The sequence below is a fragment of the Anabrus simplex genome, chromosome 13, assembly GCF_040414725.1.
Source record: "Anabrus simplex isolate iqAnaSimp1 chromosome 13, ASM4041472v1, whole genome shotgun sequence".
NCBI classification, from domain to species: Eukaryota; Metazoa; Arthropoda; class Insecta; order Orthoptera; family Tettigoniidae; genus Anabrus; species Anabrus simplex.
In genome coordinates, this window is record NC_090277.1 from 51,953,915 (window position 1) to 52,026,003 (window position 72,089).

Here is a 72,089-nt window from a genome sequence, read left to right on the forward strand (position 1 = left end):
GTTCATATAACGCGACCTAATAGCTTGAAAATCGATATCGACTACAATGCGGTCGTGAAAATTCAATATTCATTGACTTGGCCCACAACGGGCGACTTACACGCACTCTACAGTTGATGGTAACAGTGCCAGATCTTCAGCTTAGAGCCTTTCTAACAGAACAAAGATTACCTAGGCCGCCATAGCTCAACTGGTAGATGAAATCGGGAGGTTGTGGGTTGGTGTCCAGTTGGCCATTTCTGTTCTATACTTGACCTCTATTCAACACCTACTAAATGTACGTAACACGACATAATAGGTAAAAATTCGATATCGATAGTATCTTTGATAATTTGTATTTTCTTTCATTATTGAAATTCAACGTTCAAGAGTTTCGTGTACGTTCTACTGTGAAAATGTGAAAACAGCCACAATAGCCAGCATTATGTTCATTTCTTTATTTCTTACAATCATTAATCCAATCTCAGTATCATCATCATCGTTAATAGAATTATTTGTTATATGTACTGCTACATTTTACATTTTGAAAGTATACTGTAACTGGAGACTTGTTCTCAGCTGTAACTTATGCTTTTCATTAAAATAAAATGATACATTTTTTCCAGTTCTCTTATCAAATAGTCCTGGTGAGGTGAGCTATGAAGAACTCAAACTTGATGCTCAAGACAGATTCACAGAAGAAGCAGAATCTTGAATTTTTATTATTTTCAAAAATCGAAGTATTTTTTTCTTTTTTCGACTTGATGTGGAACATTATATATGAACAACAATATGGGCACAGATCACAGTCAGGCTCTCAACACATAGGGATGTTAACAGTGGGGTCTCAGGTGCCTAAACCGGAGCGTCAATTGGTTCAAACACATTTAGGTCGAGAGCTTGCAGATGGTCTCGTCGCTTCATCTGCATACATACGACCCATCAAAAGGTCAAGCAACTAGCTGAGGACAGACAATAGTCTCCCAAATGTCATAGAACTCACTTAACTAGTTGAACAAGGGCGTGGTCTCACCCTGGCCACTATCACACTGAGGGTGAAAGCTTGTTGGACCATATTACCCAGCCATATAAAACAGGCATACGACAAGGTGTACGGTATCAGTTCGAAGACTGGCAACACAACAACAGAGACAGATATGGCATACAAGGTGAGAAGTGATACCAGAATGACTGTTAAGTGCTCTATACGTTCTGGGTGACCGACGTCAATTATTACTTATTTATTTATTTATTTATTTATTTATTTATTTATATATTTATTTATTTATTTATTTATTTATTTACTTATTAAAGCATTGCTGTGGGCATTTCAGGTTCCCCCATTACACTCTTCACTACTTTTACAATATTACCAGCAAGCAATACAGTAAATTAATGGTTTGAACTAAAAAATAGAACTTAACTACAAAACAAAGAGACAGAGGAAGAGGAAATAATATTAATATTGGATACATTCAGTTAAATCAAGACGCCATTTACCTTACAAAGACTGTAGCACTCTATCATAGGATGTACCAAAACTGGCTTTCCGACATGCTAAATATGTCAATATAAAGATGGTGTACTAGAGTATACTGAATAATAATTCTGTATAAAGGAGAGTTCTTGTGTGAGTCTGTGTTAGTTTTCGGTATCAAGAATATATTCCGGAATCTACTGGGAGTAACATTTGGAACATATATGTATGTCAATACTTTTTCTGATTTTACTATCGTGAATTTTGTTATTTATTAGTTTTGAAAAAACCCATGGCGCAACAGCCCCGAAGGGCCATGGCCTACCAAGCGACCGCTGCTCAGCCCGAAGGCCTACAGATTACGAGGTGTTGTGTGGTCAGCACGACGGATTCTGTCGGCTGTTATTCTTGTCTCTCCAGACTGGGGCCGCTATCTCACCGTCAGATAGCTCCCCAATTGTAATCACGTAGGCTGAGTGGACCTCGAACCAGCCCACAGGTGAAGGTAAAAATCCCTGACCTCGCCTGGAATCGAATCCGGAGCCTTCGGGTAGGAGGCAGGCACGCTACTCCTACAGCGCGAGTCCGGCTATTACTTCATGAAGGAAATATACTCCCCGACAATGTCTTCTGTCAGATAGTTCCCTAGCATCAACAGCTTTGAGTATTAGGTCGTACGATTCGTAGTAGAAACAATAACCAAACCTCTTGTAATAAAAATATCTGAGACATTTTCTTTGGACTTTCTGAATTAGATCGACATATTTCACTGTCTAGGGGTTCCAAATAATTGAGGAATATTCTAGTCTTGATTTTACAAGACCATTATACAAGGTCCTGTAATACCTGTACCTTATTTTTCTAAAGTGTCCTGTTGTCCATGCAAAAAATACACGGGACGCATATTGCCCCATTGTTCGTGAACTGCCCCGTATAGTTTAAAATAGCGTGTTTAAACTTTACTTATCACAAAGCTGTGATGTATATTCCTCGTAGTGTTTATTTGGTTGGCACTAAACGTAACAAACCAGTGGGACAGACATATTATATAAAATGTAAAAATGGCAACTTATAAACCTACATAGTGTATATTGATTGCTTCGATATGAATTTGTGTTATGGCTAGGAGTCATCCAAAAAAATTTGTCTCGTGACAAATTTTGTGTCGGAAGTGGTGTCATATTAGTCGTTACCGTAGCTCTTGGTCGCCAAAGATGCTTCGAAAGACGTAAGTTATTCATGATCATTAGTTTCTCTCTTTTCGTTTGTTTGTTTGTTTGTTTACAAGTTGCTTTACCTCGCACCGACACAGATAGACCTTAAGGCGACGATGGGACAGGAAAAGGCTAGGGGTGGGAAGGAAGCGGCCGTGGCCTTAATTAAGGCACAGCCCCGGCATTTGTCTGGTGTGAAAATGGGAAACCACGGAAAACCATCTTCAGTGCGGCCGACAGTGGGGCTCGAACCCACTATCTCCCGATTACTGGATACTGGCCGCACTTAAGCGACTGCAGATATCGAGCTCGGTTTAGTTTTCCGTACAGGGAAGCGTTTCTTTTTTGCAGCACCTTATGTACTGGAATTGGGCCGCTTCAATGTTATAATAATAATAATAATAATAATAATAATAATAATAATAATAATAATAAAAAATCAGTACTTGTTTTCTATAAATAAATGTGAGGTATGTGACTGCGTGTTAAGAAATTATAATCATAAACAGGTCCTAATAATCAATGGCAGTCAAAGTGTAGCGTATTTTCATGTTTGTAATCTGGTGACATAGGTTTGAATGTTAGCTGTGCCATGTTGGTTTAAGAGTGTGTCAACATTTCCCCGAGTTCGATTCCTACAACTTGAGTTCTGACGTAAAAGATCCCCGTTACCTTAACCTCGGTTTTACAATAATTGTTGTTTTAGGTATTGGCTTTACAACCTACTATCTTTACGTTCTCTTACGTGCCAGAAAATATTCTGACAAGAGCCCCTCATACGTTGTATTCCAGGAGCTGATAGAATGCTATCCTGAATGGATTTTCCAAGATTTTTTCTTGACTCATAAGTTTAGATGTACTACAGTACCGCCAAACTTCCATAAATCGAACGTCTATAACACTTTCGACATATCGAGGGTATTTTCGTTTCCCGATGGAATCTTATTGATATTTTGTGTGTTATATATTTTTTTGGTAACCCGAAATTATATTACTGGAGTTTTATGATGTCTTGAAGAATATTTCAAGCCATGATGTAAAATATTTTTCTGTAACTCGAACTTACATACAAGAATAACCGTTCTCTACATTTTAGAGGGACTGCATTGTTTGACCAACCACATGCCAGAATATTTTATTTTTTTACAATTTGCTTTACGTCGCACCGACACAGGGGTACAAGTGCGAAGGAAGCGGCCGTGGCATTTGCCTGGTGTGAAAAAGGGAAACATCGGAAAACCATCTTCAGGGCTGCGGACAGTGGAGTTCGAACCCACGATCTCCCGAATGCAAACTCACAGGTGCGCCCTCAGAGTATCTTAAGGGGGCAGGACCACACTTGAGTAGCTACATACCACAGCAGCTCAAAACACTACTTTAATCTACTTTGTAACTTGTTTAAGAAACATGTGTTTGATTGTAATGAACTTACAACTAAGTTACTGTCTTACACAAGCGATCAAGTCACCAATAATTCATCTTTCCTCAACAGTTCGTCGTCCTTGCTGCCCTAGTGGCCGTGGAAAAGTGTAAGAATATGATTGAAGCAGTGGAAACATTTGGGGAAAGAAACAATAGTACAATAAAAAAGAGAATAATATTTAAAATGTAGATATACAAAATAAAGCGGATTTGGTGAAAAAATGAGATAAATAAAAGTTTACTTTTTCGTGGTGCCGAAGTAGTATGCACGCTTTTCTGTATATTGAATGTTAGAAAATTTGAAGTGTTTCAGCCACTGCAAACAAGGACTTCGAAATATCGAAGTTCGATTGTATTTCTACGAAGTTCCGAGGTATATAGAGCCTACATGCATAACTGAATAGATGAAATAACACTTTTATCATTTTCGCGAACTTTCTTACTCTCAACTTTGGCTTTGACAATCACACGGCCAACACGCTCGGTCGGCCTCTATGTTATCGGTCCACCGTTTTCGTGGTCTTCTGCATTGTCGTATTCCAACCGGGTTTCAAGAGCTGTTTTTACAACTGAGTAGTCATGACTTCTTATTACGTAACCATACCAATGGAGACGACCACCCTTTATCCACAGCTCAATACTAGATTCAAATAATTAGTTACATTGGACTGTTTATCACGATATCCTTGACTTCTAAACCTAAAGAACACAAGTTGGATTGTAATGAACTTACAACTAAGTTACTGTCTTACTCAAGCGATGAAGTCACCAATAATTCATCTTTCCTCAACAGTTCGTCGTCCTTGCTGCCCTGGTGGCCGTCGCTAAGGCTGGTATCATTGGTGCTCCCGCCGTCTACGCTCCTGGTGCTCCTCTGGCTGCTCGTGCCTACGCCGCTCCCGTCGCCAGAGCCGTAGCTGCTCCCGTTGCCGCCGCTGCCATCGACACCGACTACGACCCCAACCCACAGTACAGCTACTCTTACGACATCCAGGACGGTCTCACCGGAGACTCCAAGGGACAGCAGGAGAGCCGCAGCGGAGATGTCGTTCAGGGTAGCTACAGCCTGGTTGAGCCTGACGGTACTCGTCGTACTGTAGAATACGCTGCTGACCCCGTTAACGGATTCAACGCCGTCGTCCACCGTGAACCCGCTGCTGTCGCTCTTGGACACAGCAAGGCCATCATCGGCTAAACGACTTTCTGTCCTTCCTAAATCGTTGAACTTCTCATCGTTTTCTATTTATTTATTTATTTGTATCACTCTCAAGAACAAGTACAATGATAACAAATAAATCTTTTTTATTTATTTAAAATGTTGTTTTTAAATATACCCATTTCAAAGAAGAAACTCAAAGAGAACCATAGCAATATTCCCCACAGAACGCTACGAAGAAGAGAAAATTGGTGTCAAAATTTCCCCTCGGGAAAATCAAATGATCATACACACCGTACGTCATACTTGTATATGTTTGTCGGCCATGGCCATCTATCAACGGTTGCTAGGTAACAGTGTCTAGCCGTCCATCCGTACTTTACATCACAAAAAAGACGGCTGCTAACTTACACTTCCGTTACACTTTTTGAGTGCCAGTAATTTTTCAGATGACACCCTACTCATTGGAATATATTTACGTCCAAACCACTTAACAGGAAATTGATACTAGGTAAATATTCAACGTGCACAATGAAGCAAAGGCCACTGCGAAAAAAGACACAGGGAGGAAAACCCCACAGCGATATCTCCGTACATAAAAACTCCCTTGCCCGTCAGGCAAGCAACTCAATGTTGAAAACATCCTAGGGATATGAGCTAGGAATTTTAGGTGAAAAATATAATAAAGTATGATAATATATTTTATTTATTCGTAAAAATTGCAATCCTTTCCTTAATCATCGTTATCCGGTCGACTAGATTAGAAATGTGCCTTTTCTACCACTACGAGCGCTAATGTGAGTCAATGCAAAGTTTCACTGAAGACCTTATAACTGTATTCGATGTGGATATTTTTCAAAAAAAAAAAACACGCCTGACGATATTGAACCAAGGAACGGATTACAGAAACAATTATATAAATAAGTTAATTTTGCTAGGATATTAAGAAAAAACATAAAGAGTAAAGAAACAAGAGATTTTAGCCTCTTTTTTCGCAACTGCATTGAGGCCGGAAGTGATTTTCAACTTTTTTAAAAGTTTGATAGAGCTATCCAAGAACCTCATTTTGAAACCTTTCCTGGCACTTCAACTTTCGGCACAATTGAGGAAATTGCATAATTCTACATTTTTCGTAGTATGGGGAGCCATACTTAGTCTGCTATGAAATGTGTTCAGCATTAAAACCACACAACAGCCAAAAAATCATCATCATCATCATCATCACCTTTGCATTTTACCTTTTTTTCGTATGGGGTCTGACTTCTTGCAATGTTTCCTTCACTTCAATCGATCCATAGCGTCCCAAAGACTGAGTCTGGTGAGCCGCATGGCATCTCTCACCCATCCAATCAGCGTGTTTGAGGTCATTCCCGAGGTCGGCGAACCTCTACGTTCATATGAAGGACAGTCTTAGCAATTGAGGTTTCAATGCCATAGAGTGCATGTCCTTACGATAGCATAAGTGATTGGAGCAACCTTGAAATTCTTCCGCACAGGGTCGTTCGTGATATGGTCTAGTCGAGTGAAGCCACTGGACTGCCGTAACATCTTCATTTCCACTGCATAAAGAATAAATGAGAACACATAGGGGGTAATTATAACATCAAGATCATGATAATTATGATGGTGATACTTGTTTAAAGAGGCCGAAAATCTAGGTCATCAATCCCTAATGGTATGAGACGAGACGAAATGTAATGTCACTTAAAATTCCAAGATTTATCCACTCAGCAAAATCAAACAAACATGATGATGAAGAATAAAAGAATGAATATTAATTTAAAATAATTATCGGATCTAATTCACAATTCTGAAAGTTAAAATAATTTCAAATTCTAAATTCAAAAGGACGAAGATGAACAATGATTATGAACGTAAAACAATCAGTGGATCTGACCCACAATAGCACAACTACTCATAAAATAACTGAACAAGGGACTCCTTCCAAAGCAAAATCGATGATGCTTGTTCGCTAAAGTGGTCCAAAAACCCAGGTCACCGGCCCCTCATAATGGCACTAATCACTGGTAAAGTAGAACCATGGTGTCCCTTTGGAGCGGTACTAATTACAGGTCGTTATGCCCATCCAGTTAAGGACACCATGGATACCACATTGTATTCTTTGTTTCAAATATGTATATTTTCAAAATAACTTTCTTGATTTGTTTTGGAGGAAAGCTCATCGAGGTAAACTCAGGAAGATTTCTCTTCAGGAAAGATAAACGAGTAAGATTTCAGCAGATGTGCCTAGAAATTTCGAAAGAAAAATACAAGAAGACAAGAAACACCCAAACAACTTGAATTTTGAGGAAGTTTACAAAATTACCAACTTCTTATATTCACAAAGTGTTAGTGTATAGGACAGAGAATGAACAAACAGGACGCCCTCCATTCACAGAAAAGTCATCGAAAATTCCCATCTGACCGTTGGGCAAGAGTCACTTTCCAAACAGATCCTCTCTGCTCATCTGAGCCTGCGGATAAAAACACAACCTAAGACGATAAATTGCACTGTATTACTTCCACGCATTTTGTGAAAACTTTTGTTCACGTTTTACAGCGCATAATCCAGAGCTGCAAGCCAAAACAAAACTATCAGTATGTTATTATTATTATTTTTCATTGGGTCGGTTGGTGCATGCATTCCAGTGGACCTGGCAGACTAATATGTAATAGCAACGTCTGGCTCGGTGAGGAAAGCAACGGGAAACTACCTCGCTCCTCATTTACCTAGTACGCCTCTTCAGTGACACCTAGGCTATTTATGACAGCTGTTGGCGCAGCTGTGGAGGATCAAACCAGGCTTCAGGTTGAATACCCAACATACATTATTATTATTATTATTATTATTATTATTATTATTATTATTATTATTATTATTACTCACACATTTCACAACTTTTGTAAGAAATTTAAACTGCATAACGAATTTATTAAGGACATTGGGTTAGCAGCTCTGAAAGGATCGTTAGCAATAGTCAAAAATCATCTATATTCTTAGCTACGTCTTTGTCCTATAAGAAATCCCTCATGGATTCCAAAATGATTGACTGATACACATTTTTAATTACTGTATAAAGTAGGCTTTAATATAGTATACTTATCACATATGGACATATTATAAATGACTCTTCTAGTTATTAATAACATTTTCATGTAAGCTTTGTCTTTTTGGCAATCTCCAAATGGAAGAAACAGAAATAAATGCATTTCTCTCTCTCTAATGGATTATGAAAAGACCAAAAAACTGATCACGCAAAGCTCACTTAGTAGCTTCCTTCTTTGCGAGGCAGGCTTCAATTTTTCTCTCATCGTGGTTCTTCATTCCTCTGTCTACTTGACTCCTGTCTCCTTGTAGTTTCTCTCTGACTCTACTTCCCACTTACTGATTTTCGAACTGTAGCAGGTTCGGTCTGCGATGTCGGCCACTTTGATTCCTGATTTTTCCAGGTCTTGGCGGATTTCCGATGTCCACCTCTCTGTTTTGATGTTTTCTGTTGCCTTTAGTAAGATTTTTGTCAGTTATTATTATTATTATTATTATTATTATTATTATTATTATTATTATTATTATTATTATTATCACTGCATTAACAAATTTTCTAGTGAATTTTACTAGATAGTCCGTGGGCAGCTCAAACGTACTGGCTTGTTCTACATTTGGCTGGATGATTGTACCGGTATATCGAGATACAATCTATATGCAAATCTTTCCCAGAAATTCATATGCAGCGAATGTTACCTCTCTTGAAAAAGAGGTGTGGCATATTCAAGGAGATACAGATTAAAATTCACACTTCTCCTTATTAACTTTCACACTTCTAGAATGGTGAAATGAACGTGGTTTAACAGCTATCTCCTATTTCGAATGCAAATGTCTGCGCAAAACGTCGCCATAGTGGTGAGGAGTCTTCAGTCTTGATGTACGTTGTGTGGGATAAGAAATAAAGAAAGAAAGAAAGATAAAACTTGTTGATGGCGGCTCTTGTTGGGAATCTGGGCCAGTTTTACGGTCGGATGCCCGTCCCAACATGAACCCTATGTATACGGATGTATTCACTCCTGTATGTTTCTCTCTTCCCTGGTACTGAAGTGTGCTGTACGTATACAAAGATGTGTGTATTGGAACAAACGAAACCATCCAGTTACCAAGTCAGGGGAGTTGATCAGAAGCCGTTAAAATCTCGGAGTCTGGCAGAAATCGAACTTACGACACTCTGAACTGGAGGCATCGACGGTGACTACTTAGCCAAGGAACTGGATAAAAATTAATAAAAAACTAAATTATAATGAATGTAATTGTAACAGTTATTTACGTCACTACCATGGAACGTCATCATTTACATTACGAGTGAGATGTTTAAGGAATTTTTAAACGAGTAACGTGAACTTATCACTTTATTGGTTGCAGCGTACAATATTTTATTTCATTCTGTAATTATTTTAAATTAAATGAATGTAATTATAAATAATGTTTGATTCGTTGCGACGCGAACTGCCCATGATTGATCCATGCATTAACTACTTTTTCGGTCTTCGGGGACGCCGAGGTGCCGGAATTTAGTCCCGCAGCAGTTCTTTCACGTGCCAGTAAATCTACCGACACGAGGCTGACGTATTTGAGCACCTTCAAATACCACCGGACTGAGCCAGGATCGAACCTGCCAAGTTGGGGTCAGAAGGCCAGCGCCTCAACCCTCTGAGCCACTCAGCCCGGCGCGGGGAAGGAAGCGGGCGTGGCCTTAATTAAGGTGTGAAAATAGGAAACCGCGGAAAACCACCTTCACGGCTGCCCAATATCTCCCGGATGCAAGCTCACAGCTTTCCGCCCCTAACCGCACGGCCAACTCGCCCGGTTTATTATTATTATTATTATTATTATTATTATTATTATTATTATTATTATTATTATTATTATTATTATTGCAGGCTGTGAGGAGAGGACGTCAAAGCTTGTTTCAACAGAGTACCTGCTGAGAAGGGAGAGTCCAGGAGGGATATGCGATATTTATCTGTAGGAAATGGATTAACTTATACATTAGTCACTGTCGTGATTGAGGCTGAATACTTGAGCTCGGAATATAGTGACGCCATTTTTTGCGTAGATGGGTACAGAACCACGTTGCTGAAATCAGACGGAAAAACAATTAAACAAGGTTAATCCATAATCTTCTTGACTACCTGTGTTTAAATTACTGTGAAACAGTACGGAAAGCAATTACAGTAGGTAAAGAGTCATTACGTCATACAACGCATTAAAGTGTACAGAATGTAACGGAAATGTACGGCACAAATTGCAAGACACATTCCTCACATGTAGAGCAGGGCCTCTCAGGGTGTGTGCACCGGTGCATTGCGCGGTGCACGGTGCAAAAGACGACTTCGATTTGTTTACCAGAGTGTGGAACCCCACTCCTCGATTTGGAGCAAAGGCGCTGTCTCTCTCTTTCCACAAGCCTGTTTCGCTAGCTCCGCTGTCTCCCTCCTCCTCACTTGCTCCATAGCACTTCTAATCCGAGCCGAGTTGAGCCGAGCTTAGCCGAGTACCCCAGAGACGAAGCGTTGGTCCGAGGAGAGCCGAGTGGGACAAATGCACTGTGCACAGGAACTCTGCGCCTCAGTTTGCACGCGTGAGATGTGAGCATTTGAGAGGCTCTGGCGTAGACAAAGAAATTATGTTATATGAACATGGGTCCGGAAACGCTCTCACCCTGAGTGAAAGCAAATCCTCTAACTACAGAACGGAGGATGTTGTCTCTGTATACCAGACTACTCATGTTACTCTTGATAGGAATTAGAGGCGTACGTCGACCAAACTTGAGAGAAAATCCCTTACTGCTGAGGCACTCCAGGATGAAGGGCTCGTTGCATCTCTCTCCGGATCGTCTACAGACTCCAGTGCAAGGGTGCAAGCTTATGACGACATCATCAGGAAAGAGCGTACGCCTTCACTGTTCTTGATGCCACGAGTTATGAATATTGTCTACCTCATATGAGCCCCCATGCGGTGGCTTAAATGAGCTTTTAGCACAGGCCTCCAATGCAGCCGATCTGACTTATAAACTCCGGTAGCCCTCCAAAGATCCCGTCGGAACGAGGTTACAGGATTGCAAGAGACTGCAAAGTGACCTAAACAATGTTGCGAGATGGACAGCAGACAATGGTATGATGATAAACGGGATGAAAGGTCAGGTTATAAGTTTTACCAGGAGGAAAAATCCTTCCCGTTTTAATTACTGTGTTAATGGAGTGATAGTTCCTCATGGGGAACACTGTGTAAGTACCTAGGTGTTAATATATGGAATGGTCTGCATTGGTTTAATCACATTAACGAGGTTGTCAAGAAAGGTTAAAGATCTCTTCATATGGTCATATGTGAAGGAGGGAGCACGTAATGGCTCTGGTAAGATCTCAATTAGAGTGTATGGGACCCTCACCAGGACTACGTGATACCAGAATTGGAAAAGATCCAAAGGAAATCAGCGCGAGTTGTTCTGGATGATTTCCAACACAGGAGACTTCTTCTCTTTCTCGTCAACCGTAGGTTGTTGGGTGACATGGATGGCTTCCAAGCGTCTTCTTTCTTTAGCCAATAGCTTCAAGTGGAAATAGGTGTATTTGCCTTTAATGCCATCTATAAATTGTGCTCCTGGTATTCCTATACTCCCCCTTCCTTCCAGTTTCCCTTCAATAACGGTGGATTCAACGATTCAAGGATTCAACCAAGGTGCGTTTCTCACTTACTTTTTTGAGAATATTTTCGTTTGTGACTTTATCAGTCCATAGTATCTTAATTATTCGTCTCCAACACCACATATCAAATGTCCTGAGTTTCAAAGCATCTGCTTTTCGCAGGGTCCATGTTTCAGAGCCATAGCTTACAATACTCCATATAAAACGTTTCACAAAGTGCTTCCGGAACTCTAAGTTGGATGTTAGTAGAGACTTTTTTGTGAAGGCTTCTATCGCCTGTGCCTCGTACATTTTCCACTAGATGTGATCAGGCTCCTGAGATATTTAAATTCCTTCACCTGGACTAATTTCTCCCCATCCATTAGCACATTGACTGTTGGGCCATCCTCCTTAGTGCATACCAGTGCATACCATTACCTTGATTTCCTTTCTTTTTTTAAAAAAATTCTCATACTCCACCTGTCTTGTAGTAATTCGTTTATATGATTCAGTGTTGAAACCTTGGGCTGGTAAAACATAGGACTAGGGTGACTAAATGATAGACTAAGTGGTATGTTCCAAGCTGTCACTGGAGAGATGGCGTTTGAGTGATCAAGTAGGAAAGATCATAATATGAAGATTAAGTTGGAATTCAAGACGAAAAATAGGGGCAAATGTTTTCTTTCAATATGCTTAGGTCTTATGGAGACTATGGGATAAGGAAGGGCTAGGAGTGGGGAGGAAGCAACCGTGGCCTTAATTAATGTGCAGCCCCAGCATTTGCCTGGTGTGAAAATGGAAAACGACGGAAAACAATCTTCAAGGCTGCAGACAGCGGAGGTCAAACCTACTATGCCCCGAATGCAAGCTCACAGCTACGCTTAAGTTTTTAGTTCTTATTTGAGTAACTGTCAACAGCGTGTTACAGTAAACGACAATGCCTCTAAATAAAAATGAAACTTAGTGGTGTCGCACAGGGCAGTATCCTAGGGCCCTTACTTTTCTGTATTTATATCAATCAGCAAAAGACTGGGTAAATAAGTGATAGTGAATCTGCCACCTTGGCGACAGTCCCAAGCGCAGATCATTGAGGACTGTCTGAAAATAGTACAAACAGCTCACCTCCGTCAGGGGTGTGCCTGAAAAGAGCTGCACAATTCTGGGACGGGGACACAAACTTCACTTTCCCTAATTAGATTAAAGTTAGTAAAGGGTACGTTTAAAAACATATTTTACATTAATTTAATGCTTAATTGTTAAGTGCCTCCGTGGCTCAGGTGGCTGCGCACCGGCCTCTTACCGCTGGATTCTGTTGTTCAAATCCCGGTCACTTCATGTGAGATTTGCACTAGAGAAAGCGGAGGCGGAACAGATCCCCCCCCCCCCACTCCCCGTAATCTTTCATTCCATAAATACTCTCCACTATCATTTAATTTCATCTGTCAGTCATTGATCATTGGCCCAGAGGAGTGCGACAGGCTTCAGCAGCCGGCACAATTGCTATCTTCGCCGCTAGAATGGGCTGCTTTCATTCCACTCCTTATCCGCTCAAATGACTGGAAAATAAGCTGAGTGTTCTTCTTACTGCTTAATTGTTACATACATTCCAGTGCAAAGCATGTACTGTTGTACATCCATTTCCTGCATTGCTTATTCATTTGGCATGGGTCCTGGTTTCAGCATATACGATGATTCAACAAATGCACAAATTATATCAAACTAATTTAAATTGGTGGTTGCACGACGTTATTTATAGTGCCTGGCAGAACGAGTTTGGCAGGAGTAGCTGCCCCATATACGGATGCGTGAACACTACCGACAATTCTACATTCACTATGACCTAATACTCCACAAACGACTAAATATGACAGATTTACATAGGGAAATAATTCTTCCAGCACGTAGTAACAGGTGCTCTTGTGCAGTCTTTCCTCACGACAACCCAGCAATAATATCAGTTGGTGAAGAAAACACAAATGAAAATATCTTCGTACAGATAATGAAGGCCCTTGGAGGAGTGGAAGGTGAAGCCTTCCAATATATGTAACCTCAGCACTTGGTGGGGTAGGGTGGTTAGCAGTACGTCCTGCCACCTTTGCCCCAGTAATTAACGTGGTAGTCATTTTTTGTGCAGGATACGGGAACGTCAAGGTCATGGTGCCCTTTCAAAAATCCCGATGGTACATTTTTGGACTTCCTGACGGGGAATCAAACCCACCTTCTTGCGGGTGAATCGATGACGGCTTTAACGCCCCGGCTAGGCAACTCCTACATGACCTGATAAGCAGATTGCAGAATTAAAAGGGGAAAAGCAGTATATGTTACACACTAGCTGCATGTCCGTTCTTCGCACGGGATATTGCAATTCTTTTTTGGACGTCAGTGAGGAATTTTAGTTTGAAACTTCATAGCATGGTTTCTCTCTCTACTCGAACAAAACCGCGATGAGATGACTAAGTATCGTTCTCATGGGGAGTTTTATTTTCGGCAGGTCCCCCAGCCAAATGCCTGAGGATTTTATATTCGGAAGGTCTCCTAGCCAACTGCCTGGGGAATTTTATTTTCGGCAGACCCTTGCCCCGGATCCAAAGATCGTGAGTTCAAAGCCAAGAGGACCAAACACGCTCCATTCGACAAAAAAACAAAAAAAAAACAAAAAAAAAACAGAGATCCAGTTTTCTCTGCCATCTGGTAAAGTCACTCGGAACCTCGAAACTGACGCGCGCCGAGCTCGATAGCTGCAGTCGCTTAAGTGCGGCCAGTATCCAGTATTCGGGAGATAGTGGGTTCGAACCGCACTGTCGGCAGCCCAGAAGAGGGTTTTCCATGGTTTCCCATTTTCATACCAGGCAAACGCAGATGGGCTTGTACCTTGATTAAGAGCACGGCCGCTTCCTTCCCAGTCCTAGGCCTTTCCTGTCCCATCGTCGCCATGTAAGACCTATCTGTATCGGTGCGACGTAAAGCAAGTAGCAATAAAAAAACTGACGCGCAGGCAATCTAATGACATCAAATTAAAATGCCCGGCTACGGTAGCTGAAGCCATAGGAAAATGAATTATTATTATTATTATTATTATTATTATTATTACTGGTATATATACCTCTTAGACCCATTTACTGGTATGCGGTCGGAGATGAGGTGAGATGAAATGTTTTACGACCGAATGCCCTTCCTGACGTCGATCTCAGATGAGGAGCTAATGAAGATTAAATTAATAATTATAAATGGCATTCTACAAGGAACGGTGGTCATTATTGTTTTAAGAGGAAGTACAACTGGACAACCACCAGAGAGAAAAATTGGAAGGGGTTCGACAGTTCTAAAAATGAAGAAATCTGCCAAGGAAAGGGTCACGAAGGGCATGAAAGTGAATGACTCCCTAGCCTTCGAATGCTCTAATACCGTGGGCGTCCGAAAATAATAAGAGTTGACCAAGGGAGGTCAGATAGGATAGATGAAAGCGGGGAGCCTGGCACAAGAAAGACGAAGCAATGCCAGAACCCAGCTAAGGGCCCTCTAGTCGCCAATCCATGCTCCCTACTTAAGTGCCCTGGGGCAATGAGGTGGAAGGAATCCGCTGTGGCGTATGCATATGAACTGCCCCGGTATTTGCCTGGAAGTAAAAACGGGAAACGGCAGAAAATAATTTTCACGACAGCCACTGGTGGGGTTCGAACCCACTTGTCTCCCGAACGCAGAGCTTGGTTCCAGAGTCATAACATGCGCGGCCGTTCCGCTCGAATATTATTATTTAAAGGGAAATCAGAATAAAAAATTATCTTTTCCTACCGCTTTTCCCAAACCTGTGTTATGGCTGGTGCGAACTGCGTCGCACATGTGGATTTGGCCCTGTTTTACAGCCGGATACCCTTCCTGACGCCAAGCCTATATGGAGGGATATAATTCCTATTGCGAGTTTCTGTGCTGGTTGGTAGTGTGGTATGCTGTCTGAATATGAAGAGGTGAATGTTGGGATGGACACACACACCCAGTTCCTGAGTCAAAAGAATTAATCAGAAGCGATTAAAATCCTCGATCCGACCGGGAATCGAACCCAGGATCCTCTTTACCTAAGGCCAGCACGCTGACCATCCAGCCAACGAGTCGGACCAGAATAAAAAATTAATATACTAAAGTAAAACTTTTTTTGACATTATGAATTTGACAGAAGAGGTAGGAGTTGTATAGTGGTTAGTGTGATTAGCTGCCACCCCCGGAGGCCCGGAATCGATTCCCGGTTCTGCCATCCAATTTGAATAGTGGTACGAGAACTGGAACGTGGTCGACTCAGCCTCGAGAAGACAACTGAGTAGAAGCAAATGCCACGATGGTATCTAAGTTAAGGCCACGACAGCTTATTTCCCTCTCCCTTGCCTATTCCTTCCCATCCCTCACAAGGCTTCTGTTCGGCATAGCAGGTGAGGCCGCTGGGGAAAGATACTGGTCTTCTTCCTCGGTTGTATCTCCCCAACCCGAAGCCTCACGCTCCAGGACACTGTCCTGTCGTTGAGTAGGGGGAAAAACCTACCCTCGGCGGTAAACGAATTAAGAAAAAGGAAGATAGGAGTTGTTCTCTGACGGAACAGAGTTACGGCTGTGTGTTTACTGCAGACAGGTTATAGTTACCAGGAATGATTCATCACTGAGTGGCCACTATAAAAAACAAATATTTTGTTAAATATCCCGCGGGCAGGGTTACCGGTGAAAGGTACAGGTCCTCAGGTCGAGTTCAAGGAATGTGAAAGTACCGTCTTCTAGCAGCGACGGGTTATTCCGGCCAGTAAAGTGTTAGAAACATACAAAATACCAATACAGTTACTTCATGTAATGTAATTTGGTAGAGTGCCATACTCCGGACCCCAACATCACAGGTTCGAATCCAGCAGAGGCAGTAGACTTTTGAAGGGTGGAATAAATTGCGTTATAGCGAGCGAGTTGGCCGTGCGGTTAGGGGCGGCAGCTGTGAACCTGCATTAGGGAGACAGTGGGTTCGCGTCCCAATGTCGGCAGCCTTGAAGATGGTTTTCCGACGTTTACCACTTTCACACCAGGCAAATGGTCGGGCCGTACCTTAATTAAGGCCACTTCCTTCTCACTCCTTGCCCTTTTATATCCCATCATCGCCATAAGACCTATCTGTGTCGGTGCGACGTAAGGCAACTCGTACAAAAAAAAAAGTCCATTCAGCAGTATATTTCGGACGATGTCGGCACGCAAAATATATGTAGTATTTCCTTATCCATTTCGCTCCTTGGCTTAGAAGACGGGACTATCACAATTCAGCCATTTATAGCGCGTCTCTAGCTTAAGAGTACGGATTTAGATGTGTTATCTAACTCATTCGCACTAGAATATCCTGGAATTATCTGTAATTTTCAACCCTCCATGCTGTTGCCTATTTACCGATAATCAAAGTGATAAATCTATATAAAAAGCGTCGTCGTAATAGATAATATTCCGCTTTTTCTTTCTGTTTCAAACGTAAAAGTCCTAAAGAATTAATACATGGTCCATTTTTCACAGTAGGGGCATATGGGAAGGATTTTTATAGACCTAGAAAAGGCATGCCACAGCATCCCCAGAACAAAAGTTTCGGAAGCCTGACACACAGAAGAATTATAAACGCAATGATAAATGATAACTTTTACAGTTGTGTCAAGACGACAGTGGGTAGAACAGAGTGGTTTAGAATTGACAATAGGCTAGAACAAGGGAGCGTGTTGTCATCTTTACTATTCATAATGGTAATGGATGACACCTTAGAAGCAGAAAGGGAAGATTATAGAGGGGAATGTATGGAGGTAATGATGTTTGCAGATGATGATACGATCTGAAAAGAAAATGAGAAAGAAGAACTATCAATCACTATTGATCCGCATTTATGCCAGTCGCCCAGGTGGCAGATCCCCACTCTGTTTTTGCCTAGCCTTTTTCTAAAATAATTGCAAAGAATTTGGAAATTTCTTCAACATCTTTCTTGGTAAATTATTCCAATCCGTAACTCCTCTTCCTACAAATGAATATTTGCCCCAGTTTTCCTCTTTAATTCTTTGTGAACTTTCCTACTCTTAAAAACACCACTCAAACAAATTCGTCTACTAATCTCATACCACGCCATCTCTCCACTGACAGCTCGGAACATACCACTTAATCGAGCAGCTCGTCTCCTTTCTCCCAAGTCTTCCCAGCCCAAACTTTGCGACATTTTCGTAACGCTATTCTTTTGTCGAAAATCACCCAGAACAAATAGTGCTGCTTTTCTTTTTTATTTCTTCCAGTTTTCGAATTACGGAATCCTGGTGAGGGTCCCATACAACAAATGAATCTACTGAATAGAAGGAATGAATAATGTGGATTGAGGAACAACGTGTAGAAGAGCAAGGCAATGGTGATGAGTAGAGGAAGTAAAAAAAGGAAAAGGAGCTATCAAGGAACTTGGAAATAGTAGGACACTTGAAATACTTGGGAAGTGAACTGAAGGAAAATGGAAGACTGGATACGGAAATTAGTAGAAGGATACAACTGGGGAGTGGCTTCTACTATCACGTACGGAGATTTATATGGAATAAAGATGTACCAATGAAGGCTAACGAAGTAATGTACAAGGCGTACTACTTACTTATAATGCCGTACGCAGCAGAAACCTGGACGATAAATCAGAGAGATAAGAGTAGAGCTGAAATATTCCTGAGGAGTATGGTACAGATGACAAGGAAGGACGGAGTGAGAAATAAAGACGTAGGAAAAGAGCTAAACGTGCAACAAATTAAATGACAAACTGGAACAGAATAGACTGAAGTCGTTTGGACATATCAAGCGGATGAAGGAAAAAACTACCAAGACTAGCACTGGAAAGACAAAGGACGGGGAAGACCAAGATTAGGATGGATGGACTCTGTGAAGAACAGCATAGGACAACGGAACCTGGACTGGAAGCGCTCTAATGCCTGTGACATTCACCGTGAATGCGATCTTGGATGTAAGTGTAGGAAGTTCAATGAAAGGGAATGGGAAGACAAGAATATGAAAATCAGGTTAAAATATACGAGGGAAAAATACAAGAAGAAAGTAATCGGGTTGAATTACAGTTACATGAGGAATACTGCATTCAACAAAGAATCAGTGAAATTACAGTCATTTCACGGATCAGTCTTTGAGAAATCACTGTCATTTCTTCACATGCTACTGGAACGATAAAACAAATTTGCAAAGGAAGAGACATTACACCATCAGTAAGTGGGGCTAAGTATGATTCCTCCGAACTTTCAAAATTATTTTTCAACCATCATTTACAATTTAATTAGGATTTCAAATAACTTGCCATTTACTTTACAAAATAACTGGTTTCAGAAATTATCATCACTATGCCATGTGCTCTTGGAAGAACTTTATTTTTGCATTTCATAAGAAAGACGCTTTGCATTGACACTTGAAAAGGAATATCCCTGTTTAACTTTATGAACACCTCAGCAGTGATGGATATTGTAGGCTAATTTTGGCGTTTTTGTAAGTACTGGAGAGCTAAGATCAGTACTGTTTCATCTGCAGTAGAACTGAAAAAATTATCAGCAACTTCTTCTTATTTTGCTACCGTTTTTTCCCACACCTTTGGCGTCGCTGGTGCGAACTGCGTAACACATGCGGATTTGGCCCTGTTTTACGGCCGGATACCCTTCCTGATGCCAGCCCTATATGGAGGGATGTTATCACTATTGCGTGTTTCTGTGGTGGTTGGTAGCTTGGTATGTTTTCAGAATATAATGAGGAGAGATTTTGGACGGACACATACAACCAATCGCCGAGCCTGACGAATTAAAACTGAAAAATTTTTCATCATCGATTAATTTTTTCCCCGTTTCTATTTCCATGCGATGTATATCGAAAACTATAAAGTAGCGATTAGAATTTAATTTCAGGAAGTAAATTAAGAGTAAAAAATTACATTTCGTAAAAAGTGACGATTAAGATAAAAATTACTTTAAAAAATATTCATTGCAAATAATTCGATTCCTTTTACTCCGGTACTCCCGAAATCTGGAATTAAATGTACATGAATAAGAGGCACAGGATGAGGTGGCAAGGTAAACTACGGTATATCAAACCAGTCTATGATTATAGGTGAATATATATTAACATACGGCATTTATACTCCTTGACTAAAAGAATTCAACAGTATCAAAGGGACAGTCACACTTCCAGATCGAAAAACCGGGACAGTTACACCTCCAGTTTGAAAACTGGTACAATTCACTGCTAGTAAGAGGTTTTTATTTTTCGAGAGTCAGGACGTCTAAATGAAAGCTGATACTCCCTAGAAAAAGAAACGTCTGATCACTGGACCACTGGCATAGTACGAAGAGGATACTAAAGCTTGTATTTGACACGAGTTTTATTCTTCATATAAATACTGATGAGAAAGATCACAATATGATCACCCACCACACGGAAAATGAATTGAAAGAGAACACAGAAATAAATGTGGAAATAAAGAGGTTTCAACTGCCGCTGATGTCCGGAAACTTCAATGCTCCACAAGAACGAATCATGGCACTAAAAACCCATACGAGCTCACGTTAAGAGGTTTAACTGTCGCTGATGTTCGGAGAGACTTTAATGCTCTACAAGAAAGAATCCTAAGAGTAAACACCTATACGAGCTCACGTTCAGAGGCGGACTACTGTTCGGTATAGATGACTACTCAGATGTTAGGAAATGTTACGTAATTTAATCAAGAATAATGTTACAGAACTTGATCAGGTCCCAGAAGGGTCGCTGGCAGAACTGGACTAGACAGCGTTTTTAATTATAGTCTGAAATGTCAACGGTGCAGCATATACGAAAGAAAGTCACCCTACCAGGGTTCATAGCAAGGGTGAATGTACGACGAAAGTCTGAAATCAGTATATAAACCCAGGACTGTAGCTTGACAGACATCACTTACACCAGCTCGAGTGTTCAACTGACAATGGCTCTCAAGGTAAGTGTGGGAAATTCATGAGTTAAAGGCATAGAGTACTTTACCTATGCAGCTCATGATATAAACGTCGGGTCCTTAAACGTGATTGCCATTAGAAGTTCTAAAAATGACAGTGACTTATGATAATAATAATAATAATAATAATAATAATAATAATAATAATAATAATAATAATAATAATCATAATAACAATAATAATATCCTACTGTATGAATTATATTTATATGGTGCCATATGGGCGGCCTGTGCGTCAATTTCGACATACAGTTGTACACCATCAGATTACAGAAAAACCGGAACTCTGGTGGGCAATCAGTGTCCGAGTTATAATTAGATTTGTCGAGTAAGAACCAAACGTCTCACCACAGATATTTTAAATGCCGACAGTGTACGGCATGGAGTGTCCAACAAACTTTCTTCCACCCTTCAAAAAATCGGAATGCTTCTATCAAATTTGAACTCACGAATTTGAGTTTCGGAGGCCTAAACTCTACTACTCACCCACATACAGAGTTATTATTATTATTATTATTATTATTATTATTATTATTATTATTATTATTATTATTATTATTATTAGCACAAGTAAATCTCTTCAATGAACTAAATACAAAGTACATAACTGAAAGACTTAAAACTTGGTATGCCTATAAACGAGAATCCTGTATTTTACACTAGCTTTAATTTTCATATAAATACAGATGAGAAACATCATAATTTAATCACCTACTACAGGCAAATAGACTGAAGGAAAACGTGTAAATCAAGAGGTTTCAAATATCGCTGATGTCCGGAGACTTCAATGCTCGATAGGAAATAATCATGGCACTTCAGGTTCCTATAACCTATTTATGGATTAATTTACAAAGTACAAAGGAAGATTCTTACACGTTACGAATCGGGCGGCTTTCAATTTAAATCGAGGAATTGTGGGTTCGAATCCTACTACAGCCACACTGAAGATGGCTTTCTTTGGTCTCCAATTTTCACACTATACAAATACCGGGTTTTAACTTAAGGCCACCGAGCTCGATAGCTGCAGTCGCTTAAGTACGGCCAGTGTCCACTATTCGGGAGATAGTGGGTTCGAACCCCACTGTCGGCAGCCCTGAAGATGGTTTTCCGAGGTTTCCCATTTTCACACCAGGCAAATGCTGGGGCTGTACCTTAAGGCCACGGACGCTTCCTTCCCACTTCTACCCCTTTCTGTCCCATCGTCGTCATAAGATCTGTGTCGGTGCGACGTAAAGCAACTTGCAAAAAAAAAAAAAAATTAATAACTTAAGGCAACGCCAGTTACATTCCCAGCCGTATCACTTTTCTATTCCAGCCCATGAGAGTTCGAGACGTTACAGTGCAGTAATACGAAATTGGTCAAATTTCTGGCAAAAGGATTTCTAATTTTTATGAAAGTAATGTATTTTTTCTTCTTCTTAGGTTATCGTATTTGCCGCCCTCGTGGCTGTGGCTAAGGCCGGAATCCTCGGCGCTCCTGCCGTCTACGCTCCGGGTGCTCCATTGGCTGCTCGCGCTTACGCTGCCCCTGCTATTGCTGCTGCACCCATCGCCAGAGCACCTCTTGCCGTTGCAGCCGCTGCCATCGACACCGACTACGACCCCAACCCTCAGTACAGCTACGGTTACGATGTCAAGGATGGTCTGACCGGAGACTCCAAGAACCAGCAGGAGACCCGCAGCGGAGATGTTGTCCAGGGTAGCTACAGCCTGGTCGAGCCTGACGGCACCACCCGTACTGTAGAATACGCCGCCGACCCCGTCAACGGTTTCAATGCTGTAGTACACAGAACTCCCGCTGTCGCACCAGCTCCTGTAGCCGTTGCCGCCCCTGCAAGACTAGCTGCCGCCCCCGCTCTGGCTTACGGCGCCGGTCTGGGTTACGGACTTGGAGGACATCTCGCTGCTAAGGGACTTCTTGGCTAAATAACCAACGATAACTCGCCTTTCTTAACTTACAATAATTGCTAGCTAACGACACTGCGTTTTATTTACTGTTAAGTATTTATTTTTGTAAATAGTACAATATAGCACAAAAATGGAAAATAAATATAATATTACATAAAGAGTTATATGTTTCGTAATATTACCTCAAATTACTCATTTTACAGTCACAAGCAACCCATCCATTGCCAATAATAATGATAATAATAATTAGTAATAATATTATACGGTACGGTACACTTAAGAAAATGGAAATTGCAACACCACGAAGGCATTAGTCGTTTGTGTTGATATTCAAGATATGGAACGATGACAAGTAGGTATGCAAACGATCAAAGTTTCAGGCCCATTGGATTGTTGCTACAGGTCTCCCCACGTGATTGGTCGCGGAGGACTGAACTCCAGTATACGAACTCTGGTGTAGCTTAGTTGACTTGCAGTCTGTGCAGTGAAGTGTTCCCGGTCAAACATGCCTCGACGACACAGAAGAGCACGTATCAACAACTGTCGCCGTTTGAGAGGACTCGGATAATTGGGCTGTGTGAGGCTGGTTTATCGCTAAGGACTGTCGCTGCACGTGTTGGCCGACAGGCATCCACGGTACAACGTGTATGGCAGCAGTGGTCAAATGAAGGTACCCACACTCGTAGACCTGGCACAGGCCCAGCGCGACAGACAACTGTGAGAGGGGATCGCCGCATCATTCCGATGACCCGGATGGAACCCCATGCAACAGCAGCGCAAATTCGAGCAGCTGTGGAACCCCACGTTACACAACAAACAGTTGGTAATCGCCTGCGTGCCGCTGGCTTACGAGCCCGTGTCCCTGCAGAAGGTGTTCCATAGACCCCACAACAGCGCCGTGTAACGCTGGCCTGGTGTCGAGAAAGATCGACGTGGGTCGACGAATGGCATAGGGTCGTCTTTAGTGATGAATCGCGCTTCTGTCTTGTCCGCAATGATCGCCGGAATCGTGTGCGCCGACGTAACGGGGCGAGGGGCAGCCCAGATCTTATTGTCGAGAGGCACACAGGGCCAACACCAAGCGTTATGGTCTGGGGAGCTATTGGCTTTAATGTGGAATCACAATTAGGGCTTGTTGAGGGCACTGTGACTGCTCGACAGTACGTTGATAGGGTACTCAGTCCAGTGGTTTTCCCTATGATGGCGTACATTGCTAATGGGATGTTTCAGAAGGACAATGTCCGGAGAAGCTCTCCACGACATCACAACCTTAGAATGGCCCGCCAGATCCCCGGACCTAGGTCCTGTTGAGCATGTGTGGGACATGATGGGTCGACAACTGGCCAACCGTCCTCAGCCACCCGCAACTCTGGAACAACTGACCCGTGCAGTGCAGCAAGCATGGGCCACAATTCCTCAGGAAACGATCCAGGGCATTATTGACTCCATGCCTCGACGAATTCATCAATGTATTGCAGCTCGTGGTGGGCACATCCTGTATTGATTGTTGTCCAAACTTGCGGTCAGAGGGACCAGAAAGTGTAATCATCGAATCACAACCGAACACTCGTCCTACATGTTCAATTGCAGCAATGTAGCACCACTCGTTCTGCGTGTTGCAATTTCCATTTCCTTCAGAGTATATGGAAGGGACTAGATGAGGTTTCAACTCTCAACCGTTAATCACCAAATATGGGAAATATCGCTCAAGCAGACAAATGTAAGGATCTAGGTAAAATTATTGAACCAGCAGGGTTAAATCAGCAAGCTTACAAAGACAGAATTGCAAAACTTCAAAGAGCGTACCAAATTACTTGGAACAGATACAGCACAATAACTATATCAAAACAGGCAAAATTACGACATTATAACACAGTACTTAAAAGAAAAGCAATTTATGCATCTGAAACTATTATATTTGGTGGCAAATCTCGAATAAAAATGATCAAAGAACAAGAAAGAAAAATCCTCAGGTAAATCTTAGGGCCAAATTGCGAAAATGGAATTTGGATGAAAAAGAAATCACATAAAATCTACCAAGTTACAGAAGAAAATCACAGTGACAATCAGGAAACGGCGATTACAACTTCATGGTCACTTATATAGAATGGATAATAACAGACTCACAAAGAACATTTTAAACTTATCCTTATCAATGGAAAATCACAATGACTGGCTAAAATAAATCACTGAAGAAACCATTCAAGATAGAATTTTAATTCACAAAGACAAATCTTCTGTAAAGCCCACCCGACTAAATACGGAATGGACTGAACAACGTAAAAAGGAACTCAGCGAGAGGATGAAGAGATGTCGGAAAGAGAAGAAGAAAATCCAAACAAGTGCTAATAAGTTCAAACGCGCTCTCTAGCTGGACATAACGAATCCAAACAATAATAGTAACATTCATAATAACAATGCCATTGATTTAACTTCCCATGAGCAATTTCTGAAGGTAGCCCAACCAGATGTTCCGTTTTATACTGGACAGTCCCAATTTTCATCCTCCTGTCTGGAGAAAAACCTGCTCAGATCGATTGGAATGACGTTGGTAGACGAATCAGCTTGAATGAAACTATTAAAAGCAGGAGAGATAATAATACGAAGATATAGTTGGAATTCAAGAAGACAACTTAGGGGAAATACTTGTTTATAGGAAGGGACTGAAATAATTTACCAAGGGAGATGTTTGATAAATTTGATAAACTTTTTTTTTTTGCGTGAACTTCTTTGGGCTGGCTCTTATTGGTCTTGAAACTGATAGTGGGGTCAATAACGTATTCTTGAAGAGAATGTGGCTGAAAGACGACGCTGTCAGCCCGTCGTTTGCTGCCATCAATTCACGGGACGAAGTTAATACGATAATAGATTTCGGATCGTTACTGTCTTTAGCAATAAAATATAAAAAACATCTTAAAGACATTTTCAAACTATCTTTATAGTGTACGGGGCATCTACAGCTCAAGCGATGAGGGGGGCGGCAATAGCGGGAGCGGCGTAGACTCGGGCAGCCAGAGGAGCACCAGGGGCAAGCACGGCAGGAACGCCGAGGTATCCGGCAGAAGCAACGGCCACGAGGGCAGCGAGGATGACGATCTGTAGGAGAAATAGCATAGGTTCTTAGTTATTCTTTTCGGTGACTTCAATGCACGTGTAAATGAGAAACTCACTGTGAACTTACTGGAAGAATGAACCACGTCATACTGTTAGTAGATTCAAATCACTGATTGAAACGCTTTGTACAAGACAACCAGTAGAATTACAGTTAATGCAGTTTTTACATTTTCTATTCGAGTCGATTCCTCTGCAGCAATACGGTAGTTGCTGAGCTCAGTCAGTTTAACCTGCCGTATAAAATGTCCTTGGTGATGTACCATTCCTAGCAGTCATGGATGCAATTGATCGTTATTGAAAAACATTCCAAAATATTTCCCATTTAATTTCGCATAATCTTTTTAATATGCCTTTGCTGGCGAGATGTAGTGTTTACAATGCACTATGTGTTCTGGTATGGACTATATAAATTTGTTACTTTCATTGTCCTGTCTCAGTCTCATCCTTGGCTTTTACAATATGAAAGTGACTGAGGTATGAGTGATGCTAGTAATACCATTGCTTATGCAGCCAGTCCCTGTTATGAATGGTGTGAAAATAACACTCATAGGGTCGGTTGGTGCATGCATTTCAGTGGGCTTGGCAGACTGATATGTCTGGCTTGGTGAGGAAAGCAACGGGAAACTACCTCACTCCTCATTTCCCTAGTACGCCCCTTCAGTGATGCCTAGGCTATTTATGACAGCTGTTGGCGGAGCTGCAGAGGATCAAACCAGCCTTCGGGCTGAATACCCAACATACATACACATTTTAGGCCCGGTTGTATAAAGACATCTGACTGGAGATCAATTAAGAACATAGTTCTGAAAATGAACTGAGATTACGACTTCATCGCGTTGTATAAAACTGAACTCGGTTTACACATGTGTAGTTCAAATGTAATCGGAGTTCAAAAAATTGGACGTGGCAACACCGCAAAACAAATGAAATACTAAATAGCTCGGCCCGTTTGATAATACTTAAATAGTGGAATTGACCTGGCCGTGACTGTCAACAAATGAAATACGAAATTGCCGTGACTGTCGAAGAAGGAGAAGAAGATAATATTGTAATCTCGCGAAGTAAACATGGAAGGAACTTCACACAGAAAGAAAAGGGCGATCTGGTGGATATTGTACTATCAAGGTGCAAACATATAATATAAAATAAAAGAACCTATATGGTGACATCAAAGTTGAAAGAGAAAGCCGTTGACTTGTCAATGTTAAAGAGCTCTCGAACAACCATTTGAAAACTTACTGTAGCATAAAACCTAAGAGTTGTTAGGAACATACACATGGGTGACAGTGGATAATTTATTTGACTAGGTTTTTGTAGTGTGTCCCTTAACTTTAGTTCCAGTCGTTCCACAACATCTTTCGATAAACGAAATCTTACTTTGAACATTTCACACAATTCAATAATCGGATTCCGTCTGTGCCGAAAGACGCGAGGAGCTCGTTGTAAAATCAACTCTTCATCAGACGAAAAGTCGGAATAATCTGACATCCCTGCTAAAGAAAATATATATGCTTTGTTTTGTAAACTTGAAACATAATAGAAAACTAAGTAAGAACATGTTGGTATAGCAGTAGGCTATTGTTTATATGATATTCACATAACCTCACTTCTGAAAAAATCGAGCGATCTTTAGCATTATTTAACTACTAGCATTCAATATATTTATACTGCACCTCGATATTATTAAGGTACGGTATTCTTACGCATATACGATACAAGGAAACACTTCTCAAGTCTTCAGGTCTAGTTCAATGTTTAATATGAATGATAATGATCTAAGTTCAAGGAGATTAACCGACGAATATTCGGCAGTCAAATCTGAACTTAGATCAAGACGAGATGATCTTAGGTTAGCGTTTATACAACGGAAAATCGAAGTTCAACATGACTGGCAGCCATTTTTCCTCTTTAAACTCAGATCAAAAGTTTTATACAACCGGGCCTTAATATGTGTAATTAGTAGCAGTTATGGAATTTAACCATCATTTCATGCATCACACCGTACATTATATTTATCTTTTGAATGTTCATTTGTCACGATCGGTTACTTGTGAGCGCCGCAAAAGGGATCTATACTACTGAAATAATATACGGTATTTGATGGGCTGTTACTGATTTATCTGTGGAGAACCGTTCCTGATAATTTTAACATTTAAACGTACAAAGTATAAAGGGGGAAGATAATCGACATGTTGACGGCCCCTATTAGAGAATAGAAATGAACGACCTTCTAGGCAATTAATGTGAACAAAATTTTAATTCTTCTTATCTGTTGCTTAATTACTTGTAAGTGGAATTTAAGTTACGTTTCGGTATAGGATTTTGGGGCACTAAGAGGTCAGAATGCAAATGTATTTGAACAAGGCGCTAGTGTCATCTAGCCACTCTACAGTTACGTTGGGTACTTGCATACATTTTAGGGGTTCTGATAGTTCCATTTTTCTAATATTTATGCAGCTCTCACTTCAGAACCGTTGTGCGGGTAACAGATACTTGCGCCTTTGTTAAATAAGTTTGCATTCTAACCTCTTCCTTTCTTTTCTTCCTTTTCTACCGCTTTTTCCACACTTGTGGAGTAACGGGTGCGAACTATGTCGCACATTTGGATTTGGCCCTGTTTTATGACCGGATGCCCTTCCCGACGCCAACCCTATACGGAGGGATGTAATCAATATTGCGTGTTTCTGTGGTGGATGATAGTGAAGTGTGTTGTGTGAATATGAAGAGGAAGGTGCTAGAACACACACAACCACCCAGACACCGAGCCAGAAGAATTAATCAGACGCGATTAAATTTCCCGACCCGGCAGAATAGACATTGATAGTGACGAATTGCATTCTCGTTTCATAAATATCGATCATTTCTTTAAAAAGTGAGTTTTAAAAAATCTTACGAAGTGTGCGATTTGCAAATACTGTTGCTGTAGGAAAATACCCGTCATCATTGCTGTCAGCTACACATTTTGGCCGCTAGAACGCCTGTTTTATGTTATTATAACATGCTGTAATTATCACCTACGAAAAAATGACAGTAAAACCAAAAATTACTTCCGGAACATACGTCAGTATAATAATTCACTTGCATTTGCTTCCGTTCAAATGGATACCATAAATGTTAAAAAATCAAAGATTACAATAAGTAGTAAGACTGATGTTGTACTGATTTGTGTAAGCATTAGTTCACCAGTCGTTCACCAGGAGGCTACTCCATCACATATTTTATGGACATGCGAGATTTCTCGCACGGGTCCCCTGGTTCTACAAAAATTAAACTGAAAATGGGTTAAAAATATTTTCTTACGACTTTTGCTGTATACATTATCTACAAAAATTAACCATAAAGTATTACGTACTATGTACCCTCTACATGTGAATACTGTGATCATTTTTACCGCAATTTTCTTTCACATTTTTGTTTGCAAGTTGTTTTACGTCACACCGTCATAGGTATTATGGCGATGATGGAACAGGAAAAGACTAGGAGTGGGAAGGAAGCGACCATGGCCTTAATTAAGGTACAGCTCCAGCATTTTCCTGGTGTGAAAATGGGAAAACACGGGAAACCATCTTCAGGGCTGCCGACAATGGGGTTCGAACTCACTATCTCCCGAATACTGGAAAGTGGCCGCACTTAAGCGACTGCAGCTATCGAGCTCGGTCATATGTCCTCTATTGAAATACTAACTTATTTGCCTTGTCAAACACACTTGGCCTACTAACACCACAGAAAATATAATTGATCAATATATGATACATTTCGTTCAAGATGACAATCACATCCAGTAATGTCCGAAAATTTGAAATGTGCAGACCGATGCGGCTTACAACCTCATCCTCGTCTTACTGTTCAATGTGACTACTCCCCACGTAAGCAAAGGAGTGTACTGTCTCTAACTCCTCTCACTAAAGAACACAGGGTTCCCGTGCCATTTCTGCCGACCACTATAACTTTAGTTTTACTTGCATTTATTTTTATATTAAGTAAATGCTGAGGGTGTCTACCATCTGCGTCAGAGTCGCTTCTACTTATTAACTACAGAGAATACCCCAGTCAGTAAGATGTTAGGCCCCTTAAAACAGCAATATTAATGAGTAAGGTAAGGGTGTATTCTGCCGGAAGGCAGGTCCGAACCTCTGCAAAGGTGTGCCTGAGTCGGAGTTTACGTATGGTAGGGTGGCCAGTTCCTTTCCGCTCCTCCATTCCCTTACCCCCCACCTACAACGCGTGGCAACCCATCCAAATCTTGACCACGCCCAATGTTGCTTAACTTCGGAGATCTCAAGGGATCCGGTGTTTCAACACGGCTACGGACGTTGGCATAATAATAATAATAATAATAATAATAATAATAATAATAATAATAATAATAATAATAATAATAATAATAATAATAATAATAATATTATATATACACAAGTCCAGTGGAAAGAGTAACGAAATTCGAATATGTGGAAGACGTAATTCAAGAAAATGGTGTAGACAAATCTGCAGTAGAAAAAAGGGGTACACAAGATGGAAAGAGCATATGGTATAACAAATAATTTTTATAACAAAAAGTATCTAAAGGCACTACACTACAGATTATATAAACTTCAGGTACTAGAAAGGAGAATCATGAGAAAAAATCTTAGGCACTGTGAAAAGAACAGAAGTATAGAGATTAAGATCTAATTATGAAATATACAGGAAAAGAAAAGAGTGGTTGCATCGACAAGGCATTAGCCTTTAGAATACTGATTTGACAGGAACACAGAAAACATAGCAGAAACCATACGAAGAAGGAGATTGCAATACTTTTTTGCTAGTGGCATTACGTTGCGCCGACACAGATAGGTCTTTTGCAATTTTTTGGACATATTAACAGAATGGATGATTCCAGATGAAGGATTTTTAAGTACCATTGGGACAAAAAGTCAACAACTAGCAGGATTTAAGAAGTAAAGAAAGATTTAGAAAGAGATGATATAAGAGAAGAAGAAACTATGGGCAGAGAGATTTTTGGAAAGAGGGTAGTAAGTATGGAAGGATTCTAAGGAAGATCGAACAAGGAACCTGGTGACAAGTGGTCCGAGGACAGAAGGAAACAGCATAGTGAAAGGATGAAAGAACATTGGAAGGAACGAAAGAGAAAACAACAAAGTATGAAAAATTGAATTGAAATTGGCACGTCGTCCTCATCCGAAATAATAATAATAATAATAATAATAATAATACAGCAGAGTAGTCGGGCGTGCAAGAAACACTTGCATAAATGGTGGATATGACGATTGAGAAAAAGGAATGCAAGTTCCTCAGAAATATTTCGGGTCCTAAGAGAGTGTCCGAAAGTTTTGTCTTCCACCTGAGGTCAAACAAACAACTGTATGCGAGAGTCGAAAAGATCACCACTGTTATGAAGAACTGAAGGCTAACCTGAAGAGAATGAACCCGGAGAGGTTGGCGCACACATTGCTCACTTTGCAAGAAAAATGGAAATTTCATTCCCGCTGGCTGAAATAGATGCACAAAGACATGCGAATAAATGTAATAATACCGGAGGACATAATGGGGAGGACCAAGGGAGAAAATTTTGGGGTTGGGAGATCATCTAGAGAAAGAACCTGCTAAATAGCGGAACATCTCGGCGGAAGAACTGCGGAAAGGGAGTGTGGGTTTGAAAAAAACATTTCGTTACAATGTAAACAAAAAGATGTAAACCTAAGAAGGAGAGCCTATCTGTGACGTTGCGAAGTAAAGCATATTCTTAAAATAATCCTTCTAGACTGGCCGCTAATCCCCTCGATTACCATTTCCTGAGACTGCCACGTATTGTCGCTATCATAAATGTAACCCGTTACGCAGAAAAGGAAGGGACCTGAAGTTGGAATTTTCGTTTTTGAGGTTTTTTTGTGACTCTAACATTGGCATAAGATACTGATAATTTTAGAAAAGAATTCATGCTTCTAGATGCAATACTTCAGAAGATATTAATTATTGATTGTTGCTATTAAGAAACGTTTATTTTGAGAAAAATTTAGTTACGAATTGTTCATAGTTTTCATGACATCGATTGGCGAAGACTCCAACTGCTGTGTAACTTAGTTTGTTAAGAAGAGCCATAGGTAGCGCAAGACGTCAAACCATAGAAATAAAAATTTTACACTCCAGCTACTTTTTTCCGCTCTGCGGTACAATTTCCATTGCCGACTTTGGTCACTGTTCCTGTTTCATCCGTATTTCTTTTCTAATTCCACCATCGTTTCTATTTTTCATCTCTCCCTTCTCCCTCCAATAGCTGACATAAGCAAATTCTATACGCGAAGCACTTGCAGTAATTATCAATAATTTCCATAACCTCTCTCTTCTCCCGCTGTTATTGGATAACTCTGAGTATTAGTTGATCATAAAAAGTGAGGGCAGCAAGAGATCTCATCAATAAAAAACGGGTTGCATTTAATTTCTTTCTTTCAATAAAAGACCAGATCCACAATTCTGAATTAAAACAGGGATCGCCCCGAAAAACTTTGACAGTGTCTGTTCTGATACTCCAGACGAAGATTTTTTGGATTGTTCCAGGAAGTTTCGCATCCATCGGATTTTGGAGTGAAAAACAACCCAATAGCAGAGCACTTATTAAATTATTTTTTTCCTTAAAGGGTCAGTTATTATTTCGAAATATGAACAACTTGGTTGCCTGTCTTCCCATGCATTAAAGTCCCTAACTTATTATATCTACACTCAAGAGCCTCTTCATATTATTTTCTTTCGATGTGCGATTTCCGTTGAGCTTAGTGAACTAACTTTGACATTAATATTAGACAATAATTGGTCCTGACATCAGACACTATAAAGTAAATTCGACCATAAATCCTACCAAGGTAAAAAAGAATTGAAAGAAGTCAAACCAGGTGCAGGATGCCAAAAATATGCGTCCAAGGCTTGCAAGTCCAATTAAGTAGTACAAACTAGCAAGACTAGTTAATGAGTAGTTGACGAAGAAATGTCAATGGCTACAAATATAAAACGGGGCAATATGGGTGGAGTAGTCGAAAACTCTGAGTATATAAGGGCAGGCAGTTTGGTGGAGAAGTATCAGTATTTTGTGGTTCAACAAGTGAACTCAGGACATCATGGCCTTCAAGGTATGAACCGAACAAGCATTCACCAGTGCATGTGTGTCTCGTGAAGTGCAGTGAAGTGTGAAATGGGTCAGGAATTGGCAACCGAGCCTACTTGCAAAATAACGCTGCTTGTATTAACTACTTTATAGCGATATTTAAGACAAAATGAAGTAACATCTACACCGTTAACAGTTCAAAACTCGAACAGAAAACACCTGTGGATGTATAACAAAATACATAGATTTTGGTAGATACTTTGTTTCGTTTTACCAAATACAAATCTATTGAAGCTAAGCAGTGTGGCTCAGACGAAATAACGATGGCCTTCGGAGCCCAAGCAGACGGGGTTCATTTAGGCACATTCGAAGATGCTCAAATACGCTAGCATCGGATCAGTAGATTTGTTGGTATGTAAAATAACCTCTGCGGGGAAAATTCTGGCACCTCGGCGTAAAATCAATAATAATCAACCCATACCAATTAAGAAATGTGTGTAAGAGGGAAATAGTCCTCGGTAATATTAGTTGCTTGAGTCGATGAGCTTGGAACATCATGTTAATCATGTTGGCATCCCAGCATTTGCCTAGAGTTGAAATACAATTCCTCCCCCGCCCCCACCGCACCGCAGAAAAGAGTTGTTAGACTGGCGGATATTTTAGTGTATCACGCTTACTAGAGCGATATATCAAGGCATTAATGACACGAATTGAAGCTTTCCATCCTACAGATTAGTTTATGATCATTTTTCATTAGCATTACTGTAGCATACTACGGGAACTACACATTACCCGAAAACGAACGTTTCTATAAATACATTACTGAATTATAATTGCCTTAAGGGAATTAGTGATACTAAATTAGTAATACCATTAGGTTGGATAAATCCTGTGGAGTATAACTGATGGCACTCTACAGTACAAGAAAGGTAATTTCACTTCTCAGTGTTCCATCCGTTCATACATCTTGCTTCCGCAACTTGTTAGGACTCGGCTTGTACTTCGCAAACCTAAACTTTACGGCACAGCAGGCCAAATGGAATTTATTCAAGGAAAATTAACAATTTTCAACTCTATGGAATACAATTTTCCAATATGAGCTGTAAATGAACGTTCCTGTTAATTAAAAAATACCCGCTGCAAGACATAGCCGAATTTGCAGTAAATACGTATTTGGAATGAGTTCCAAAATAGTTCAATTGATAATTCAAAATTTACGTAAAAGGGAGAAGATATGCAATTTTAGAGGAAATAATTTTAGTTCAGAGTGAATCCTGTTTATTCTGGACTGAAATTTGATAACCTGCTTCGTTTACAGTAGGCTGCCGCTATTTCGATGTCTACGTAACATCTCGTGAGATTAATAGCTTATATCACTCCTACTTTGATAATTCTCATTAAATCACATGTTTATATTTTGGAAAAGAACAGTTTTGAACAAAATGCTCTAAAGAGGAAGAGAAAAGAAATATTCGTAATATTTAGTATGTGCTTTAAGAAAATTTATTTTGAGAAGTTTTATTTGAGAATTGCGTTCAAAAACGTGTATAACTACATATTTTTGGAACACCTATATTTATGTCTGTCTCAAACAAGTTATCATCAGACATGCCTGTATAAAAACAATACTGTTAGGAACTGACTCTGTTACGATACGACAGGATACAAATGTTTGCAGTTTAAAACTCACGAAAATATGGTAGATGCAACATTTTTTGACATGTCTCTTTTTTCGATGAGGAATATGAATTAGCTAACATAACTAAGCTACTAAGATGTTAAAAATACACCTTTAAAACAGTTCACTGGTAGTTTAAAGAACACATATATTAATGACATAATAATATATGACTTTAACGAGATGGTTATGTATTATTAACCCCATGGCACTAGAGCCCTGAAGGGCCTAGGTCTACCAAGCGACCACAGCTCAGCCCAAAGGCCTGCACATTACGAGGTGTCGTGTGGTCATCACGACGAACCCTCCCGACCGTTATTCTCGGCATTCTAGGCCGGGGCTGCTATCTCACCGTCAGATAGCTCGTAAATTCTAATCACGTAGGCTGAGTGGACATCGAACCAGCCCTCAGATCCTGGTAAAAATCTCTGACCTGGTCGAGAATCAAACCCGGGGCCTCCGGGTAAGAAGCATGTACTCTATCCCTACCCCATGATGCCAGCTATTATGTATTATTATTATGTTCTTCGTCATATCCAACTCTTTATGTCAAAATCTTCCTGCAGCATTTACAAGTTACCAGGATGATAAATAGTACCGAATACAAGAAAAAATACTTATGAAGAATTAAGTAGTTTGAGAGACATAGACATAGTTTACTAAGTTTATTACTATGCCATTAAGCAGCTTTTAAGTTCCAGAGGTATGGTTCATAAATATGTTAATAGAACCTCCGGGTGCAATTAAAGTAGTTAATAATAATAATAATAATAATAATAATAATAATAATAATAATAATAATAATAATAATAATAATAATAATAATAATAATAATAATAAAGTACTTGGTCTGGCCGAACTCTTTTTGGAGAAATAAGCGAAGAAATACGGGACAGTCCCTTCCAATCGTATAATGACAGTCATGGACTCCAGATGATATTTTTCTCGGAATTTATTTAATAGTAGGTTCGTAAATACGTATTTCTTCAGGCTAGGTCTTATGGGTCTTGAAACTGATGGTGGGGTCAGTAATGTATTCTTGAGGAGAATGTGGCTGAAAGGCGATGCTGTCAGCCCGTCGTTTTCTGCCATCAGTTCACGGGACGAAGTTATAGGATGATAGATTTCGGATCGTTACTGTCTTTTGCAATAAAATACAAAAACATCTTAAAGAAATTTTCAGACAGTCTTTGTAATGTTCTCTGTAATACATGAAATAATGGTTAAATTCCATAACTGCCATTAATCACACTTATTAAAATATTTTTACGAAATTAAATGGGAAATATTTTGGAATTATTTTTAATAACAATCAATCGCGAAAAGATTGTAAATTTTCAACTGCATCCATGACTGATAGGTATGATACATCACCAAGGACATTTTATACAGTAGGTTATAAACTGACCGAGCTCAGCAACTACCGTATTACTGCTAAGGAATCGACTCTAATAGGAAATGTAAAAACTTCATTAGCTGTCATCCTACCGGTAGTCTTGTACAAAGACTTTCAGTCAGTGATTTGAGGGCCAATGACCTTTGATGTTAGGCCCCTTAAAACAACAAGCAACAGTGATTTGAATCTACTAATAATGTGAATTGGTTCATTCTTCCAATAAGTTCACAGTGAGTTTCTCCGTTACACGTGCATTGAAGTAACCGAAAGGAATAACTAAGAACCTATGCGATTTCTCCTACAGATCGTCATCCTCGCTGCCCTCGTGGCCGTCGCTAGGGCTGGTATCCTTGGCGCCCCCGCCGTCTACGCTCCTGGAGCTCCTCTGGCCGCCCGTGCCTACGCCGCCCCTGCCATCGCTGCCGCTCCCCTTGGTCTTGCCCGCGCTGCCTACGCCGCCCCCATCGCCAGGGCCGTAGCTGCTCCCGTTGCCGCTGCCATTGACACCGACTACGACCCCAACCCAAGCTACAGCTACTCCTACGATGTCCAGGATGCTCTGACCGGAGACTCCAAGGGACAGCAGGAGAGCCGTCAAGGAGATGTTGTCCAGGGTAGCTACAGCCTGGTTGAGCCTGACGGCACCACCCGTACCGTAGAATACACCGCTGACCCCGTCAACGGATTCAACGCCGTCGTACACAGAGGACCCGCTGTCGCCCCCGTAGCTGCTGTCGCCGCCCCTGCTGTCGCCAGGGTAGCCGCCCCCATCGGTCTTGCCGCCCCTGGCTTGGGTTACGCCGGACACCTCGCTGCCAAGGGTCTCATTGGTTAAACATCCAGCTAGCTTCACAGCAGGATACTTGATGTATCCCAGACTATTTATTGTTGTACTAAAATCTATTTATTGAAAAATGAAATTAAACAATGCAGTTGAAAAATAAGAGCAAGTGTTGACATTTCAATATAGTCTCCTCTACCTCTGCCCTAGTCTTTAAAATGTTGTTGTTCGGGTCACCAATCCATGGACTGGTTTGATGCAGCTCTCCACGTCACCCTATCCTAATCAGTTGGTCATACCTTGGTCTTGCAGATTACGAGGTGTCGTGTGATCAGCACGACGAATCCTCTCGGTCGTTATTCTTGGCTTTCTACACCGGGGCCACTATCTCACCGTCAGGTAGCTCCTCAATTGTAATCGCGTAGGCTGTGTGGACCTCGAACCAGCCCTCAGGTCCAGGTAAAAATCCCTGGCCTGGCCGGGAATCGAACACGGGGCCTCCGGGTAAGAGGCAGGCACGCTACCCTTACACCACGGGGACGGCTCTGAAGAACACAACAGTTATAAAAAACGAGATAAATATGAAGAGAATAGTGTTGGAGAAGCACAAACACCCAGTCCCCGAGCCAGAAGAATTAATCACACGCGATAAAAATCCCCGACCCGGCCGAGAATCGAACTCGGGACCTTCTAAACCGAAGCCTCAACGGTGACCATTCAGCCAAGGACTCGGACTGAGCAACAATTTTAGACTCGTTCATGTTTTCGCACACCGTACAACAGAGTAGTCTACTGAAAAAAAAAAAAGAAAAACAATAGAAAAGTAATACGCCTGGTGAACCTAGCAGCATCCGAATCGATTCCATGGTGTGCTACTTCTCCTCATTTTCCACACATGTTAAGACAACTGAATTCCCTGCACCTACAGTGACAGACAGTAACCGAGCGAAAACGAAAAAATCAGAATGATGGGCGTGATGATTATGTAAAACGGCACGTGTAAATATGCGAAAAGTTTGGGAATTATTTCAAATTCGATTTTCTATATGCACTAATGTGGGTAGTACTATTAACATTATTCTTTAAAAAAAGCTGAATTATTTTATAATTGCCTGCTTCAATGAAAATTAACTCCATGCACAAAGTAGAGCAATACACTAAAACCATAACGGAAAATATCTAACACCAAAATTAACCAAATTTAGCTTGTTGATATAATGGTAACGGGTGATCACAAGATATATCGAACGCTCATATTGATTCAAGGCAATGTTTTTGATGATGATGATGATGATGATGATGATGATGGTGATTACTCTTGTTTGAAGGGCCTAACAGCTAGGTCATCGCCCCTAGTCATACGAAGTGTAACGAAATGAAAGGATAATTAAAACTCCAAAACATATCCACTTACTAAAACAGAGAACGAATGATGATTAAGAAAATACCGTGAATCCAAAACTATCAGTAGATCCAATTCACAATGCCTTCTTATCTGATATGATGGTTGCTACAGAAAGGGGCCCAAATCCAGGTCACTGGCCGCTCATAATATTAAGCACTGGTAAAGCAGAAACATGGTGTTCCCCCTATAGTGACAGTGATCCGTCCAGAAGCCTTATATGCAGCAGAATGTTTGAACCTAATAAAGGTAGGATTGGTCAAGAAGTTAGAAGTGGTGGAGCCCAAAGAACAGAGGACGGATCATATAGAAAGAAAGCAAACCAAGAACTGTACTGCAAGATAGAACAGATCTCAGACACCATCGGGAAGAGGAGAGCCATGTTCTTTGGACACATATACAGAATGGACCCGGGAAGACTTACCAACCAGATAGTAAGGTTTTTTGAGACCAGGAAAACTGTGGTACGCTGGCATCAGGACGTGAAGAAAGACCTGACAGAAATGGGAATACAAGGATCGGAAATAAGCAACAGGGAAACTTACAACTTCAAAATAAAGAACACAAAGAGTTTCCGGGAAAAAGTTAGTCTGTGGACCGAAACATCATGGACAGAAGAGAGAAGAAGGTTGCAGAGTGAAAGAATGAAGGATTACTGGGCGCAGATCAAAGCCCAGAAGCAGCTGAAATCGAATTAACATGGTCAACAGTTGGCCAAAACGATAGAAAGAAATAAGGTATTAACCACAGATAATGCAGACACATGGTGCTCCTCACATAATGGTACCACTCGCAGGCAAAGCGGACCCATAGTGTTCCTCACATAGCGGTACAACTCTCAGGCAACGCAGACCCATGGTGTTCCTCACATAAAGATACTACTCTCAGGCAAAGCACACCCATGGTGTTCCTCACATCATGGTACTACTCTCAGGCAACGAAGACCCATGGTGTTCCTCACAAAATGGTACTACTCTCAGGCAACGAAGACCCATGGTGTTCCTCACAAAATGGTACTACTCTCAGGCTAAGCAGACCCATGGTGTTCCTCACAAAATGGTACTACTCTCAGGCAACGAAGACCCATGGTGTTCCTCACAAAATGGTACTACTCTCAGGCTAAGCAGACCCATGGTGTTCCTCACAAAATGGTACTACTCTCAGGCAACGAAGACCCATGGTGTTCCTCACAAAATGGTACTGCTCTCAGGCAAAGCACATCCCTGGTGTTCCTCACAAAATGGTACTACTCTCAGGCAAAGCACACCCATAGTGTTCCTCACAAAATGGTACTACTCTCAGGCAAAGCACACCCATGGTGTTCCTCACATCATGGTACTACTCTCAGGCAACGAAGACCCATGGTGTTCCTCACAAAATGGTACTACTCTCAGGCAACGAAGACCCATGGTGTTCCTCACAAAATGGTACTACTCTCAGGCAACGAAGACCCATGGTGTTCCTCACAAAATGGTACTACTCTCAGGCAAAGCACATCCCTGGTGTTCCTCACAAAATGGTACTACTCTCAGGCAAAGCACACCCATGGTGTTCCTCACAAAATGGTACTACTCTCAGGCAAAGCACACCCATGTTGTTCCTCACAAAATGGTACTACTCTCAGGCTAAGCAGACCCATGGTGTTCCTCACATAATGGTACTACTCTCAGGCTAAGCAGACCCATGGTGTTCCTCACATAATGGTACTACTCTCAGGCTAAGCAGACCCATGTTGTTCCTCACAAAATGGTACTACTCTCAGGCAAAGCAGACCCATGGTGTTCCTCACAAAATGGTACTACTCTCAGGCAAAGCAGACCCATGGTGTACCACACATTATGGTACTACTCTCAGGCAACGAAGACCCATGTTGTTCCTCACAAAATGGTACTACTCTAAGGCTAAGCAGACCCATGGTGTTCCTCACAAAATGGTACTACTCTCAGGCAAAGCAGACCCATGGTGTACCACACATTATGGTACTACTCTCAGGCAACGAAGACCCATGTTGTTCCTCACAAAATGGTACTACTCTCAGGCTAAGCAGACCCATGGTGTTCCTCACAAAATGGTACTACTCTCAGGCTAAGCAGACCCATGGTGTACCACACATTATGGTACTACTCTCAGGCAAAGCACACCCATGTTGTTCCTCACAAAATGGTACTACTCTCACGCAAAGCAGACCCATGGTGTACCACACATTATGGTACTACTCTCAGGCAACGAAGACCCATGTTGTTCCTCACATAATGGTACTACTCTCAGGCAAAGCAGACCCATGGTGTTCCTCACATAAAGATACTACTCTCAGGCAAAGCACACCCATGTTGTTCCTCACAAAATGGTACTACTCTCAGGCAAAGCAGACCCATCTTGTTCCTCACATAAAGATACTACTCTCAGGCAAAGCAGACCCATGGTGTTCCTCACATAAAGATACTACTCTCAGGCAAAGCACACCCATGTTGTTCCTCACAAAATGGTACTACTCTCAGGCAAAGCAGACCCATGGTGTACCACACATTATGGTACTACTCTCAGGCAACGCAGACTCACGGTGTTCCTCACAAAATGGTACTACTCTCAGGCAAAGCACACCCATGGTGCTCCTCACATAATGGTACTACTCTCAGGCAAAGCAGATCCATCTTGTTCCTCACATTATGGTACTACTCTCAGGCAAAGCAGATCCATCTTGTTCCTCACATTATGGTACTACTCTCAGGCAAAGCAGATCCATCTTGTTCCTCACAAAATGGTACTACTCTCAGGCAAAGCAGACCCATCTTGTTCCTCACATAAAGATACTACTCTCAGGCAAAGCACATCCATGGTGTTCCTCACATAAAGATACTACTCTCAGGCAAAGCAGATCCATGGTGTTCCTCACATCATGGTACTACTCTCAGGCAAAGCACATCCATGGTGTTCCTCACAAAATGGTACTACTCTCAGGCAAAGCAGACCCATGGTGCTCCTCACAAAATGGTACTACTCTCAGGCAAAGCAGACCCATCTTGTTCCTCACATAAAGATACTACTCTCAGGCAAAGCAGACCCATGGTGTTCCTCACATAATGGTACTACTCTCAGGCAAAGCAGACCCATGTTGTTCCTCACATAATCGTACTACTCTCAGGCAAAGCACATCCATGGTGTTCCTCACAAAATGGTACTACTCTCAGGCAAAGCAGACCCATCTTGTTCCTCACATAAAGATACTACTCTCAGGCAAAGCACATCCATGGTGTTCCTCACATAAAGATACTACTCTCAGGCAAAGCACATCCATGGTGTTCCTCACAAAATGGTACTACTCTCAGGCAAAGCACATCCATGGTGTTCCTCACAAAATGGTACTACTCTCAGGCAAAGCACACCCATGGTGTTCCTCACAAAATGGTACTACTCTCAGGCAAAGCACACCCATGGTGTTCCTCACATAATGGTACTACTCTCAGGCAAAGCAGACCCATCTTGTTCCTCACATAAAGATACTACTCTCAGGCAAAGCAGATCCATCTTGTTCCTCACATTATGGTACTACTCTCAGGCAAAGCAGACCCATGTTGTTCCTCACATAATGGTACTACTCTCAGGCAAAGCACATCCATGGTGTTCCTCACAAAATGGTACTACTCTCAGGCAAAGCACATCCATGGTGTTCCTCACAAAATGGTACTACTCTCAGGCAAAGCAGACCCATGGTGTTCCTCACATAAAGGTACTACTCTCAGGCAAAGCACATCCATGGTGTTCCTCACAAAATGGTACTACTCTCAGGCAAAGCAGACCCATCTTGTTCCTCACATAAAGATACTACTCTCAGGCAAAGCACATCCATGGTGTTCCTCACATAAAGATACTACTCTCAGGCAAAGCACATCCATGGTGTTCCTCACAAAATGGTACTACTCTCAGGCAAAGCACATCCATGGTGTTCCTCACAAAATGGTACTACTCTCAGGCAAAGCACACCCATGGTGTTCCTCACAAAATGGTACTACTCTCAGGCAAAGCACACCCATGGTGTTCCTCACATAATGGTACTACTCTCAGGCAAAGCAGACCCATCTTGTTCCTCACATAAAGATACTACTCTCAGGCAAAGCAGATCCATCTTGTTCCTCACATTATGGTACTACTCTCAGGCAAAGCAGACCCATGTTGTTCCTCACATAATGGTACTACTCTCAGGCAAAGCACATCCATGGTGTTCCTCACAAAATGGTACTACTCTCAGGCAAAGCACACCCATGGTGTTCCTCACAAAATGGTACTACTCTCAGGCAAAGCAGACCCATGGTGTTCCTCACATAAAGGTACTACTCTCAGGCAAAGCACATCCATGGTGTTCCTCACATCATGGTACTACTCTCAGGCAAAGCAGACCCATGGTGTTCCTCACATCATGGTACTACTCTCAGGCAAAGCACACCCATGGTGTTCCTCACATCATGGTACTACTCTCAGGCAAAGCAGACCCATGGTGTTCCTCACATCATGGTACTACTCTCAGGCAAAGCAGACCCATGGTGTTCCTCACATCATGGTACTACTCTCAGGCAAAGCAGACCCATGGTGTTCCTCACATCATGGTACTACTCTCAGGCAAAGCAGACCCATGGTGTTCCTCACATCATGGTACTACTCTCAGGCAAAGCACATCCATGGTGTTCCTCACAAAATGGTACTACTCTCAGGCAAAGCACATCCATGGTGTTCCTCACATCATGGTACTACTCTCAGGCAACGCAGATCCATCTTGTTCCTCACATTATGGTACTACTCTCAGGCAACGCAGACCCATGGTGTTCCTCACATAATGGTACTACTCTCAGGCAACGAAGACCCATGGTGTATCGCACATTATGGTACTATTCTCAGGCAACACAGACCCATGTTGTTCCTCACATAGTGGTACGAATCACGGGCAACAGCCAAACCCGTGGTGGTACTAATCAGAGGCAACGTAGACCCGTGGTGTTCCTAATATAGTGATACTACGCACAGGTAACGCAGACCCATTCTGAACACAGGAGAACCGAGACATTCCAGCGCAGACCCCTCGCCTCGGTGGGATACACACGATGGTACTAACCACAGGCAATGCCCAGAGCCGCGGTGTTCCTCACATAAGGTTACGTTGATCCATGTTGTTTGTGACATGATGGTACTATTTGCAAGTAACGTCGACCCATGGTGTTCCTCACGTAATGCTACTTATCAAAGGTAATCTCGTGGTTCTAATTTCATCACACCTTGCCCTCTCCCCAACTCGCCTCTTATGACAAGCAGGGGATACAGTGGTGTATTCTTCGTCTACGCCCGCACCCACAGGGAGTCATGTCAACGTTCAGGTGTAACCTATGCTTATAACCGCTTGTAAACCTTACAATATTTAGACATGCAAGAGAGTTGAGAGTAACGACAGCAAGAAACAAAATGCCAGCAAATTAACTTTTTATACGTTGTCCGTGGAAGTAAATTCCGAAAATAATTATCTTCCTCAGACTGGAATTTAGCAGTTACAATTGGGTAATTGTAGTAGGCACCTACACATTTCTTTCTGTAGCCATGGCGACAGGGCACATGGGATTTTTTCACAAACCGTGAATGACAACAAGGATTCTGAAATTTTGCAATTTAGACGATCACTGAAAATAATTCTTCCTTTTTTTGCTAGTGGCGTTACGTCGCACAGACAGAGGTAGGTCTTATGGCGATGATGGGATGTGAAAGGCCTAGAAGTTGGTAGGAAGCGGCCGTAAACTTAATTAAGGTACAGCCCCAGCATTTGCCTGGTGTGAACATGGGAAAGCACGGAAAACCATCTTCAGGTCGGTCAACAGTGGGATTCGAACCCACTATCTCCCGGATTCAAGCACACAGCAGCGCGCCGCTAACCGCACGGCCAACTCGCCCGGTAATAAAATATTGTAAAGAAATAAAACACTAAAAGATGTATCATTTAGAAATAGTGTAAGTGACTATCTAAAATATACCCTGAATTTTTTTTAAATGTCCATCCACGATGATCTTTTCCCCAGTGTCAAATGCTGGATTCCAAGGCTTTACAAGATTCTTTCACTAATGCTTTGGTACACTGCCTCTGCTTCCGAACAGGAAATCTATCATGAAGATGTTACACACGTGAACATCGACATTTAGGATCTGCTTTAAAATTAAAGGAACACGTATATTCTTGTTTTTGGAATATTCACTTAAGAGGGGGGTTAAAAGGACTGGAAAAAGGGGTTGAGTTTTTATGGGGATAGTTATAACTAAAAAACGGATGTTACAGACGTTATATGTGTTCGCTCATTACAATCCCTCCTTCACTGAGCGAAATTCCTGGCAAATCGGGTTGTTACACTTGGCAGGTTCCCCTCGTCAGATAGGGGATGCATGATTCATGAATGCTCTTCATTTCCTAATCAACTTCCTTGGATAATGATGACCAACAGGTAATTCGTAATCGAGGAATACCAGTGCCTGTTACCCGCGGCTTTGCTCGCGTGGATTTCGTAATTTGATCAAAGTAATCGTTCCTCGGTACTGCACTACGACAGTGTCTGAAAATTCCTAACGTATAAAAACTCACCGAGAAACTGAGTTTCATTTACCCTAGTACCCCTTTGTAAACCACGTTCTGGTGTTGCCTTCTGGGGCTAAATTGACCATGCTACTGGCAGAGCTAACTCTGGATAATGTGACATAGAAATGTCCATGTGAGAAATTGCCCTCTCTCAAGTCCAAAACCAAAAAAACAACATTTTTTTAAGGAGATTCCAAATACCAGTTTCCAGGTTTGTAACAACTGCAGTTTTAAGGTATAAATATCCCCATAAAATATAATACAACCCCTTCATCAGCCCTTCCTCCACTTTCCTTCAAGTGGATTTTCAGAAAACAAAATATTGAGATATAAGTACCCTCCTCCTTCACTTCGCTTCGTCCCCACTCCTCGAGTGGATTTTCCACAAAAAATGATTGGGTTTCTTTATTTTTAAAGGAGATTCCAAATATGAATGTTCACGTGTGTAACATCTTCACTTATTGAGATACAAGAAACCTCATATAAATACATCTTTTTCACTTCTCTTAACCCCCACTCCCTTTTAAGTAGATTTTCCGAAAAAACACGTGTTCCTTTTTTTTCTGAAAGGAGACTGCAAATACAAATTATCACGCCTGTGACTTCTGCAGATTTTGAGATATAAGTATCCCCATCAAAAAAATAATACAACCTCTTTTCTAGTCCTTCCTGCACTCCCATACAAGTGAGATGTAAATACCCTCATGAAACTAAAACAACTCCTTCACTTCACTTCGTCCCCACTGAAGAGGATTTTACGAAAACAAGAATATAAGTGTTTCTTTATTTTGAAACTAGATTTCAATACCAGTTCACGTCTTTAACATTTTCAGTTTTAAAAAAAATATTCAACCCCCTTGGTTTGATCTTCTGAAAATAGAAAAAATAACCGTTTCTTTATAAGGGAGCTTCTAAATACCAATTTTCATGACTGTAAAAACTTCGGAATTCAACTCCTTTTTTCACCCCAGATTAAGGTGATTTCCCTCCCAAAAATACATGTTTATTTTAAACGAGACTCCAAATGCCAATTTTCACGCCGCTATCATCTTGAGTTGAGATATATACGTAAGTATCCTTATAAAGAGAATTCAAACATTTTTAGTACTGCTTTCGTGGATTTTCCAAAAACAAAAAAATACGTTTATTTTTAAGGGAGATTCCAAATACCATTTTTTACGTCTGTAAACTTTTAAGTTTTGAGGTACAGATATACTCGTTGAAACAATTAACCCCCCCTTTTCACCCCCTTAGCGATGGAATATCCAAAAATCCTCCCTTAGGGACCATCTGCACTGAAATATAAATGTATTCCCAATATGTCATTTCTGTATGGCCAGTAGTTTTGGCTCAGCGGTGGTCAGTCAGTCAGTCAGTCAGTCAGTCAGTCAGTCAGTCAGTCAGGACATGTTAATATATATATCTGTCTGTCTGTTAGGTCATCAGCCCAGAGGCTGGTTGGATCCTCAAATAGCACCACCAAAGGTTATGGGGTTATAAGGAAACCGCAAAAACCAATGGCAGCACCAAAATGAGGCGTACTAGGCAAGACGAGGAGTGAGGTAGTTTGCCATTGCTTTCCTCACTGGGTCAGAAAGTGCTATTGCAGCACGACTGACCCTATGATCAACACCTTTCATAACACTCAGATGCACTAGTCGTGCTCTGAATGTCATTACTCAGCACCACCCATACCCCAGCAGCTTCCATATTGTCACAGCCATGGATGAGACCGAGTCTTCGGTGGAAGCTACACTTTATTCTGGCCTGTGCCAAGAGATGGATACAAAAGTACTGTATCCATCAAGAAATGGCAGCAGGCAACTAGTCGAGATCGGCAATGCGGAAATCAATAGAGACCAACGCTCAAAGACAAAACGGGAATAAATTGGAACACACTGTGTCGTTTGCACATGATGTCTATCAGTAACAACCACGATTTGAGCAGCGAGAGTGCTGGTGCATGGAATCGAACCCGGATGGATACGTTCAATATGGCGTGTACGTCCAACACGTGTGTTGTAATTAGTTAATTTTAATAGACGAAGCCAAAGAAGACATGTAAATGAGCAATACATAACGGAAACGTATCGAAGTTACGAAAACTTCTTTGGGGATCATTGTAAGTACCTAGGTCTTAATATAAGGGAAGATCTTCATTGGAGTAATCACATAAATATGATTGTAAAAAGGGGGTACAGATCTCTGCACATGGTTATGAGGGTATTTAGGGGTTGTAGTAAGGATGTAAAGGAGAGGGCATATAAGTCTCCGGCAAGACCCCAACTAGTGTATGGTTCCAATATATAGGACCTTCACCAGGATTACTTGATTCAAGAACTGGAAAAAATCCAAAGAAAAGCAGCTCGATTTGGTCTGGGTGATTTCCGACAAAAGAGTAACGTTGTAAAAATATTGCAAAGTTTGGGATGGGAAGACTTGGGAGAAAGGCGACGAGCTGCTCGACTAAGTGGTATGTTCCGAGCTATAGGTGGAGAGCTGGCGTGGAATGACATCAGTAGACGAATAAGTTTGAGTGGTGTCTTTAAAAGTAGGGAAGATCACAATATGAAGATAAAGTTGGAATTCAAGAGGACAAATTTGGGCAAATATTCGTTTATAGGAAGGGGAGTTAGGGATAGGAATAACTTACCATGGGAGATGTTCAATAAATTTCCAATTTCTTTGCAATCATTTAAGAAAAGGCTAGGAAAACAACAGAAAGGGAATCTGCCACGTGGGCGACTGTCCTAAATGCAGATCAGTACTGATTGATTGATTGATTGATTGATTGATTGATTAAAAATACGATGGTGGCGGCGCATATGCCGTGATTATCGAAGCTTTAATTGCTTATTCTTCGGTTTCTCATATAAAAAATGTAATAATTTATAATAGCAAATAAGATAAGGGTGGATGAAAATATAAAGAATAAAATTAATCAATTTATAGGTATTATTTGAGGAATAAAGAAATATTAAAGTATTTAATTATTTTAGTATGAAGGCTTAAGATGAAAAAATTGCTTTGTTTTAATAACCTGACAAAAAATTGCCCCTCTAATACTATTAGCATATATTATTGAAATAAACATTTTCATTAGAATAATTATCCTTACCTCATAATCCAATTTTCAAAGCTTCGTATAGTAATCTTAAACTCTACATAAATTCAAAATTCTACCTTAAAAATTTACATTTAAGCTTATTAAAATATGTGTTTGAATATGTGGCAGTAAACACACCGAATTAAAGATTTTTCTACTTTACTGTTATGTTGAAAAAAAAAAAAGAAAATCAGATGATTACTGATATTGTTACAAATGATAAAAAGTGTTCAATACGGTAATGTTCAGACTGAGTGCAAGCGGAAGGATTGATATTAACTAAAGCAAACCATTGCGTACAAGCACAATTATAACAACAAAAATAGTTTCAGGCTCCTTCTACAAGGGAGATACATAGTGTTAAATTGGAATATAATCTAGAGTATCGAAATGGAAGGCTAAAATATAAAGGTGAGCTCCAATCGTCGTAAGCCTTGTGGACATGAAAAGGAGGCACAAAGTCATGAGCAACCTGGACCCTGGCTTTCAAGTCAGTAATTTATAATATGATAACTGTGAAATAACGTTCTTCTTGTAGACTTCCCTCTATCTTTGTACACGTAGTATGTGATTTATAATCAGTGTAGATGTCATGAAGTAGTTTAATCGATTATGGATCAAATATATAATAAGTTTTTGCGAGTGATATTGATAATTAAGACATTGTGATACGTACTTATCCGACAGTGATGTTCAAAATGTTACAATATTAATGAGCCTGTGCGTGATTATTTTACTGTGATGTGCCGATCTCGATAGTGTTAATAGATAGTGACATAAATGATTACTGGTGAACAGTGTAGTGAAATCCGTGTATGATATGCATTGGTTTGATTGCAATTTATGTAGATCCTTTTTAAGATATATTATTAACATGGAAGGAAATACGAACACGTGTGACGGTGTGCGTTGTTCCATGCGAATGCTAGGAATCGGATTCTTGTGTCTAATGGTTTAATATTATCCAAGTTACTGATAATTATGGTGCATTTATGTCGTATGTTACATACTATATTATTGGTCTTCGACACATATCATGCGGGTAAGTCGTGAATGTAATGTTGAATTTATAATTGATATTTTGCGTGTGAATTTATGTCGGTTGACAATGAAAATAATGTATTGATGAATGATAGTGTTGATACAAATGACGGATAAGTTCGTATTTATATTAAATTGTTCTTCGAGGTGTGTAATGTAACAATGTGTGTTAATTAATAATACACAGAGTGCAGATGAAGACATTCGAATTCATATCAGACTGGTCTTAGATAATTAAGATTGTATTCGTATCGTGCATAAAAGAAGTAATAAGCGTGTGTACTTTCAATTACTGTCCATGTTTGAGAATATATCCATAAACTGATGTTGTAATTTCAACTCGTAAACTACCGATATTTTAATGTTGGGTTATTTGCCTGCTAAGTTAGATCTTTATGTATGTGAATGATAATCACCGCTACACATTTCGCATATAAATGATTGATATCGAGACGAAATGCGAGTAATCTCATTATTAGTTAATTACCATACATACCTGCAAGGATATTTGTTTTTTTATTTGATTATAACCTCATCATAGTTATTATTTAAGTAAGTTATAATTTGTTTCGTTGATTAGATGTTATGAGATTCATTTATTTTATTTCTCGAGTATGATTTTTTTTGTTATTATTTCATGTCATTCATTCATTATATCATTCATTAATTACTATTATGTGTTTGAACTTTTATGCGTGCGAACGTCTTCAGGGCAGTTTTCATTTAATGTAGGCTAGTTTAGGTTCGTTTTATTTGATTTTCATACTACGGAAGATCATTGTTAAATAGGACTATGTACCAAAAGCAAATCTAAGTAGCAAACTTTCCTGTAATTTAATGAGTGCGATATAATACGACAGAATATTCAGGAGTATTAAGAAGTTTACCTTGTGTAATAACAATAATTACATCAGGATTTATGAAAGTTAATTAAGTTGGAACATCGCATTAATGGTAATTGGAAGAAAAGACTAATATATTTATCAATTGTGAACCAGTGTTCGTATAAATATAACAACTGAAAATCGATAAGCCATGAAAACCTATAGTCACTGCATTGCATTACGATGTAATAACCGAGTTCAATTTTATCGTTTGATGTTCGGATATTTTAACTTAATTTTAACTCTTTGGTTTCGTCTAGGCGTAGTTCAGGGATTTTATTTGAATAAATACGTTACTATTCAGAATAACTCAGTAGTTGTTCAGTGTAATTTAGATGTGCCGAATAATCCATGATAGTATATAATCAACATATATAAGATGACGTCATATTTCGAGCCTAAACAATGTGAAAACGACGATTATGTGTTATATCAAATAGTATAACGTCAAGCATAAAATTAATCATGGTATGAAACTCGATGGCATGTCTTGATAAATCGAATTCACAATCTGGAAAGCCGATCGCCCAATAGTATTCCTGGAGTAATTTTGAGTTTATGGTCATTTTAGGTGTCAAGTGATACGATGATATGTAACGGCATTTAAGTGACATTCAGACACCCTAGCTAGCTCAGGCATACAATTATCCCAATATATTCTTGTATTAAGAAGAACCTGTGCGAGACCCTGGGTGTGGATCTCCATGACATCGACTGTACGGGTGCAACACGCTCAAACAAAAGGCGGGAATCAATTCGGATTCCACTTAATGCTCAAGGGACACAACTCGGAAACATTGGAACCATCACCGGCGATTATGAATTTGAGGATATGGAATTTATTAAACAATAAAAAATGACAACTCTCCTCTTACAGTCATTCTTATTATCACGGTAGGCAAATGGAACGACCGGTATCTAAGGCAAGAAACACCAAGGTCATATGTAACAGCAATACTTGTTAGCTAAGTACTTGAGACAGCACAACAGCTGTGTATCTGGATCCAGTAGTATTGCAATGCCACAGTTTGGCGGCCAGATTAAGTGACATATGGCACAGCAGCAAGTCCAGTTTCTTAAGCAGATAATTATTACTGAAACCCGAGCAGGTTAAAGTGTCACATAAGAAGATATGGTAGGCCAGGTCATGCCAGCACTGGACCGGCTAGACCGGGTTCCAATACCTTTGAAAAGATGAGGGTGAAAGTAGTTAAGAGCAGATCATATATAAACCAGACTGCAACTATGGAGATCAGCACTTGCAATTCTAGCAGCAGGAATAACAAACAACACAGTATGGCATTCAAGGTAAGAACACAAGGCAACATTTACTAGCTTCTAACTCCAACAAACAGATAAGAATTTTGTAGAAACTTCAGAAATTTACGAATATTCATGACTGATTTTGGCACCATCAAACAGCAAAGTATTCATAGAAATTACCTTGAGTTTTACACAATTCTTGTAGTATAGTCAGATATCGACTATCAGCTTGAGTTAATCTATTATAGGTGGAAGTGTAGTAGAACAGTTCAGAGCATAAATTCTTTATCTAAATAATGCCTTAAACGTTAACAATACATTCTCAAGAAACGAACTAGTTCAGTCCGTTAACTATGGTCAACAGCTGAGTTGTCCAGTAAGTATACTACGGAACAAATACGGACATCTAGGACATAATTAGTTTCGAAGACCTTTCTGCACTCATGTGTCTAGGACAGGTGACTACCATAGGCATCTGCGGAAAATAAAATAAAAAAGCACAGGATCCTAGCGAGGCGATGCTTATTAAATTGTATATCAAAATTGGAGTACCCGGACATGTAAATTAATTCCTTCTTTTCTTGCAGCTTATCGTCTTCGCCGCTCTCGTGGCCGTCGCTAGGGCTGGTATCCTGGGTGCTCCCGCCGTCTATGCCCCCGGTGCTCCCCTGGCAGCTCGTGCCTATGCTCACGCACCTGTAGCCTATGCCGCCCCCGCTATCGCTCACGCCGCCCCCGTCGCTGTAGCACATGCTGCTCCTGTTGCCGTCGACACATACGACCCTCACCCCCAGTACAGCTTCTCCTATGGAGTCCAGGACGCCCACACCGGAGACTCCAAGAACCAGCAGGAGACTCGTGATGGAGATGTTGTCCAGGGTAGCTACAGCCTGGCTGAATCCGACGGCACCATCCGTACTGTAGAGTACACCGCTGATCCCGTCAACGGATTCAACGCCGTCGTACACAAGACCCCGGCCCAGGCTCCCGTAGCTGTCGCTCACGCCGCCCCTGCCATCGCTGCTGCCCCCATTGCTAGATATGCTGCTCCCATTGCCAGATACGCCGCCCCTGCTATCGCTGCAGCCCCCATTGCTAGATATGCTGCTCCTGCTATTGCTGCAGCCCCCATTGCCCGATACGCCGCCCCTGCTATCGCTGCTGCTCCCATTGCTAGTTACGCTGCCGCCCCAGCTTTGGCCTACGGCGCTGGTCTGGGATACGGTCTCGGTGGACACCTCGCCGCCAAGGGACTGATTGGTTAAGCGTTGACAACGACTGAACGAGCATTTCGACAACGAATCGCTCACTGCTTGACTGCCCTTTTTTATTTATTTTGTATATAAACATCCTAATGATGAAAAACAATAAAAAATATTACAGTTTTATGTTGCACTGGAACGTCATTTGAAGCCAATTCCTCTTCTCTTCTTACTCACTCCCAACAATGAAATATTGCTTGATTATTTAAGTATTGATGCTCGTTCGGTAAAACTACAACAAACCAGATATATGACAAGCCTGCAAGAAAAGTGACGATTCAAGTAATGAGATTGATTTTTGAATAGGCGACATTTTAATTGGTACAATTATTTTCAACTAATAAAATATGATTCAAAATGGCTTCCGGAGAGTCCATGTGCAGGCCTTTCTAGTTGACAGCCATGCGTCCGAGTAGGCACAAAACCCGAGGTCAGCATATAGCTTACTCCTGTCTCTTAACTTCAAGGGGTCAGATCAAGGCTTAATGTCTCCATCCGACGGAAGAATAACTATAGACAGTGTCATAGCATTCCGATGGTGGCGTTCGAACCAATTAACCACGGTGTCAGACCATGTACCTTTACGACAATGGCTACCAGGCGGGCTATTTATTATTACAATGAGAGATACGGATGTGAATTTTGGACATTAAGTGATCGTGATCGTAAGTCTGAGGAAGAATGCTGATGATTGGGAGGATTAACACACTGAAGACTGAGCAGGTGAAGTTAGATCTTACACAGTGGACTGAACATTTTAGTGCGTTTTCACATGCTTATACAAAAATAACTGATAACCTCAGTTACAGTCACGAACCTTTTAAGAATTCAGCAACGTTTGCGCTACGCATGCATAACTTGTTTTTCAAAATTGTAGCAAAACCACTAAAAGTTCATAAGTAAATTAAAAAACCATTTTTCTACTTTTATTTTTTTTAAATTTTCACAATGTGTATTAAAAAGGAAAAGTAACATGTACCATGATACATTTATGAAACACAACACACATACTAATCGCTGAGAAATGAAAAAAAATTGCATTAATTGTGGAAATTGGCTCTAGTCGTCGGCCGCGCGAGATCATGCGGCTGTGAAGCTGCTTCGGTAGTACCAACATAGTATAATAACAGAATTAGGTTCCGATGATGTGCTGCTATCTGCTATTCTTTTACAAATGAGTCCCAGAACTCTGCTAACGTTAGTAGTACGTTGAAGCGGACATATAAGCACTAGAAATAAAACGCCGTGCGGCATACGTCGCTCATTCTCCACGGAACATTACCATTGACGTACGGTACACGACGCTTGTTTTGAAAGTGTTAAAAAGTGAACCGATCAAGGTATCATGTGTGAAGTACGAACGAAGAGGGAGCTAGTCCTAACTGTGGGGAAGAATACTGCTAATTTCACTGAACACACGTTTCGTCGTAATTCACTCCTAATTTCATAGAAGACCAGGTGAGTTGGCCGTGCGATTAGGGACGCGCGGCTGTGAGCTTGCATCGTGTTCGAATTCCACTGTCGGCAGCCCTGAAGATGGTTTCCCGTGGTTTCCCATTTTCACACCTTATTCTAATATAATATTACTATTAAAAATGGTACAATATGGGGCTTAAACTCGTTGAAGTTCCATTCAAAAATCTGTACTGTTGCCAACATTATGTCAAACAAGATACATATATACATATGGTGCAATAAAGGGCTTTGGCTTGCTGGAGTCCCTTGAATGCCACACACTCCAAAAATTGTATAACAGAGGTTGAAAATACAGTTCCTATAGAATAGAGGATCACTGAGGTTTCGGTGTCAAGTTGAAACATCTATGCAGCATGTCGGCACTGAGAATAAGGCATTCTTGTTAAATTAGTTTTAGTAATGTTTTATGTACAATCGCTATTAAGCAGGTTCACCACCAGCTGATGATGACCTTTTTACAGGTCGAAACCGGTACTGTTTTAATGTAGACAACTTTAAACATTTTGTAATAAAGTATTGATTAGGTGGAAATCTCATCCTTCATACTTGCATTCACGTAGCTATCAGTGGGTTCGAATTCCATTGTCATCCCCGAAGATAGTATTCCCTGGTTTCTCATTTTCACACCAGGTAAATGCTGGGACTGAACCTTTGTTGTGGCTACGGTCTCTTACTTTCCACTCTCAGCCCTCTCCTAATACCATCGTCGCCATAAGACCTATCCATGTCGGTGTGACGTAAAGTAAATTGTAATAGGTAAACAACCGATAAGAGAATCTGCCAGTTGGGCGACAACTCTACATGCACATCAGTGGTAAATGTAATGACTCATCCTGACGTTTTAAGGACATAAATAAATGAAGGTGTTTTCGAGAAAAAATAGGAGTTTGAAGAAAATGAACTGAAGGGCACAGAAAAACCTGTCGTTTTTCTTTCCTCCACAAAGGAAGATGTTTTCGTGAACGACGTTCCGAATCCCTAACAGCAATCCAAGCTGGAATTCAAAGCTGTACTAGAAATCATCCTGAAATTTACGTATCACCAAGATTTAAATTTATTATACAGCAACGCTGGATCTCAGTTTACACTTAGATGTTAGAAACAGATTTATTTAACTAGATTCAAGAGTTAGAACATTTGGCAAAAACTGGCATGACACAAATGAACTCTGGAACCACAAACCACTCCACGAGATAGGCCTAATCAAACCGAAATGCTGTACAAGAGAAATCGACTGTAACATAAAAAAAAGACACTTCATTAGGAATCAAACTATATTCAGAAAACGTAAGCTTTGCACTCAGTCCGAAAATCTACATAAATTGTAGTTCAGCTGTGTGTACGTTCGTTTCTTTTGCGTCTTTTGAGGATATTTATCCATATCATACGAGTGGTTTTAACTTTAGTATATGTCTGTATATCTGACTTATTATTACGGGCAAAAGGTAAATATACCCGACCAAAATTCACATTTAGAGTCTATGCATGCAGCAGAATGTTTTAATATGCACCTTACTTCAAAATAAGTCCATGGACAAGAGATTTACAGGAATATGAAAATATGTAATATCACGGTCGCCCATCCGAATTAATTGTGTGTGTGTGTATATATCTTGTATCATGTGTAATTTTATTAATTATTAACGTCCATCATCATTTATGTAATTTGTACGTAAGAACGAGAAATAATTTTTAATTGTGATATATTACAATATTCCGTTGAAATGTTAAGTCAGTAGGTCTTGCGCTAACAGGCTACTTGGTGTCTCGCAATAGTCCAGGAAAGTTAATTTTGGAAGGTTCTTGGAAACGTACACAACAGTACGAGGGAAGGACATAATTTCGTTGTTGGGACGCTAAATCACCCCGTGTGACGTGCTCCTATCAGAAGGGCTTTTTCTGTCAAGGACAGACACTACATCTATATATCGACAGGGTGGCGACGTACATGAGCTCTCATTGGAACGACATATCACGTGACATCAGGGGAGGAAGTGGGAATATGAAGAGGATTTATATAGATCTACACGGCGTGGTGAAGATCGTTCTGGATCCAGCTTTCTTGAGTCTCCATTCTCAGGTAGTCCACGGTTTTTTTAGAGTCATTCTGCTATCTGAGTGCATCGCTTATGAGGTGCTTACACTCAATATTTCTTATCGGCTCTGTGAGACTTACTCAGAATATTTAGAAAGCCAACTTCATATAATAGAGAAGGACTGGATGTTTTCAGTCCTCTCTATCCAATTCTGATGTGGAATTTCATATTGTAAGGCTGGTACTATGTTTTTGGTACTCAGCAAAATAGGGAGTGATAGATTCTGGGTGGAGTCCATTCCATGAAGCAGATACCGAGGATGATGCTGTTGGAAGATGGACGACAACTATCAACCACGGAAGCAGACGACGAAAAGATCAACCTCCGGTGAGCATTAGTAAGCCCTGTTATCGCAAGTCCGCGCGTGTTGTGTTTAACTGTAATCTCAGTCAGTCATTTTAAATTTTGTGTATAACTCGTTTTTACGTCATTTCATCCTTTTGTGGAATAAAACTTTTTTCTTTGTACATCGTTAAATAATTTACTTTTTGGTAGATTTCCTATGTTTTTCCACATAGTATTTAATGGTTAGTATCCTTACACCTCACGACCGGGATAGTCTCATTAAATTAAGTTTAGTATTTTTTAAAATCTAAATTCGGTTTCAAATTCAATTTAATCTGGAAGCCTGGCGCCCAGCTTGCAATTGTTGTTAATTGTCTATATCGTGACTCGTGGGCATGTTAATTACGATCGTCATTGAGGAGCAAGGTCTTAACGACAAATTATCTTGTCAGAATTTAGTTTGTTCTGGTGTTTGATCCGTTACAAACAAATATTTAATGTTTCTTCAAACTGGTTGGTTTTCTTCAAAACCTATAGACACTTTGTAAAACACACATTTGTTTAAACGAATGTCAAGTGAATTTTTTTCGTTTACTCTTGACATAACGCAGCAAATTATTGTTTTCTTCGGAACTTAGTTCTGCCCAGAATGGCTGCTCCATAGTAGCTCGTCGATTTTGCCATTTGGCATGGCAACGCTACTCACATGCTGCCAAAGTAGTTGTCATGATTCGTGATTGGGTGATGGGTAACAATTGCGAGGCGCATAAACCGCTATTATAGGGAATACCTTGTTTATTTCTGCAAGTAGAGCATGAAATATTGATTAACAGTAGGCTGTTCGATTATTATTATCATTATTATTATCGTATGGCATTTATAAGCATAATGTGAAAAAATACACAATGAACATATAAGCTGAGGTGAGGTAAGGGTTATTCTGCCCGAAGGCAGGTCCGAACCTCCGCAGAGGTGTTCCTGAGCCGGAGTTTACATGCGGTAGGGTGGCCAGTTCCTTTCCGCTCGTCCATTCCCTTACCCCCCCACCAACAGCGCGTGGCAACCCATCCAACTCCTGACCACGCCCAATGTAGCTTAACTTCCGAGACCTCACGGGATCCGGTGTTTCAACACGGCTACGGCCGTTGGCATATAAGTTGAAATAGAGAAATAATTTAACTAGAATGTCCAGCTTCGACAACCAGTCCACTGCATTTGGCGTCAATTTATGCAGAGCCCGTAAACGGTGGACAGCACTCAACAACATGAAGCAATGTCTGCTTCTCAGCACCACACTCACATGCATCATATATCGGAACCTGCCGTGGCCTGTTCTAAAACGTTTGAGCTTTGACCACTCATGTCGAGGAAGATCGAAACATGCCACTTTCTTCATTGGGTCTTTAATCAGAAAGGCTTTGGTGGGTGGACATTGTTCCCATCGCTGTCTCCATTCTGTTGTTACAGTAAATTTTTTATTGGAGTGTATATCAGTCCAGCGTGGATTCCGAGATTTTAATCTCATCACAAGTGGATCTCGTAAGGCATTGAACTAGACTGCGTTCCTATCTGTTAAGGCAGGACCTCTCAGAGTGCATGCACTAGGTGCAGGCACTGTGCACGGTGCAAAAGACGACTTCGCTTGGTTGACCAGAGTGCAGACCCCCACTCCTCGATTTGGAGCAATAGCGCTGTCTCTCTCTTTCTCCACGCCTGTCTCGCTCGCTCCGCCTGTCTCCCTCTTCCTCACTTGCTCCGTAGCGCTCCAAATCCGAGCCGAGTTGAGCCGAGTTGAGTCGAGCTTAGCCGAGTTGCCCAGAGACGAAGCGTTGGTCCGAAGCGAACCGAGCGGGACCGATGCACAGTGCACGGCGCTCTTGCGCCTCGATTTGCACGCGTGAGATTTTGGGCGTTTGAGAGGCCCTGTGTTAAGGTCTACTTGAGCAACTGCACTTCCGCTGCTATTCTCCTCAGATCTGGAGGAGCAATGTTCACTAAAACAGGCAGCCTCCCATCGATCCAAAGTCTCACGCTCAAGGACACTGCCATTGAGGAAGTAGAGGTGGTATCCCTCGCTCAGTCCGAGAAAAAGTGCAATCCTGGAGAATAAACAGATTAAGAAAGAGAGAGAGAGAGAGAAAGAAAGAAACAACAGCCAGCTCTGTGGTGTAGAGGTAGCTGCGTTTCCGGCCAATCACTCCAAGGATTTTAATTATGGAGTGAGGAGTAGAACAGGATTCACTTGATGCGAGATTTTCTCAAACTTAATTACGAGAAGAAAGTGCACAGTGAGAAGGTGACGCTACTGAGCTAGTATACAGTGACGGACAGTGGTTGCCATGGTCACAATGGTGTTAGAAAACTGTTGTCCTTCTTGGAAAACTGACGCCGCTAATTCCAGATATACTCCAATCCAAATAATATCAATTACAAATATATACAGCTTTTAGCAATGTCACCAATAAAAAAAAAACCAATGGGTAACATCAAAGTTGAGAGTCGAGCCTTGTCTCCTAGAAGCTGTCAAAGGTAAATGTCACTGTCCGTGTTTTAAACATCTATTAATTTGTATTAAGAAACCCAGTGATTATATCTCAATGTTAATAGAGCATAACCCGCTATGTCAGTTTCTATCGCCAGCGGCAGTTCATGTGTGGACATTCAGTGTAAACGCGGCACTACTGGTTTATCCTGTTAAAGGTTGCATCTACTCTACATTTTCCTTATGCAGGATGTTCACACACAAAAAAGCAGGTTCTGTATTCTGATACTCGGCAACATTAATCAAGGTTTTAAGAAGTTCTCCATGGATGATCGTGGTGGTAGCAGTGGGTATTGTTTTCAAGAAGCCAGGCTTATTGGCTCAGTCGATATAGAGCTGGCCTGCGAAGTCCATGTCAGCAAATACGCTAGCCTCGTGCCGGACGTAAATCTACACCTGCAGAAAAAATATTGGACCTCGGCGTCTCCCAAAACGCTTATAGTAGTTACTGGGCTGCAAGACCATAAATTATTACTATTTCCCCGTGAGGATCTTCTAGAGACCATATGACAATTTCAGTGCTGCATTCTTTTTTGTTTCTTCAATACTCTTTCATCTTCTTATTATGCCTCCTTTTCCTCTCCACAAACCATTTTGAGCCTGTTTTTCATTTCTCCCTACCTTGGAATCCTTCCATTTTTAACACTGCCTTCCTAAAAATCTATTTCTCTGTTGCTTTTTCTTCCCTTATGTTATGTCTTTATAAATCTTTATTGACTTCATGAATCCAGGTTGTTATTGACTTCTTGTTCTATAAATGTCCAGAAACTATCAATCACCTCTTCCGCATTGTTTCTGTTACGTTGTCTATGTTTCGGTATATATCATCATTACTTCTTGATTTCCAGATTTCTATAGTTCTTAGCGGACCGAGTATTTTCCACATCATTTTTTCTGTCCAGTACTTCTAATTTATTCAGCTTGTAATTCAGTACTAGATATTCACTCGCGTATAGGCATTCCAGTTTGATTACTGCGTTCTAGTGTTGTAATTTGAGGTTCTTAGATAAACACTTTTTGCTGTAGATATTCCTAGTTATATCGTATGCTCTTTCCACCTTGTGTATCCTTAATTCTACGGCGGATTTTCCAAAACTATTTCTTGAATTGTTATTCCCAAATATTTGAATTTCTTTACCTTCTTTATTCGCCAGTTTCTCTACCTAGAAATTCTGGAGCATTTTTTTTATATTTGTCATAAATTTAGTATTTTCTACAGAAAATCTTAAATCTGTTCTGTTGGCTATTTCTTCCAAGAGACTGACTTGTAATGCTACATTTTTAGGTTTTCTAGAAGTATGGCAAAAACTTCTGCAAATGTTAGTTTACTTCAAAACCTCTGTTCTTTCTTCCCTGTGTTATTGCTGATAGCCTGTGTTCTTCCAGGTTTTCATTCAAAATTTTTACTATTTTCTCCAGGACGTAATTATTGTTATTATTATTAAACTGGTTTAGGTTCACACTAACACATATGTTTTCGGTGACAAGTGTGGAAAAGGGCGAGAACTGAGAAAGTAACAGCCGCGGCCACAATTAAACAACTGCACAATCTGCCCGAACGGAAAATGGGAAACCACACCGTACCTTGAAAGCTGCCGACGGTGGGACTCCAACACGCCATATTCCGAAAGCAAGCTCACAACTACATTACCTGCACCGCATAGCAAAGTCGTGTATCAGTTTTATTAAAATATTGTAATTTGTTTATGGTTTACAATATAAATGGATCAGTGAGGAAAGCAACGGGAAACTATCTCACTCCTCATTTCCCTAGTACGCCTCTTCAGTGATACCTAGGCCATCAGCCTTCAGTCTGCAACCCTGTGCAAATTTACTAAACGCCTCCACAATCCCCTATTGGTAAGTAGCCCTGTGACCTCGTTTAGTTCTATACCCCATATATTTAAATAATTAGAAACTCTAACAATCGTCGTCTTGGTCTCTCTCTTGTTCTCTTACCCTCCTTGACAGTCCAGTATTTTCCTAGATAAACTCTCCTCCTCCATTCGCCTCACATTACCCACCCCCGAAGCCGGCTTATGCGTACAGCTTCATCAATCGAGTTCATTCTTAACTTAGCCTTTCTCTCTTCATTCCCAGTACCCTCCTGCCATTGTTCCCACCAAACAATCGCTCTCGCTAGTTTCATGGCTGTTACTTCTAACTTCTGAATAAGATATTCTGGGTCCACCCAACTTTCACTTCCATAAAGCAATGTTGGTCTCAAAATACACCGGTGTAAAGACAGTTTCGTTCGGGAGCTGACTTCTTTCTTACAGGATACTGTTGATCGCACGTAAACTCCGGCTCAGGCACATCTCTGCGGAGGTTCGGACATGCCTTCGGGCAGACTACACCCTTACCTTACCTATATTACAATTACATAAATCTCCCTTAACGGCCTTTACGACTTTCAGGCCATCTATGACAGCTGATGGCGGAGCTGTTGAGGATCCAACCAGTCTTAGGGTTGACGGCTGAACATACATACATGTCCCTAAAATGTCACGATGAGTAATTACATTTACCATTGATGTGCATTTAGAGCTGTCGCCGAATGGCAGATTCCCTATCGGTAGTTTACCTAGATTTTTATCTTTACAATTTGCTTAACCTCGCGATGGGATGGGAATGGGCTGGAAGTGGGAAGTAAAGGACTGTAGCCACAACTAAAGTTCAATCCCTGCATTTGCCTGTTGTGAAAATGGGAAATGGGAAACCACGGAAAACGATTTACAGGGCCGACAATGCGGTAAGGTGGACAGATCGCAACTATGAGCTCACTGCATTCGATTTTCTCCACCTTAATTCAATCTCACTTACTATACTACCATTATGGAAAATTATCCACCTTAATGCGATTCGAACCCACTGATAGCTACACGACTCAAACCGCGAATAATCCACCCACTCCAGCTTTGTATTCCCAAACTCACATTCAATTCTCTTAGGTTTCTTGTGTAATGAAATCACTTCATTCTTGGAAAGCCTAATTTTCATACTATATTCATTGGACCTATTTTCAAGTTCCGAGATATTAGACTGCAGGCTTTTAGCACAATCTGCCATTAAGACAAGGTCGCCGGCATACGCCAAACTGCTTACTACATTTCCAACTAACTGAATCCAACTGAATCCCTTCCTGCTACTTTATACCTTTCAGCAGATGATCCATGTAAACTATGAACAACAAAGGTGAAAGGTTACAGCCTAATCTAACCCCAGTAAGTACTGTGAATCAACTCCTCATTCTGACATCAATTCACACCGCAGCCTAATTGTCAACCTAAAATGACTGTTATAATCTACCCTTAATCCCATAAACCCCAGTACGGCGAACATTTCCAACGGTACTCTGTTATATGCCTTCTCCAGATCTATGAAACATAAACATGAATTGTCTATTCCTCTCTTAGCATTTTTCAGCTACCTGGCACATAGGGAAAATCTGATCCTGACAGCCCCTCTGTGGTATGAAAGAGCACACTGTTTTTCATCCAACTTCCTCTCAACCACTGATCGCACCCTCCCTTCCAAGATACCAGTGAACACTACGAGATACCTCGATAGTTGATGCAATCCTTCCTGTTTCCTTGCTTATAGATAGGTGCAATTACTGCTTTTGTCAAATCTGACGATCTACAATCTGCTACAAAATTTATAAAGTAAATAATGTTAAGTATTTGGGATTATTAATTGATTCGAACATGAAATGGAAAAGTCACATTACCGATTTAAGAAAGAAAATCAGAAGAACTGTTTATATATTTCATAATTTAAAATACATATCCAGTATAAAATTGTTAAGAGAGGTTTATTACGCTTTAGTTCAGTCTATTCTTAGCTACGGAATTTTGGCATGGGGAGGAGCCTACAAAAATGTAATCAATAAAATACAGGTTGTTCAAAACCTTATATTACGAATAATGTACCAGAAAGGAAGATTATACCCAAGTAGTCAATTATATGCTGAAGCAAATATATTTAATGTAAAACAGCTCTATGCCCTTGAAATATACAAATATATTAACAAAAACAAAAATATAATTGAGAACATTAAACATGAATATTCAACACGCAGTAAGATGAACCACCGTTGTATGTTATACAAACCCAAACTTAGCATAACAAAGCGCAATTTCTTGTACTTCATTCCACAATTCTTTAATGTCCTTCCCGGTTCTTTACAAACTACTTTATTAGGTCAGAAAATGAGTCTGAAGTGTCTTAAATCCTTTGTCAGGGATAATAAAACTGTTATGGAAGAAATAACTAAATGAGAATATCACGTCACCATATCCAATTTCTATTCAATGCTCCACCATGTGCTGTTGATCATATCCGTCATTCACTCATACCCATACTCGTATTTCAGGCATCATTTAAAATATATTTCTCACTATGTAATTAATATTCTAAATTACCACACACAAGGTTTCACTTTACGTGGTATTTTACTGATATCTACTCGACTCTGATGAGGTTGGTGTGATTTTGTATAATAATAATAATAATAATAATAATAATAATAATAATAATAATAATAATAATAATAATAATAATAATAATATATTTAATGTGTGCAAGAGATAGTTAGAAGTTCAAATTATTTTAAGTATTAATATGTTGATAATAATACTACTACTTCTGTAATATATGTGGTTTAGTTATAAGATTAATATTTCTCAAGTAATAATGTTATTAGAAGAGTTATGTATATATAAAACAGAGTCCTGTAAATATGTAAACGACATGATGAATGAATAAATAAATACTACTACTACTACTACTACTACTACTACTACTACTACCTTAACAACACTCCATGCTAATCTTATTACTCTATGAAGACAATTAATCCCTTCCTTCCCACTATACTTTACCATTTCAGGTAATTAACTTAAATAACAATGTTACACTATATTAAATTAATTATAGTATTGTATTTGCATGTTCAAATTAATTGCAATATTGTAATCTGCGTGGACATTGATGTAACTGAACTGAGCATGTCTTCGACTTGAACTCTCACTTCGCAACTCGGTTACACATCCACGATACACAATCACAGTCAACTAGCTCTCTCAGTAAATGATGAGGCCTCTTGAACTGTTCAGTAGTCCCTCTCAGAGACAACGATCTTGTGCAATGTTTTGCCAGTTTATTCCGGGGATTTTTCCGATGCCCTTCTCCACAATACGGTAAACCTGACATGGGAAAAATATAAGGAAAAATCTCCATGAAGATGGCCAATTTTCTGCCGGAAAATAGCACCGTAAGTAGTTTGTCTTACCATGTGGTCTATAAAATTTCTGCAGGTTGACCACTAGATGTAGCTGATCCATATTTCATGCTAGGAATATATCCTTTCCATAAGCCTAGTGGATTATTTAAAAAAAATCGTCTTCCGTTTACTAATTCGGTGCACAGCAAAATTTATTGAACGATAGAAGCAAAGAGAATGTAGTGTCTTTGGTCAATTAACTGAGCAAAGAAAACTAGTCTTGTAAGTTGATCACACGCTCGCACCAAATGTCAAAAGAATTGCTCTTGAAATAGAAAGGTAGGGAGATATAAGGCACCCTGACCAGCTCCAGATATAGCCAGGCCGGTCAGTACACTACTGTATATAAAGTGGGCTGTGTTTACCAGACGTTATCAGTTTGCGTCTTCTAGTTCCAGCAATCACACAAGCAGCTATGGCATTCAAGGTACGACTTACGACATTAACTGGCTTTGATATGATCTGATGGAGAGTATGAAACTAGTTTTGACGTCTGGTCATAGCCGACAATGAATTCTGTTACGGACATGGATGGGCGAAATATGAGAATTTATTAATTTGGGTGGAGATACGAGTTACTGATTTATTTAGAGGATAAAGAAATAGTTATCACCAGCGCTGTGTAACAAATGACAGGGTACAGACAGGTTCGTATTATCACAGGCAATGAAACTCTATGACACTACAGTAAAATATTAATATTTCGCCCCTCTCGGAATCAGAAGGACGCAACTTTACGGTAAAGACGGATTTTTGGGATTTATAACTTCAGGTTAAGACACCCAGGAATTGTTCAATTGGATTTTGAGGGCGTATAGGCGCGGGAAGAAAGGAAGGGGTAGATCAATGTATGAATATGAGAAGCGGATTACAGCAGATGTAGGATGTAATAGTTACGTAGAAATGAAAAGATTAGCACAGTATACGGTGGCATGGAGAGCTGCATCAAACCAGCCTATGGACTGATAACTCAAGCAAAAACATTAACAACTTCAGGTTTTAGAGAAAAAGTGTACTGTAAATGTTCAAAGAGGCTTTATAGTAAATAATTCTGTTTCTCACCTGAATCAAGATCATTTTTTAAAGAATATCACACTTTTCACCGATGGAAATTGTTTTGTGCTCGTGTTTCTCAGAAATTGCAATGGCGTATGGCTTTTAGTGCCGGGAATGTCCGAGGACAGCCCTGAAAATGGTTTTCCGTGGTTTCCCATTTTCACACCAGGCAAATGCTGGGGCTGTACCTTAATTAAGGCCACGGCCGCTTCCTTCCCACTTCCTAGGCCTTTCCTATCCCATCGTCGCCATAAGACCTATCTGTGTCGGTGCGACGTAAATCAACTAGCAACTAGCCAGATGCAGATCGTCTGATTTGACACCCGTAGGCGACCTGTGCGTCGTGATGATGAAAACGACACATATACCCAGCCCCCGTGCCGGCAGAATTAACCAATGACGGTTAAAATTCCCGACCCTGACGGGAATAGAACCCGGGACCCCTGTGACCAAAGGCCAGCACGCTAACCATTTAGTCATGGAGCCGGGCGTGTTTCTCAGAGTTCGATGTTGTTAAGAAACACACATACACACAGAAAAAATATACAAGGAACACAGAACCGTAGAATACAGATCGTGTCATTTTATCCAAGTGAAAGGCAACAAACAACAGGGTATTTCGCTATATTTAACAATGAAACCAGTAAAACACTGTGCCCGTTAAAACTTAGTATATGTTCCTTAACGACCTATCTTACCTAATTTGTAAACTTGGTCATGTATCACATTCTTGATTTTATTCACACATTTCCGACTAACGCTTTGCTGTCCGGCTTCTTGTCTCAATGACCAGAGGCACTGTCTCAAATTCATACGGTCTCATGTTCGATTACCGGCCAGACGGGGAATTTTTGTTCTGTTTTGCTATTTGCTTTACGTCACACCGACACAGATAGGTCTTACGGCGACGATGGGATAGGAAAGGCCTAGGAAGTGGAAGGAAGCGACCGTGGCCTTAATTAAGGTACAACCCCTGCATTTGCCTGGTGTGAAAATGGGAAACCACGGAAAAATCATCTTCAGGACTGCCGACAGTGGGGCTCGAACCCACGATCTCCCGATTACTGGATACTGGCCGCAATTAAGCGACTGCAGCTATTCGAGCTCGGTGACGGGGAATTTAAGCCGCGATCAATCCATTCTTATTTCTCGGAGACCAGGTATCTGATTTGTCATCACACAATAGCCTTCAAAACTTTCCTTGTGATATCCATCAGGGAATGTAATATCGTTTTCTACAGGATTCTTGTTTGCCTGGGCGACGAATCGAATTTGGAGCCAAAAACTGCCTTAAAGACAAAAAGAGCACGTTAACAGCTTAAAATGGAAATACATTTTCTTTAATTCAAGCACCACTACTCAAATTGTTTTCATTCCTGCCCTGAAGGGGGGAGGCGGGCCTCCTCCACGGTGACACCGTCTCTTAGGCCAGGAGATTTGTTGCAGTGAAGCAGATGCACGAAGAAGGTGAGAGGTTTGGCAGCCGTGGCCTATACTAGGAACTGACCCGGCATTCGCCTTAGTGCAGGAGAATGGAAAACCACGGAAAACCATTCTCAGGACAGCCGACGGTGTGGACCATCCCCTCTCCGTCTGCTGACTACAGCCGCGTAGAGCCACGGTAGAGCAGTAGCCACCCCTCGTCTGCGCGGTTGGCTGGTCAGAGTGCAGAGCTGTCGGGCAACGGACCAGCCGTGGCCACATTTAGACTGCAGCCTACGCCGCAACCGCCGACAAAGCAGCACTATACCGTTTAAAAGTAATAAGGCATCGCAAACATATCCACAGCCCTACACATAAGTTTTACTTTATTAAGGGGATCCGGCTATAAATCTACATCCCATCCAGATGTACTGCTTAGATCGTTACTGCGATCCTCCGCGAATATATTCTGGTTTTGAAGAGGATTCTCATAAGCATTATTTTTATTTTCAATTTGACGCCCGAAAGTTACCTAGAAAGATGGTTCACACGTGAATACGCTAAGGCACTTTCTTAATACGAAGTTGTATTAAATCATTTCAGAACAAAACACACACTGACAAACAGATCAAATGTTTCAAGATTATTGTATCTCACCAAAGTGAACATTATAGTTCACAAAATTATATCTCCTAAGGTGCACAATTTAACAAACATTCATTCAAAGGCCGATGAGAAAAACGTTGAAATATGCACAAGTAGGCATACAAAACAGTGACGCATTAAATGTCAGAGAGAAACAAGGGCACTTTAATCAACAAGAGAGCTAATAAACCGAACGAAAAGTATGTCTAAGGAATTTACCTTGCGAAGACAGCTGCTATCCACCAAGAAACAAAAACGAAGTCATCTCCGCACAGGCCATGAAGGCTCTTGGTTGGATGGGAGGTAAAGATTTCCACTACTCGTAACCTCCTCGTTCGATGAGGTGGAGTGGTTAGCATTCCCGCCGGCCGTCTTTTCACCCAAGATTTTTTTTCTTTGCTTTACGTCGCACCAACACAGATAGGTCTTACGGCGACGATGGGACAGGAAAGAGCTAGGAGTGGGAAGGAAGCAGTCGTGGCCTTAACGTACAGCCCCGGCATTTGCCTGGTATGAAAATGGGAAACCACGGAAAACCATCTTCAGGGCTGCCGACAGTGGGGTTCGAACCTACTATCTCCCGAATACTGGATACTGGCCGCACTTAAGCGACTGCAGCTATCGAGCTCGGTCACCCAAGAATTAACCACGTACTCATTTCTAGAGTAAGCTGAGTGAACCTCAGGGCCATGTGCTACTCCGCAAGTGGAGATCTCATTTCTTAACTTTCCGACTTCCTGACAGATTGTCGAACCTACGTCCTTGCGGGTAATCAAACTTACCTTTATAGCTTAGGCCAAGCAGCCCCTGTCCAGCCGTAAGCACAGAAATTATCTTCAAAAACACATTGTGTCAGAAACAAGCAAGAGAGATAGTACGATAACTTGGTAACATAACAGCTATGAGCCTTTCCCTAATGGTCTTTTGTGTCTTCTTGCAGGTCATCGTCTTCGCCGCCCTCGTGGCCGTCGCTAAGGCTGGTATCCTCGGCGCTCCCGCCGTCTACGCCCCTGGTGCTCCCCTAGCAGCTCGTGCCTATGCTGCTCCAGCATACGCCGCCCCCGCCATCGCCCATGCACCTGTCGCCTATGCCGCCCCCGCTATAGCCCACGCCGCTCCCGTCGCTGTAGCTCATGCTGCACCTGTTGCCGTTGACACTTATGACCCCCACCCTCAGTACAGCTACGGATACAGCGTACAAGACGCTCTCACCGGAGACTCCAAGAACCAGCAGGAGACTCGTGATGGAGATGTTGTCCAGGGTAGCTACAGCTTGGCTGAACCCGACGGCACCATCCGTACTGTTGAGTACGCCGCTGATCCCGTCAACGGATTCAACGCCGTCGTACACAGGACCCCAGCCCACGCCCCTGTAGCTGTGGCCGCTGCTCCTGCCATCGCCGCTGCCCCTATTGCTAGGTATGCTGCTCCTGCTATTGCTGCAGCCCCCATTGCCAGATACGCCGCCCCTGCTATCGCTGCAGCCCCCATTGCTAGATACGCTGCCGCCCCTGCTTTGGCCTATGGTGCTGGTCTAGGATACGGTCTCGGAGGACACCTCGCCGCCAAGGGATTGATTGGTTAAGCGACTACAACGACTGAACGATCATTTCGAAAACGAATCGCCGACTGCTTTCATTTTTACCTGTTTTGTATATAAGCATCTTACGGATGTAAAATAATAAAAAAAATATTACAGTTTTGTACGTTACATTGGAACGTTTCTTGATTCTATTTCCTTCTCTCTTCTTGCCCTCTCCCAAGAATGGAAAAATTACTTAATAAAGTTCTGATATGACTGGTGGCTGCGAACTTACTAGTGAGGTTTCATTTAAGAAATGGCAAACAGTAATGAGAATTTTCAAACGTTTATATGAGCTGTAATTTATTTTCTTCAAAAACCTGCAACTGATTCACAGCCCTAGAAACGGATTGAAAATCGACTTGTATGCAAAAGAAAAGTCTAGTTTTGTTATTGATTCCTCTCTGTCGTGAAATAAACCTCCTATGTTTAAATGGTTAAAAACTGCACCTAAGAATTGGCACCTTGATCTCCCTCTACTTTTCTTACCCTCCATGACCGAATCCATTTATTTCCTAGGTAACCTGTCCCCTTATATTCGCCTCACATGGCTCCACCACTGAAGTTGGTTAATGCTCCCACCTTCATTCAATGAGTTCATTCCTAACTTAGCATTTATCTCCACATTCCCAATACTCTCCTGACATTGTTCCCACCTGTTTTTACGAGCTATAATTCTCGTTATTTTCACGTCCGTTACTTCTAATTTACGAATAATATATCAATAATAATAATAATAATAATAATAATAATAATAATAATAATAATAATAATAATAATAAAAGTGCAATTTGCTTTACGTCCCAATGACTACTTTTACGGCTTTCGGAGACGCCGAGGCGCCGGAATTTTGTCCCGCAGGAGTTCGTTCTTTTACGTGCCAGTAAATCTACGCCACGAGGCTGACGTACGTAGGTCGAGTCGTAAGTCATGGCAACTATTTTTTCTCTCGCGAACAGGAGATAACACGGAAAATCTGAGATATGCATTTAGAAGCGTACGGTATGTACTTGCGTATGATGCCACTAGATGGTGTATATAAGCAACAGTGTGGGTCTAAACATGCCCCCAAGTTCAGTGTGTGAGTGAGAGCGTCACAAAAAGGAAGTCAACAAACAGGAGCAACGCTCTTATATTAAAATAGCAGTTCTCCGCGGCAGAAATACACGCCAGTGCCATGCAGAGCTGCGGGAAGCATCAGGTGGCCAAAGGTTTACTAACAAAGAGCGCATCATAACAGTATTTTGGAGAGAGGTGTTACATGTGTTACAAAGAGCAGGAGTTGATCAAAGAAGGCCGGATAGGGCAGATCAAAGCAAAGTGCATGACACAAGTAAGTAGAAACACTGTCAGGACTCAGCTATGGGCCCAGTGGTCACCAACCCACACCCCAATGTTAAGAGCCCATGGTGCCAGAAGTTGACTTATTTATTACAGAATACCGTTGATAGCACTGCACACTGAACTTGGCTTGCTACAACTTGCTATAATAATAATAATAATAATAATAATAATAATAATAATAATAATAATAACAATAATAATAATAATAATAATATCCGACGCATTGACCCGGAATATCTAAAAGAACATGTACAAGAGTTTGCGCAATCATTACAAACAAATGTACAAACACGGGACACACTTTATGAGACCATCCAAGAATCGTCAAGAAAACTCGGCCAACCCCCACGGAAACGGAAACACAGGTGGTTAACCTCTGATTGTGACAAAGCTCTGGATTCACGTATTCGAGCCTGGAAGAAGTGGCACAGCCATCAAATGCCAGAAAATTGGAAGATATTTTCAGAAACCCAGAAGCAAACGTCCAAAATACTCAGACGAATTAAACGCATATACCACCTCAAAAGATTAGAAGATATTGATGACTTCAAACGACACAACATACAGAATGTCTACAGCACCTTTAGAGAAGAACTGAGCAACTACAAGCCGCCCACTCTTTGTTTACGTCGCCCTGATGGGACACTGGAGGTCAACACAAAGGCAAACTGTTACATCCTGAAGCAGCACTTTGTGAAGTTACACAACTGTGAACCACCTACGGAAAAAACTGCAATTCCACATACCTGCTCCAAACCCAGATCCAGTTCCACCTACACATGAGGTACGAAGTATCATATTAAATCTCAAACAATGAAGCACCAGGAGAAGATGCTCAACATTGGAAGTGAACTCCTGATTGACCGACTACAAGCCATCATTGCAAATATATGGGAGAGCGGAGTCATATCTGCAGACTAGAAAACTGCCTTGATCCACCCACTGCACAAAAAAGATATATCCAAATAATTACCAAGGTATCTCACTTCTGCCAATAGCATACAAAGTGCTTTCACGCGCCTTCCTTACTAGATTGGAACACCAGACAGAACACAAGATCGGTGAATACCAGGCGGGCTTCCGACCGCATCGATCGTGCGTGGAACAGATCTGGAAACTGAAGACGAGTCTTCAACATCGCCAGTCAAACCGTACAGTAATCATTTTCGTAGGTTTAAAAAAAATACGAATCTGATGATCGTGACACCCTGTTTAATGTACTCTGCGAATACGGCATTGACAACAAAGCAACCACGTTAATTCAACAAACATTGACAGATACAACCTCTAAAGTGAAATTCAGGGGTTTAATCTTTGAACTTTTTGAAATTAGAACAGGTGTTAGACAAGGTGAAGGGCTTTCCCCAATCCTGTTCATCCTAGTACTAGACAAGTCCATTAAAACTTGGGAGAGGGGCCGATGACCTTAGATTTAGGGTATTCATATTCCTCATCCCTTCTCTTCCCATGTGTCTTTCAATCCAGATTTTTGTGCTCCGTAGATTATCCGCGCCTCCTACCACTATTTCCGCCATCAGGATGGAAAACAACTTCACTTTCATCGGCCTGTTGCCCCGTGCTTTACCTTTCCTCACTACATAATCTATATTAACTTCACTGAAGTTAATTTTCATCCTTTTTTGTATGAGATCCACAACCTTGTAGATTGTCAACACTTTGTCCTCTTCTTTTTTCATTCGGCACTCCATATATAAATAAGAATTTCTTCCTGCGTTCTTGGCACTGCTTTCTATTTCAGCCTTCAGCTTCACCACCTATTCCTCCATGTCCCTTATTTTCTCCTTGAGTGACGCTATTTCTCTCTCGTTGATTCCTAATCTGGTCCTTGTTTCGTCTGTTTTTCCCTGTATCCATCGCCTCATATTCTCAAATTCTTTCACTTGTTCCTT

General features: G+C 41.0%; 6 protein-coding genes across 6 annotated transcripts in view; all 6 read left to right on the forward strand.

Moving 5' to 3' along the window:
• The first annotated feature begins 1,136 nt into the window (after window positions 1-1,136).
• Window positions 1,137-5,287, forward strand: LOC137502875 (cuticle protein 21-like). The gene is made up of 2 exons (XM_068230042.1): window positions 1,137-1,148; window positions 4,886-5,287. The coding sequence occupies exons 1-2, from the start codon at window positions 1,137-1,139 to the stop codon at window positions 5,285-5,287; spliced, it is 414 nt and encodes a 137-aa protein (XP_068086143.1).
• A 286-nt stretch (window positions 5,288-5,573) lies between these two features.
• On the forward strand, window positions 5,574-22,841 carry LOC137502876 (larval cuticle protein A2B-like). Its single transcript, XM_068230043.1, has 3 exons — window positions 5,574-5,598; window positions 16,510-16,544; window positions 22,338-22,841. Exons 1-3 carry the CDS (start codon window positions 5,574-5,576, stop codon window positions 22,839-22,841), a joined length of 564 nt encoding a protein of 187 aa, XP_068086144.1.
• A 13,552-nt stretch (window positions 22,842-36,393) lies between these two features.
• LOC136884770 (cuticle protein 21-like) lies at window positions 36,394-36,942 on the forward strand. The gene has a single exon (XM_067157062.2). It carries the CDS (start codon window positions 36,394-36,396, stop codon window positions 36,940-36,942), a length of 549 nt encoding a protein of 182 aa, XP_067013163.2.
• Window positions 36,943-51,218: 14,276 nt separating this feature from the next.
• Window positions 51,219-52,450, forward strand: LOC136884769 (cuticle protein 21-like). The gene is made up of 2 exons (XM_067157061.2): window positions 51,219-51,230; window positions 51,773-52,450. Exons 1-2 carry the CDS (start codon window positions 51,219-51,221, stop codon window positions 52,448-52,450), a joined length of 690 nt encoding a protein of 229 aa, XP_067013162.2.
• Window positions 52,451-64,545: 12,095 nt separating this feature from the next.
• LOC136884768 (cuticle protein 21-like) lies at window positions 64,546-68,838 on the forward strand. Its single transcript, XM_068230044.1, has 2 exons — window positions 64,546-64,557; window positions 68,194-68,838. Exons 1-2 carry the CDS (start codon window positions 64,546-64,548, stop codon window positions 68,836-68,838), a joined length of 657 nt encoding a protein of 218 aa, XP_068086145.1.
• Window positions 68,839-70,096: 1,258 nt separating this feature from the next.
• Window positions 70,097-72,089, forward strand: part of LOC137502877 (cuticle protein 21-like) — a 13,467-nt gene continuing 11,474 nt past the window's right edge. Inside the window, exon 1 of the mRNA XM_068230045.1 lies at window positions 70,097-70,168. Coding sequence (XP_068086146.1) covers window positions 70,097-70,168 — 72 coding nt within the window. The remainder of the gene's footprint in view (window positions 70,169-72,089) is intronic.

Coding starts and splice junctions, on each gene's coding strand:
- LOC137502876 (XM_068230043.1), top strand. CDS start 5,574: ATGGCCATCTATCAACGGTTGCTAG. Junction 5,599..16,509: donor CATCTATCAACGGTTGCTAG/GTAACAGTGTCT, acceptor CTGACGGAACAG/AGTTACGGCTGTGTGTTTAC. Junction 16,545..22,337: donor TTTACTGCAGACAGGTTATA/GTTACCAGGAAT, acceptor TCTTCTTCTTAG/GTTATCGTATTTGCCGCCCT.
- LOC136884770 (XM_067157062.2), top strand. CDS start 36,394: ATGCGATTTCTCCTACAGATCGTCATCCTCGCTGCCCTCGTGGCCGTC.